The sequence below is a fragment of the Solea solea genome, chromosome 3 (assembly GCF_958295425.1).
Source record: "Solea solea chromosome 3, fSolSol10.1, whole genome shotgun sequence".
NCBI lineage: Eukaryota > Metazoa > Chordata > Actinopteri > Pleuronectiformes > Soleidae > Solea > Solea solea.
The window spans coordinates 19,030,069-19,102,157 of record NC_081136.1 but is presented as its reverse complement, the minus strand read 5'-3'; the positions used below and the strand labels follow the sequence as shown (position 1 = coordinate 19,102,157).

The window sequence follows — 72,089 nt, the reverse complement described above, 5'->3', positions numbered from 1 at the left end:
CAATGGTCAGCCGTTCGGGTGGGTTTTTTGTAATAATTCCTAAAGGCATTAAGTCAGGAGTCTGATTTTTCCATATGTGTATCAGGGACTAAAGCTGATCAAGGGTGCTGAGTTACAGACCTGTGCAACCTTCAGAAAGGTCGAAGGTCAGCCGTTCTGGTGTGTTTTTTGTAATAATTCCTAAAGGCATTAAGTCAGGAGTCTGATTTTTCCATATGTGTATCAGGGACTAAAGCTGATCGAGGGTGCTGAGTTACAGACCTGTGCAAACTTCAGAAAGATCAAAGGTCAGACGTTTGAGTGTGTTTTTTGTAATAATTCCTAAAGGCATTAAGCCAGGAGTCTGATTTTTCCATATGTGTATCAGGGACTAAGACTAATCTAGGGTGCTAAATTTCAGACCCATGCAACCTTCAGAAAGGTCGAAGGTCAGCCGTTCTGGTGTGTTTTTTATAATAATTCCTAAAGACATTGAGCCAGGAGTCTGATTTTTCCATATGTGTATCAGGGACTATGGCTAATCTCGAGTGCCGGGTTTCAGACCTGTGCAACTTTCAGAAAGGTCAAAGGTCAGCCTTTTGGGTGTGTTTTTTGTAATAATTCCTAAAGGCATTAAGCCAGGAGTCTGATTTTTCCATATGTGTATCAGGGACTAAAGCTGATCAAGGGTGCTGAGTTACAGACCTGTGCAACCTTCAGAAAGGTCAAAGGTCAGCCGTTCGGGTGTGTTTTTTGTAATAATTTGCAAAGGCATTAAGCCAGGAGTCTGATTTTTCCGTATGTGTATCAGGGACTAAGACTGATCTAGGGTGCTGAGTTTAGACCTGTGCAACCTTGGGAAAGGTCAAAAGTCAGCCGTTCTGGTGTATTTTTTGTAATAATTCCTAAAGGCATTAAGCCAGGAGTCTGATTTTTCCATATGTGTATCAAGGACTAAGGCTGATCTAGGGTGCTGAGTTTCAGACCTGTACAACCTTCTGAAAGGTCAAAGGTCAGCCGTTTGGGTGTGTTTTTTGTAATAATTCCTAAAGGCATTAAGTCAGGAGTCTGATTTTTCCATATGTGTATCAGGGACTAAAGCTGATCAAGGGTATTGAGTTTCAGACCTGTGCAACCTTCAGAAAGGTCAAAGGTCAGACGTTTGAGTGTGTTTTTTGTAATAATTCCTAAAGGCATTAAGCCAGAAGTCTGAATTTTCCGTATGTGTATCAGGGACTAAGACTGATCTAGGGTGCTGAGTTTAGACCTGTGCAACCTTGGGAAAGGTCAAAAGTCAGCCGTTCTGGTGTGTTTTTTGTAATAATTCCTAAAGTCATTGAGTCAGGAGTCTGATTTTTCTGTATGTGTATCAGGGACTAAGGCTTATCCCGGGTGCTGAGTTTCAGACCTGTGCAACCTTCAGAAAGGTCAAAGGTCAGACGTTTGGGTGTGTTTTTTGTAATAATTCCTAAAGGCATTAAGCCAGGAGTCTGATTTTTCCGTATGTGTATCAGGGACTAAGGCTTATCTAGGGTGCTGAGTTTCAGACCCGTGCAACCTTCAGAAAGGTCGAAGATCAGCCGTTCTAGTGTGTTTTTTGTAATAATTCCTAAAGACATTAAGCCAGGAGTCTGATTTTTCCATATGTGTATCAGGGACTAAAGCTGATCAAGGGTGCTGAGTTACAGACCTGTGCAACCTTCAGAAAGGTCGAAGGTCAGCCGTTCTGGTGTGTTTTTTTTAATAATTCCTAAAGACATTGAGCCAGGAGTCTGATTTTTCCATATGTGTATCAGGGACTAAGACTAATCCCGAGTGCCGAGTTTCAGACCCGTGCAACCTTCAGAAAGGTCGAAGGTCAGCCGTTCTGGTGTGTTTTTTGTAATAATTCCTAAAGGCATTAAGCCAGGAGTCTGATTTTTCCATATGTGTATCAGGGACTAAGGCTAATCTAGGGTGCTAAGTTTCAGACCTGTGCAACCTTCAGAAAGGTCGAAGGTCAGCCATTCTGGTGTGTTTTTTGTAATAATTCCTAAAGACATTGAGCCAGGAGTCTGATTTTTCCATATGTGTATCAGGGACTATGGCTAATCTCGAGTGCCGAGTTTCAGACCTGTGCAACTTTCGGATAGGTCAAAGGTCAGCCTTTTGGGTGTGTTTTTTGTAATAATTCCTAAAGGCATTAAGCCAGGAGTCTGATTTTTCCGTATGTGTATCAGGGACTAAGGCTGATCTAGGGTGCCGAGTTTTAGACCTTTGCACCCTTCTGAAAGGTCAAAGGTCAGCCGTTCTGGTGTGTTTTTTGTAATAATTTGCAAAGGCATTCAGCCAGGAGTCTGATTTTTCTGTATGTGTATCAGGGACTAAGACTGATCTAGGGTGCCAACTTTCAAACCTGTGCAACCTTTGTAAAGGTCAAATGTCAGCCATTCGGGTGTGTTTTTTGTAATAATTCCTAAAGGCATTGAGCCAGGAGTCTAATTTTTCCGTATGTGTATCAGGGACTATGGCTAATCCCGAGTGCCGAGTTTCAGACCTGAGCAACTTTCGGAAAGGTCAAAGGTCAGCCTTTTGGGTGTGTTTTTTGTAATAATTCCTAAAGGCATTAAGCCAGGAGTCTGATTTTTCCTCATGTGTATCAGGGACTAAGACTCAGCCCGGGTGCATATTTTCAGACCTGTGCAACCTTCGGAAAGGTCGAAGGTCAGCCGTTCTGGTGTGTTTTTTGTAATAATTCCTAAAGACATTGAGCCAGGAGTCTGATTTTTCCATATGTGTATCAGGGACTAAGACTAATCCCGAGTGCTGAGTTTCAGACCTGTGCAACCTTCGGAAATGTCAATGGTCAGCCGTTTGGGTGTGTTTTTTGTAATAATTCCTAAAGGCATTAAGCCAGAAGTCTGATTTTTCCGTATGTGTATCAGGGACTAAGACTGATCTAGGGTGCTGAGTTTAGACCTGTGCAACCTTGGGAAAGGTCAAAAGTCAGCCGTTCTGGTGTGTTTTTTGTAATAATTCCTAAAGTCATTGAGTCAGGAGTCTGATTTTTCTGTATGTGTATCAGGGACTAAGGCTTATCCCGGGTGCTGAGTTTCAGACCTGTGCAACCTTCAGAAAGGTCAAAGGTCAGACGTTTGGGTGTGTTTTTTGTAATAATTCCTAAAGGCATTAAGCCAGGAGTCTGATTTTTCCGTATGTGTATCAGGGACTAAGGCTTATCTAGGGTGCTGAGTTTCAGACCTGTGCAACCTTCAGAAAGGTTGAAGATCAGCCGTTCTAGTGTGTTTTTTGTAATAATTCCTAAAGACATTAAGCCAGGAGTCTGATTTTTCCATATGTGTATCAGGGACTAAAGCTGATCAAGGGTGCTGAGTTACAGACCTGTGCAACCTTCAGAAAGATCAAAGGTCAGACGTTTGAGTGTGTTTTTTGTAATAATTCCTGAAGGCATTAAGCCAGGAGTCTGATTTTTCCATATGTGTATCAGGGACTAAGGCCAATCTAGGCTGCTAAGTTTCAGACCTGTGCAACCTTCAGAAAGGTCGAAGGTCAGCCGTTCTGGTGTGTTTTTTTTAATAATTCCTAAAGACATTGAGCCAGAAGTCTGATTTTTCCGTATGTGTATCAGGGACTAAGACTGATCTAGGGTGCTGAGTTTAGACCTGTGCAACCTTGGGAAAGGTCAAAAGTCAGCCGTTCTGGTGTGTTTTTTGTAATAATTCCTAAAGTCATTGAGTCAGGAGTCTGATTTTTCTGTATGTGTATCAGGGACTAAGGCTTATCCCGGGTGCTGAGTTTCAGACCTGTGCAACCTTCAGAAAGGTCAAAGGTCAGACGTTTGGGTGTGTTTTTTGTAATAATTCCTAAAGGCATTAAGCCAGGAGTCTGATTTTTCCGTATGTGTATCAGGGACTAAGGCTTATCTAGGGTGCTGAGTTTCAGACCTGTGCAACCTTCAGAAAGGTCGAAGATCAGCCGTTCTAGTGTGTTTTTTGTAATAATTCCTAAAGACATTAAGCCAGGAGTCTGATTTTTCCATATGTGTATCAGGGACTAAAGCTGATCAAGGGTGCTGAGTTACAGACCTGTGCAACCTTCAGAAAGATCAAAGGTCAGACGTTTGAGTGTGTTTTTTGTAATAATTCCTGAAGGCATTAAGCCAGGAGTCAGATTTTTCCATATGTGTATCAGGGACTAAGGCCAATCTAGGCTGCTAAGTTTCAGACCTGTGCAACCTTCAGAAAGGTCGAAGGTCAGCCGTTCTGGTGTGTTTTTTTTAATAATTCCTAAAGACATTGAGCCAGGAGTCTGATTTTTCCATATGTGTATCAGGGACTAAGACTAATCCCGAGTGCCGAGTTTCAGACCCGTGCAACCTTCAGAAAGGTCGAAGGTCAGCCGTTCTGGTCTGTTTTTTGTAATAATTCCTAAAGGCATTAAGCCAGGAGTCTGATTTTTCCATATGTGTATCAGGGACTAAGGCTAATCTAGGGTGCTAAGTTTCAGACCTGTGCAACCTTCAGAAAGGTCGAAGGTCAGCCGTTCTGGTGTGTTTTTTGTAATAATTCCTAAAGACATTGAGCCAGGAGTCTGATTTTTCCATATGTGTATCAGGGACTATGGCTAATCTCGAGTGCCGAGTTTCAGACCTGTGCAATTTTCGGAAAGGTCAAAGGTCAGCCTTTTGGGTGTGTTTTTTGTAATAATTCCTAAAGGCATTAAGCCAGGAGTCTGATTTTTCCGTATGTGTATCAGGGACTAAGCCTGATCTAGGGTGCCGAGTTTTAGACCTTTGCACCCTTCTGAAAGGTCAAAGGTCAGCCGTTCGGGTGTGTTTTTTGTAATAATTCCTAAAGGATTGAACCAGGAGTCAGATTTTTCCGTATGTGTAGCAGGGACTAAGACTAATCTAGGGTGCCGAGTTTCAGACCCGTGCAACCTTTGGAAAGGTCAAAGGTCAGCCGTTCTGGTGTGTTTTTTGTAATAATTTGCAAAGGCATTCAGCCAGGAGTCTGATTTTTCTGTATGTGTATCAGGGACTAAGACTGATCTAGGGTGCCAACTTTCAAACCTGTGCAACCTTTGTAAAGGTCAAATGTCAGCCATTCGGGTGTGTTTTTTGTAATAATTCCTAAAGGCATTGAGCCAGGAGTCTAATTTTTCCGTATGTGTATCAGGGACTATGGCTAATCCCGAGTGCCGAGTTTCAGACCTGAGCAACTTTCGGAAAGGTCAAAGGTCAGCCTTTTGGGTGTGTTTTTTGTAATAATTCCTAAAGGCATTAAGCCAGGAGTCTGATTTTTCCTCATGTGTATCAGGGACTAAGACTCATCCCGGGTGCATATTTTCAGACCTGTGCAACCTTCGGAAAGGTCGAAGGTCAGCCGTTCTGGTGTGTTTTTTGTAATAATTCCTAAAGACATTGAGCCAGGAGTCTGATTTTTCCATATGTGTATCAGGGACTAAGACTAATCCTGAGTGCTGAGTTTCAGACCTGTGCAACCTTCGGAAATGTCAATGGTCAGCCGTTCGGGTGGGTTTTTTGTAATAATTCCTAAAGGTATTGAGCCAGGAGTCTGATTTTACCGTATGTGTATCAGGGACTAAGGCCAATCCCGGGTGCTGAGTTTCAGACCCGTGCAACCTTCAGAAAGGTCGAAGGTCAGCCGTTCTGGTGTGTTTTTTGTAATAATTCCTAAAGACATTGAGCCAGGAGTCTGATTTTTCCGTATGTGTATCAGGGACTAAGGCTTATCTAGGGTGCTGAGTTTCAGACCCGTGCAACCTTCGGAAAGGTCAAAGGTCAGCCGTTTGGGTGTGTTTTTTGTAATAATTCCTAAAGGCATTGTGCCAGGAGTCTGATTTTTCCCTATGTGTATCAGGGACTAAGGCTGATCTAGGGTGCCGAGTTTCAGACCTGTGCAACCTTCGGAAATGTCAATGGTCAGCCGTTCGGGTGGGTTTTTTGTAATAATTCCTAAAGGCATTGAGCCAGGAGTCTGATTTTACCGTATGTGTATCAGGGACTAAGGCTAATCCCGGGTGCTGAGTTTCAGACCCGTGCAACCTTCAGAAAGGTCGAAGGTCAGCCGTTCTGGTGTGTTTTTTGTAATAATTCCTAAAGACATTAAGCCAGGAGTCTGATTTTTCCGTATGTGTATCAGGGACTAAGGCTAATCTAGGGTGCTGAGTTTCAGACCCGTGCAACCTTTGGAAAGGTCAAAGGTCAGCCGTTTGGGTGTGTTTTTTGTAATAATTCCTAAAGGCATTGAGCCAGGAGTCTGATTTTTCCCTATGTGTATCAGGGACTAAGGCTGATCTAGGGTGCTGAGTTTCAGACATGTGCCTGTCAAAGGTCAGGCTGAGATTGCACCAAATATTTTTTCTAGAGGACTTTATTCATATTTTTTGTGCGCATTCAGCAGGGATACGGCTGTTTTCAAATTTTTTTCATTTTTCTACTGTCCCATAACATAAACCTCACAAATAAAGTTAACATCTCATAAGATATAGTTATATACCTTCAGTGTTTGAATTACGCTGAGATAAGGCTATTCCCAGATTTTTTTCCTATTGGTGTCTTTCTGTGTGCACATTAGCTCAGATAAGGCTATTTCCAGATTTTTTCTACTGTTCCATAATATAAACCTCACAAACGGAGTTAACATGTTATAAGATATACTTCTTTACCCTTAGTGTTTGAGTTTGCAATGATTTCATTGTTTGGATTTGTTTTTCTATTGATGTCTTTCTGTGTGTGCATTACACTGAGATAAGGCTATATATATATATTATATATATATAACGACATATGAAATTTCACACTCCTGCGACCTGTGGAAATGTAGTTCCTCCAAAACTTCCACTCTGGCCAAAGGGTCTAAGACTGTATAGAGTCTAACACGACCTGATTTTCAGTTTTTGGACACAGGACAAACAGGACTTTGGGCTTTTTTACCCCGGCCAAAAAAGACTGCCAAAAAGACAGTCTGTAAAATTCAAACGTAAAAAAGGTGGGAAACTGTGTTTTCTTCAATAATTCCTAAAGGCAATGAGCCAGGATGCTGATTTCTCCGTATGTGTATCAAGGACTATAGCTGATCCAGGGTTTCAAGTTTCAGACCTGCGCAACGTTCGGAAAGGTCAAAGGTCAGCCGTTTGGGTGTATTTTTTGTAATAATTCCTAAAGGCATTAAGCCAGGAGTCTGATTTTTCCATATGTGTATCAGGGACTAAGGCTAATCTAGGGTGCTGAGTTTCAGACCCGTGCAACCTTCAGAAAGGTCGAAGGTCAGCCGTTCTGGTGTGTTTTTTGTAATAATTCCTAAAGACATTGAGCCAGGAGTCTGATTTTTCCCTATGTGTATCAGGGACTAAGGCTAATCTAGGGTGCTGAGTTTCAGACCCGTGCAACCTTCGGAAAGGTCAAAGGTCAGCCGTTTGGGTGTGTTTTTTGTAATAATTCCTAAAGGCATTAAGCCAGGAGTCTGATTTTTCCCTATGTGTATCAGGGACTAAGGCTGCTCTAGGGTGCCGAGTTTCAGACCTGTGCCTGTCAAAGGTCAGGCTGAAATTGCACCAAATATTTTTCTAGAGGACTTTATTCATATTTTTTGTGCGCATTCAGCAGGGATACGGCTGTTTTCTAATTTTTTTCATTTTTCTACTGTCCCATAACATAAACCTCAAAAATAAAGTTAACATCTCATAAGATATAGTTATATACCTTCAGTGTTTGAATTACGCTGAGATAAGGCTATTCCCAGATTTATTTCCTATCGGTGTCTTTCTGTGCCCACATTAGCTGAGATAAGGCTATTTCCAGAGTTTTTCTACTGTCCCATAATATAAACCTCACAAACGGAGTTAACATGTTATAAGATATACTTCTTTACCCTTAGTGTTTGAGTTTGCAATGATTTCATTGTTTGGATTTGTTTTTCTATTGATGTCTTTCTGTGTGTGCATTACACTGAGATAAGAAGATTGCTAAATATTATCCAGCTAAGTGAACAGCAGGAAATAGATGGTCTTGTGATTTCCCTAGATCCGGAGAAAGCTTTCGACCGCGTCGAAAGGTCTTATTTGTTTTTTACACTTGATCGGTTCGGCTTAGGTGATAGTTTTGTTAGGTGGGTGAAGGTCCTGTATACCCAACCAATGGCTGCAGTCGTAACCAATGGACTTAGGTCCACAAATTTTATGGTCCAGAGGGGTAGCAGGCAGGGTTGTCCTTTGTCGCCACTTTTGTTTGCAGTAGCTATTGAACCTCTAGCGGAAGCTATCAGGCGAGACCCTTTAGTGGCTGGATTGGATGTGGGTGAAAAAACACATAAAATTACATTATATGCAGATAACGTGTTGTTGTTCCTGTTAAACCCCTCCGTTTCAGTCCCTCGTCTTATTCAGGTTATTGACCAGTTTGCTGCCTTTTCTGGATATAAAGTAAATTTTTCCAAATCAGAGGCAATGCCCCTGGGTAATTTACGACAACCACCAGATAATCCCGATCCTTTCCCATTCAAGTGGTCCGCTAAAGGTTTCATAAATTTAGGCATATATATTACACCTAAATTCAATCAGGTGTTTCAAGCCAACTTTAACCCACTATTTGATAAAATCAAACAAGACTTGGAGAGATGGAATAATCTTCCTATATCATGGTTGGGCCGAATTTCACTTCTGAAAATGAATGTTCTTCGACGTCTGCTTTATCTGATTCAAATGATTCCCATCTTATTCAATCATAAAATTGTGAAAAAACTGAATGGTTGGTTTAGTTCTTTTATCTGGTGTAAACGTAGACCACGGATCAAGATGTCAGTGTTGCAGTTATCAAGTGCTATGGGTGGGCTAGATCTTCTAGATATTAAGAGGTATCAATTGAATGCCCATCTAAGATACATAGCTGATTGGATAAAAGATAGTGCTTTGTCTATCTGGCTTGATATCGAGAAGTCCCTTTCCAATTGTCCTCTAAAACATCTACTTTTTATTGATAAACTGAAATGTACTAAGACGCTTTGCAACAACCCAGTTACAATTAATACTGTTAGAGCACGGAGGTCTACCCAGCATTTGGAAGGCAGAGCAGGGCTTACGTCAGTTTTCACCCCGATCACTGATAACCCTTACTTTCTCCCAGGGACCTTGGACAGGGCTTTCAAATGCTGGACAGCTAAGGGAATCTCTTCCATGGGTGAACTTTTTGTGGGTCCTACCCTCATGACTTTTAATCAAGTTATGGAGAAGTATGGCATATCAAGTTATTTTCTGGTCAGAGATTTTATTATAAAAGATACATCTTTGCTTGCTGATACGAATGTTACACGGATAGAGAAACAAGTACTTCTTTCTCAGGGCAATGCTTCCATTAGAGCCTTTTATGCTAGTCTGAGGGATTGCTCAAATTTCTGTGCTCGGACGCTGGGAGTGATCTGGGAGAGGGAGCTGGGTGTTGGGATAACTGAGGAGATGTGGGAGGACATCTGGGATAATGCAAGGAAAATAAATGTTTGTAACCGGACAAGAGCGATGCAACTTAAAATACTGCATAGGGCGCATGTTGCTCCAAACCGTCTCTCTAAATACAGAAGGGACGTTTCTCCATTTTGTCTTAAATGTAAGATGGAAATTGGTGATCTTACTCACTGTTTCTGGTCTTGTGTGAAAATACAAAAATATTGGAGCGATGTCTTGTTTGAAATACAAAAGGTTCTGAAGAAGGAGATGAACTCAACCCGGTCTCCCTCCTTCTGGGTCTTCCCATTGATCGTGTAACTGATATATATCAGAAAAAACTGTATAATGTTATGACATTTTGTGCTCGAAAAAATATTCTTCAGCACTGGATCTTCGATAAGGCTCCCTCAGTGGTGGGATGGCATAGGACAATAATGGAGTACATTCCTCTGGACTTTCTCACCTGTCTTCTGCACTCTAAAACTGATACCTTTGAAAGAATTTGGAAACCATTTCTTGACTATATTAATGTAAATATTTCTGCTATACTGACAAGAGCATTTGTATAAAAAACGGTATTATTTATTTCTGTTTTCTTTCTTTATTCAGCTCCCACTGTATTTCACTCTGTATTGCATAATGTACCTGTCACATCTGCCTGGAACTGATCACCCTGTTTGGGTTTTTGGTTTTTGTGTTGTTATTCCCAGCTTGTTGTTGTTGTTGTTTTGTTTGGTCCTGTCCTCTGTATGTTTGTTTGTTTATGAGAAAAATGAATAAACACATTTAAAAAAAATAAAAAAATAAAAAAATAAATGCATCCAGCCATGGGTCTGAAATGTCAGTATGTGTATCAAGGACAAACGCTTGTCCAGGGTGCAGATTTTCAGACCTGTGCGACCTTCAGAAAGGTCAAAGGTCAGTGGTTTGGGGATGATCTGTATTATTCGGCCTTCAGACAGACAGACAGACAGACGACTTTATTAATCCCTTTGGGAGGTTCCCTCGGGGAAATTAACATCTCCAGCATCCACACACAGCACTGTTAAAAATAGAGAGTAGAATAAAATAAGATAAGAATAAGAATAAAAATAAAAATAAAAATAAAAATAAAAATAAAAATGAAAATAAAAATGAAAGTGACCCATGCTATATATATGTATGTATACCTACATACACACAACACCTATATATATATATATATATATACATACATACATACATACATACACATCTACATGTATACACATACATACATACATACATATACACATACACACATATATACATATATGTATATACATACATATACACACATAGGTACACACACACGCCTACAGTTTTATTGCACATGTCTATGGTTTTATTGCACATGTCTATGGTTTTATTGCACATGTTATTATGTTATTGTTGTGGTTGTACTGTTTTTTTTTTTTTTTTTTGTTTGCCCTCCTCCCCCCCAGTGAGGAGTTGTACAGTTTGATGGCCCGGGGGACAAACGAGTCCCCCAGCCTGTTGGTCCTGTACTTGGGGAGGAGCAGCCTGTTGCTGAGGCTTCTGTGGCTCCTCTGGCTGCTGATGACAGTGTGCAGAGGGTGGCTGGCATTGTCCAGGATGCTCAGCAGTTTGTCCACAGTTTTTCTCTCTGCCACTGTCACCAGAGGGTCCAGCCTCATTCCTACCACCGAGCCGGCCCACCTGATGAGTTTTTCCAGTCTGTGGAAGTCTGCCTTAGTTGTGCTCCCGCCCCAGCACACCACGGCGTAGGAGAGAACACTGGCAACCACAGACTGGTAGAACATCCACAGGAGCTTTTTGCAGATGTTGAAAGATCGTAGCCTCCTCAGGAAGTACAACCTGCTCTGGGCCTTCTTGTACAGATGCCTTGAGTTGCTTGTCCAGTCCAGGTTGTTGTCCAGCCACAGCCCAAGATATTTGTAGGTCTGAACGACCTCCACCTCCTCTGCTCCTATTAGAACTGGTCTCGAACTGGGTCTGTCCCTCCTGAAGTCGATGACCAGTTCCTTGGTCTTTGAGGTGTTGAGCTGCAGGTTATTAATGTGGCACCAGACAACAAAGTTCCTCACCAGGCTCCTATATTCCTCTTCCTCTTCATTGTCTCTGATACACCCCATGATGGCCGTGTCGTCTGCAAACTTCTGGATGTGACACGTTTCAGAGTTGTAGCAGAAGCCTGCAGTGTACAGAGTGAAGAGGCAGCACAGTCCCCTGAGGAGCTCCGATGTTGCTGACCACCGTGTCAGACGTGATGTCCTTCAGCCTGACATACTGTGGTCTGTCTGTGAGGTAGCTGGAAATCCAAGCAACCAGGCAGGGGTCCACTCGCATTCTGGTGAGTTTTTCTTTTAGTACAAGGGGCTGGATGGTGTTGAAGGCACTCGAAAAGTCCAAAAAGAGGATCCTGACTGTGCCACTTCCCTTGTCCAGATGCGAGTGGGCTCGGTGTAGGAGGTAGAGAATGGCATCATCTACACTGACCTCTGCCCGATAGGCAAACTGTAGAGTGTCCTCAGCGTGCTGTACCTGAGGCCTGAGGAGGTTGAGGAAGAGCCGCTCCAGAGTCTTCATCAGATGTGAAGTGAGTGCCACCGGTCTGAAGTCATTCACTGCGGCCATACTATCTGCCGAGGGAGTTCAGTCACGTGATCGCCCTGTGTGTTTACATTCCTCCGGAGGTCAAGGCGCAGGCTAAAGCAGACGCTGCTTGTGATGAGATTCTTAAAGTCACAGCACGGCTGCAGAGGCAACATCCTGAAGCCTTCATAATTATTTCTGGAGACTTCAATAATGTCACCCTGGACTCTACCCTGGCTGCTTTTCACCAGGTTGTCAACTGCCCCACCAGGAAGAATAGGATGATTGACTTACTGTATACCAACGTTAAGGAAGCATACAGAGTCACCGCCCTTCCCCCACTGGGAAAGTCAGACCACAACCTGGTGTACATACAGCCCCAATACACCCCCCTGGTCAAAAGGCAGGCTGTCACCACTCGCTCCATCAGGAGATGGACTCCTGAAGCTGAGGAGGCACTGAGAGACTGCTTTGATACCACAGACTGGGATGTGTTGCTGGGTGAGCATGCTGAGGACATTGAGGGGATGACTCACTGTCTCACAGACTATCTCAACTTCTGTGCAGACGTGGTTGCCCCCACCAAGACTGTTCGGTGTTATCCTAATAACAAACCATGGGTAACACAGGAAGTCAAGGTTGTCCTCAACAAAAAGAAGAAGGCCTTCAGGACTAATGACAGAGAGGAGATGAAAGCAGCACAGCGGGAGGTGAAAGTCTGCCTGAGGGAGGCAAAGGACTCCTACAGGAGGAAAGTGGAGCAGAAACTTAGGGATAACAACATGAGGGAGGTCTGGAAAGGTGTCAAAACCATCACAGGCCACAAAGCCAAATCCAGCACAGAGGGGGGAGGAGTGGAGAGGGCAAACAATCTGAATACCTTCTTCAATAGATTCAGCCACTCCACCCTCAGTTTTTTGTAATAATTCATGAAGGCATTGAGCCAGGGGTCTGATTTTTCAGTATGTATATCAGAAACTAGGGCTGATCCAGGGTGCGGGGTTTCGGACTCATGCGCCCTTCGTAAAGGTCAAAGGTCAGCCGTTCGGGTATAGTTTTTTGTAATAATTAATAAACGCATCCAGCCATGGGTCTGAAATGTCAGTATGTGTATCATGGACAAACGCTTGTCCAGGGTGCAGATTTTCAGACCTGTGCGACCCTCTGAAAGGTCAAAGGTCAGCGGTTTGGGGATGATCTGTTTTATTCGGCCTTCACCCTCAGTTTTTTGTAATAATTCATGAAGGCATTGTGCCAGGGGTCTGAAATGTCACTATGTGTATCAAGGACAAACGCTTGTCCAGGGTGCAGCGTTTCAGACCTGTGCGACCTTTGTTAAGGTCAAAGGTCAGCCGTTGGGTGTAGTTTTTTGTAATAATTAATAAACGCATCCAGCCATGGGTCTGAAATGTCAGTATGTGTATCAAGGACAAACGCTTGTCCAGGGTGCAGGGTTTCAGACCTGTGCGACCCTCAGAAAGGTCAAAGGTCAGCGGTTTGGGGATGATCTGTCTTATTCGGCCTTCACCCTCAGTTTTTTGTAATAATTTATGAAGGCATTGAGCCAGAAGTCTGATTTTTCAGTATGTGTTTTAGGAAATACGGTTGATCCAGGGTGCCGAGTTTAGGACTCATGCGCCCTTCGTAAAGGTCAAAGGTCAGCCGTTTGGGTGTAGTTTTTTGTAATAATTAATAAACACATCGAGCCAGGGGTCTGAAATATCAGTATGTGTATCAAGGACAAACGCTTGTCCAGGGTACAGAGTTTCAGACCTGTGCGACCTTTGTAAAGGTCAAAGGTCAGCCGTTGGGTGTAGTTTTTTGTAATAATTAATAAACGCATCGAGCCAGGGGTCTGAAATATCAGTATGTGTATCAAGGACAAACGCTTGTCCAGGGTGCAGATTTTCAGACCTGTGCAACCTTCAGAAAGGTCAAAGGTCAGTGGTTCGGGTGTAGTTTTTTTATAATAATTAATAAACACATCGAGCCAGGGGTCTGAAATGTCACTATGTGTATCAAGGACAAACAAAGGCTGATCCAGGGTGCGGGGTTTCGGACTCATGCGCCCTTCGTAAAAGGTCAAAGGTCAGCCGTTCGGGTGTAGTTTTTTGTAATAATTCATAAACACATCGAGCCAGGGGTCTGAAATGTCAGTATGTGTTTCAAGGACAAACGCTTGTCCAGGGTGCAGAGTTTCAGACCTGTGCGACCTTCGTAAAGGTCAAAGGTCAGCGGTTTGGGGACGCATCGAGCCAGGGGTCTGATTTCGTTCTAGTTGTATCAGTGTTGATCATTGAAGGCCAGAAGCCTCTTTTCTCTGCCAATTTGAGGCTTACAGACATAATATAGAGATAATATGGGTGGGGTTGGGGTTTGGAAGCCCCATGGGGACCCATGACTGGTCCCCATATGAATCAAAACTCAGGATTAAAATTAATGTGAGAGTGTTTGATGTTTTAAGTCATTTTCATCCTCACAGAAATTTAAAAAAAAAATTGCAATTAAAACCAAGTCTCTAGACCACTCAGAAAGGGTGGATCCCACCAGGACTCTCCCAGACAGTGGGCCTCACACGGAAATAAAAACGTGTATGTGTGTGTGTGTGTTCATGTTCAATTCAGAATTAAGTTCAATGTGCAAGGGTGGATGACACTAGGGCGCCGCCCCACCATCATCTAAAATTATTTATAAAAACAAGGTGATAAATAAATCAGCTGCACATTTTACAGTCCGTGACTACCGTGTGTAATCTGCAATCAATGTAGTTTAAAAATGTTCCCTCGCTAGTGTCGGTCAAGTGACATATTCCAGTTCCTTCAGGGAGCACAGCTCTTTACTTTCCTGCTATAGGCCATCTGACGTACTGGGCAATGCCTGGTGGGCCAACGCACATTTTTGGGCATTTTTATACACTGTGACGGTATTTGAGACACCAAACATTGACCATTGGTTGATTTTCTTGAAGGACATTGGGCAAGTCCAATGAAATCTCTCCCTCCTCAGCCCGCCCCTCCCCTCCCCCTTGACCAAGGTTATCAAATTTTGCCATTTGAGTTCAACCGGAGAGTTGGAGAGAAGTGAGTGTCCGTCTGTGGGTAATAAACCACAAAAGTGCAAGGGGGGGCGCAGCAAAATGTGCCACAATCACAGATATGTTGGACTGAAGCAGCGGGTGCATGGATGCAGAAGCAGTCCCATCGAGGGCACAGGCTGTTTGAGTGGCACACAGCTTTAATGTGCAACAGTGTAGTAACACAGACAGTGGAGTGGATTCGGAGGAGGAGAGAGAGAGACGTAACCCAGCAAGGACAGATAAATAAGTTATCCACAACAAATCAATGAACTTGGAGGTAGGTACACACACGCATGCAGTCAGAAAGACATGAATGACACAGAAATGATGGTCGGCCGTGGAATTAACAATGAAAATGTTTTGGGGTGTGTCAATGTTTTGGGGTGTGTCTACATCTTCACTAAATAGTATCTTTGGAAATTGCAGGCTAAAAGTGTGCACATGTTCAACACAAGATATGATTAGAGGACTCATTTTATTCAGTCAGACTTAAAACATGCAGAATAACAGTAACCTACAGAGTGTTGTACACAACCTTGTGTGTGTGTGTGTGTGTATGTTTTTTATTTATTAAATAATCATAGTGGGCCGCCATGGCCAAGAATGCCAGGGCCATTTTTTGGTCCCAGTCCAGACACCAGCCATAGAAAGTTGATGCCACCCGCATTTGCTTTTGTCAAGTAATAGTCTACAAAATAATTTCTGTGTAAGTCACGTCTGTTGCATGTGTGAAGTGATTTCCAGAAGCCCACATTTTTCAAAAAAGAGAGCAAGAATGGTTATTTATTTTTCCATCACTTAAGTTTCTCATATCGTCAGTGCCTTCTGACAATGTCACTCTCACATATATTGAAAAGAAGCCTTCACGTAAAAAGGGTGCTGACAGCGTAAAGGAAAGTAAGACTTCTCGAAGTGCATGTAAAAGAAAGAACATAAAACAGATCATAAAAGATAAGCATTTTAATCTATACATTAGAAATTATATGCACATACATATGGATTAGAACATATACAACAATAACTTAACAATGTGTCATTGAAAAAAAAAAAACGCCACAAGATAATCCTTTGACAACAAATGTTCACTCACTGACTACTTGGTTGAAATGAAGGCAGATATGTCTGAACATTCAAGTCAACTACAGTGCATGTTTTTTTATGTGTGGAAAAAGAGGTGTAGACTCAGTCTATCTGCCTCTGGTAAAAATGGGCTTAATTAGCTCCAAATGGATAATGGTCCTCGCACAGCAGATCCTTCCAGGCTCATTTAAGTCCAATGTGTGGAGAGAATGAATCAATGTGGACTTGAAGAAAGTGCAATCGCTTTATGATTTGGTGGCACTTTTTCTTTTTTTAAAGTTTCAGTAAACAAGCGAGGTGTTGACCTCGGCAGCAGCTGAGATCAGAGCTGTGCAGCAGTTTCACATGGCGAGGGCTTCAAAGTGCATAAATATAAGACTGTTGCCAGGGCACAGTTCACCATGTTACCTCGTTAACAGGTACCACAGGCAGCATTTCTAATCTTTCAATAAGAGCAGTGTTTCCAGTCAAACTGAAGGTGCCAAACACTTGTGTGTGGAGGTGCTGTGATATCAGTGGCTCTCACTCACCTACAGACAGTTAAATTCTCTACAGGCTCTCCAAAAAGGTACATTTTATGGAATTGAATTTTTCAAGGACAACTCACTCTATAACCAAGAACTAGTGGATATGTGATGTATTCTCCACATGTTTAGCCAATCTTCATCACAAATGTTTATGTAAAATCCAACACTAGCGGTATAGAAGTAAATATTAATACGTGTTAGCTTGATTTTTTAGGCTTATATAAATGAGACAGTAGAACAAAGAAAAAAATCCGGAAATAGCCTTATCTCAGCGTTATGCGCACACAAAAAGACACTAAAAGAAAAACACATCCAAACAGTGAACTCATTGCAAAATCAAACACAGAAGAAATAGAAGTATATCTTTTAAGATGTTAACTTCATTTGTGAGGTTTATGTTATGGGACAGTAGAAAAAACAAAAAATAGCCTTTTGAAAAGGCTATAATAAAGGCATATCGTTATCATCATTATTATTATTGTTATTATTATTATTGCTGTTAATATTATTATTGTTATTATCACCATCATTATATTTATATAATTATTACATTACACATTATATTAATATAAAAAACAAAAACCCGCACTCTCATTCTATTAGGAACAATAACATGATAAAAACGACGCTGATGGTGGCTCCATATTCGCCTCCGATTTTCCTTAAATTTTGATTCAACCTTAAAAAAATGTTTCACCTCTCTCATGGGGATTAGGGAAAAATGTATAATTATGTCTCAGAATAAATATACTACTGCAAAAGTATCATTAATGTTACACTAGACAAATGCTGTTTAAATCACAAACGTATTTTGAATGTTATCTATCCGCATTTCATATTGCGGATAGATAACATTGCAAATAACATTTGTTTTGCAAAGATCCAGATTCTTGTGCTTCAACTCAGAGTGCATTTTCTATACATAATCATTATATATTGTGCTTCAATTTATTTTCTCATGTTATGGGTTTTATTTAAAGCGACCCAATTTCAACCTTCACATAATGTCTCTAAGCACAACACGTTCTCATTCCCAACGCGTCAAAATCGGCAGCATTGGGAAGTACGGCCAGTATCGCGCTTTACTGGCCGTACGCTTCAAGAAGTGACGCTTTCGGTACCCCTTTCGCTTCACATTTGGACGCTCAGGGATGTTTTATTGATATGGGCCCGTGGCACTGCCAAGCTAGCGACAACACATTTACCCACGTCCGGGTGGACGGAATTAGGAAAATAAATATGCAACGTACAGTTACACTTTCAAAATAAACCCAGAAGAGAAACGTTTCATATTGTAATGCTGCTACTAAAGACCCATTTTTTCCCCTATTTCATAAATACCAATTAGGAGAATACACTTACAATGTAGGATTACACTTTCAAAATAAACCTGGAAAAGAAACGTTTCATATTTTACGAGTAAGAGTAATGCTGCTACTAAATACACTATTTCCCCCCTATTTCATAAATACCAATCATGTAGCAGCATTATTAGGCCAAAGATATGAAGTTAGTTAGATGCTTAAATATCGCGCTTTATTTTGTAAAGATAGCGATGAACACATTTACCGACATCCGGGTGCACGGAATTAGGAGAATATATTTACAATGTACGATTACACTTTCAAAATAAACCTGGAAAAGAAACGTTTCATGTTTATTATCTATTATACTTATAACAGATTATACTTATAACAATTGTTATCTCTCTGAGAATGTATTGTTGTAGATTGCTTCTTAAAATCATTATTGAAAAAACATTAAAATATACAAATCATTGGATGACAGAGCGTTTTTAGAGTAATTTCCTGTACGTGTGTCACGTTGGTTTACTGTAGCCCCTGCCGTTAAATATAATTGAATATGAGTATGACTATGTTCAATATGAAAATTTAACATCACTGCCTCTCCCCTTTATTAGCCCTGTAGGATCTGTTACCTGAAGGTAAGTGATCAGGGACTGTTGATCGATTGTTAGGTGTCGTCTTGGTATCATGATGAACAGCATGATGAAGAGGACTGTTTAAATAGAAACTGTCATTGAACCAGAAGAACAAGCAATAAGTACTGAGACATATGCATTCAAAAGTTTAGCCTTGTTCAAATTAAGATCACCTGGAAAGGTTATAGTGCATTTTTTGTATATTCTGAAATTCCATTCGAAAGTGGAATATCCCTATATATTTGTGAGTAGTGTATATCTATAAAGCATACTATAAAAAAAATTAACAGCTTTAAAATCAACTAATGTGGATCAAAGTTCTGAGCTCTTACCATGAGGAACAAGGCAGCCAGCTCACTTTTACCTCTTCCCTTCCCTGCACACACACACAGAAACACAGCCAAAAAGAAGTGTGAGCCATTCCAACCACTGGTAAGTAACTGTTATTTCACTCAGTCAATTGCAGCCTACCTCCTTTAGTCGTTTCTCGTTTATTTCATTGTAGTGAAATACTTTTTGCTTCGAACATTTTCGGCAGCCTGAAATTATGCAAAAAAAAAGGAAAGTAGAAGAAAGAAGAAGAAATTTAGAAAATGACTTTGACATCCCCCAGGTGAATACAGCTGCATTTTTACTGTCAAGATTCCCACATTTGGGATATTCACAGGGGTTAGCACAACCGAAGCAATGGCTGAGCTTCGCCCTGGGTGAACCACCTTATCTCACCTATTCACTGTTCTTTGATTTTTATTGTGGATAGTACCTGGCACACCTTGGTCAAGGTTCCAAGCTAGCTGAGCTGGTACTAAAAGGTGGTGTGACATTACTGCAAACCAGCGATTAGTCACACGACAGTTGATGTCCTGCATAAAGCCTTGACCACGCTGTGGTCAATTGACAATAGACTTGTCAAGAACAAAGCTTCATATGTTATGTGTAGCGTGTAGTGTGTTGTCAATGTTGCAGTAAATGTACAGTGTAGCTTAGAGTTTGTCAATAAATAAAGGCTGCAGCTTCTCAAGACCATAGTAAAGCTTGTTTCCCAACTTCATTGCTCTGACAATGACCTCTGCCTACATCGAGGGGATACTATTCAAAGTACTATCTACAGTGGAAAGGAAGTAGAGGACCCCAAAGTGAATAGATTAGAGTTGAGCTGTACAATGTTGATGCAGAGAGGAAGAGATAAATGTCCATCTTGTCCTATATGTATCCAAATTATTTTTTGTTTTATCTCATGAGTAATTTCTCTTATACATGTAGACAAGTTGGTGAGCAATCTATTATGTTTTTAACCTTACTGATAATAAGAGGAATTGGGTGAAAAAAATCTGTCCTCCGAAAAGTCTTCTGTTTGCATCGCTCTTTACATGTGTCTGGTTCATTGTGTCAACATGCACACAAAAAAATATTATCATGCTGCTATCAAGGATTGCATTGCACATTTAATTTGATGAGAAGGCTGTACCACAAAAACAAAAAAAAATACCTGTCTTCCTCTTTTCCTTCCCTTCACCTTTTGCACTGGTCAGGGAGATATTAGGAGTTTGAGAGGGGAAGCACTGTCCCGACACACCTGTGACAAAGGGTGGCAGGGGATGACATGCAGCAAAGGCCATTTTTAAGTAATGTGTCTGTGCTGGTTGTACATATATACATATATGTATGTATATATCTATCTATCTATCTATCTATATATATATATATATATATATATATATATATATACATATATACATATATACATATATATATATATGTATACATACATATATTGTTATTATTAATGCTTGCTAATACTCATTTTCAGTCATGGTATTTTGAGAAGGAGATGCTGAGGCGGTGCTTTGAGGCTGAACAGGGATGAGGGTTAGGGTGTAAGTCAACTGTAAGGCTTTATGCAGGACATCAACTGTCGTGGGACTAATCGCTGGTTTGCAGGACGAGGAAAGGCTGAGACGTAGGTGAGTTTCACAGGTTTATTCTGTATCAGTTAAACAGCGAGAGCACATGTGCCCCATACAGCAGATATATATATCACAGAACCACCCCTTACCCAGAAACCCACTGGGTGAGAGAACACACCTCTGAGTGCCCGCCACACAGCCCCCCCCCGAACATCCAGAGGGAAACCCCAGGGTAAGAATCAGTACCACACAGGAGGCTTAACCAGTCTGCCATAACGGGTACGCCGCCCCACGTCCGAAACCACAGGGGGGCGACCGGCAGGAGAGATATCGACCACAACAGGGTCCAACGTAGGACACACAGCCGGAGAAGACACAACAGGGGCCTTGGAAGGGGGGCGACCCCGACGGGGAACCCGGGAACACGCTCTCGACGCCCGCCCATATCCAGCACAAAACTTTTAGAGCTCGCCTCCAGCACCCTAAACGGGCCATCGTAAGGAGGCTGGAGGGGCGACCGGTGAGCTTCATGCCGCACAAAAACAAAACGGGCCGTCCCAAGCTCAGCAGGCACAAATGACCGAGGAGAAAAGTGGTGAACCGGCACCGGAGCAAAAGCAGCATCAGACGGAGGACATGCAACAGGAAAGGAACAGGGGGCCAAGCTCGCAGGCAAAAACTCCCCTGGAACACGGAGCGGCTGTCCGAGGACCAACTCTGCGGGTGAAGCATCCAGGTCCTCCTTAGGAGCTGAGCGCAACCCAAGCATCACCCAAGGCAAACGATCCACCCAGTTAGCATCAGAGAGTGCAGCACGCAACGACGCCTTAAGCGACCGGTGAAAGCGTTCCCACAAGCCGTTAGCCTGAGGATGGTACGCGGTAGTACGGTGAACCTGCGTCCCCAGAGACTTTGCCAATGCAGACCAGAGGTCCGAAACGAACTGAGAGCCCCTGTCAGAGGTGATGTCCTACGGGGAACCGAAACGCGCGACCCAAGCAGAAAGAAACGCGCATGCCACGTCCGCGGATGTCGTGGAGGACAGAGGAACCGCCTCTGGCCACCTGGTGGTCCGATCCACCATTGTGAGCAGGTGCGTGAAACCCTGGGAGGGAGGTAGAGGTCCCACCAGGTCAACATGCACATGGTCAAAACGCCTGGCTGGAATCGAAAACGGCTCGAGGGGCGCCCTAGTGTGTTGGTGAACTTTAGCGCGCTGACAAGCCACACACGCGGCTGCCCACTCCTTGACCTCTTTGCGCAGGCCAGGCCAGACAAACTTAGACGCCACCAACCGCACCGACGCCCGGACTCCTGGATGAGAGAGTGAATGAACCATATCGAAAACTCGACGGCGCCAAATGACTGGCACGACCGGGTAGCTAGAGGACAGGGTTCCGACACAGATCCTCTCCAGGTTACTCTGTATGTTCGGTTTTGAAGATAGGACGAGAGTAGGGTAAGTGCAGATCCTGAGACACCTAGTTCTTGAAGGGAGGAAATAAGGATCTGGTGGTTAACTGTGTCAAACGCTGCAGAGAGGTCCAAGAGGATGAGCACAGAGGAGAGAGAGGCAGCCCTGGCAGTGTGGAGTTGCTCAGTGACAGCAAGGAGTGCAGTTTCGGTCGAGTGACCTGCTTTAAAACCAGACTGAAGAGGATCAAGAAGGTTGTTCCGGTGAAGGTAGGAGGAGAGCTGATTAAAGATAGCACGCTCCAGAGTTTTGGAGAGAAAAGGAAGAAGAGAGACAGGTCTGTAGTTATTTACTTCAGACGGGTCAAGGGTGGGTTTTTTAAGGAGGGGGGTCACTCTGGCCTCTTTAAGAGAGTCCGGAAAGCAACCAGATGATAGAGATGTGTTAATGAGGTGGGTGAGGAAAGGAAGAAGATCAGAAGCAATTGACTGAAGAAGGTGAGAGGGGATAGGGTCAAGGGGGCAGGAGGTGGGGCGGGCAGAGGTTATTAGGGAAAGAACTTGATCCTGAGATAGAGGGGTGAAAGAGGATAGAGAAGGAGCTGAATTTGTGGTTGGTCGAGTGGTGAGATCAGGAGGTGGGGTTGAGAAAGAAGAGCGAATGTCATCTACTTTCTTTGTGAAGTAGTTGACAAAGTGAATTGGTAGAAGGGAGGAGGGAGGAGGGAGGGCAGGGGGGTCAAGGAGGTTAGAGAAGATCGAGAAAAGTTTTTTGGGGTTAGAGAAAGAGGATTGAATTTTAGTCTGATAGAAAGATTGTTTGGCTGCAGAGATAGAGGCAGTGAGGGTGGAGAGAAGAGAGTGATAGGAAAGCAGGTCGTCAGGGAGTTTTGATTTCCTCCATTTCCTTTCTGCTGCCCGTATCGTGGCCCTCTCAGTACGCACTGAGTCCGACAACCACGGGGCTGGGGAGGACTTATGAACCCGCCGTGAAGTAAGAGGACAGAGAGAGTCAAGAGAGGAGGACAGAGTACAGAGGAATGTGTCTGTGGCAGAGTTGGGATGCATGAGGGAGAAGGAGTCAGCTGAAGGAAGTGCTGATAGAACAGTTGAGGAGAGAGAGGAGGGAGAGAGAGAGCGAATGTTGCGACGGACAAGTGCAGTATCTGATGAGACGAGATCATCAGATTGGGAGAGTGGGAGAGAGTAGGAAATGAAGAAATGATCAGAGACATGAAGTGGAGTTACCGTGAGGTCGGAGGTGGAGCAGTTTCTGGTGAAGATGAGGTCAAGGTGGTTGCCAGCTTTGTGAGTTGGTGGAGAAGGAGCAAGTGAGAGAGAAAGAGACGAAAGTAGAAATAGTAGATCGGATGACTTCTCTGACTGGATGTTGAAGTCACCAAGAAGAACAAGTGGTGGGCCATTTTCTGGGACGTTTGAGAGGAGGACATCTAGTTCCTCCAAGAAGTGTCCCAATGGGCCTGGTGGACGGTAGATGACAACAATGATTAGTTTGACTGGGTGGGTTACAGTTACAGCATGAAAGAGTGAAAGTCCAGTTGGGGTTGATGAGCAGACCTGTCCCACCACCTCTTCCAGTGGATCTGGGTGTGTGGGAGAAGGAGTGGGCGGAGGAGAGAGCTGCAGGGGTGGCTGTGTTGGAGGGTGTTATCTAAGTCTCAGTGAGAGCAAGGAAGTCCAGGCATTGCTCAGTAGCAAAGCCGGAAATGAACTCAGTTTTGCGGGTAGCTGACTGGCAGTTCCACAGGCCCCCTGCGACAAGGTGTTGGATGTGTGTGGAGCGGGTGGGATAGATAAGTGAGGACAGGTTACGGTGATGCTGTGAGTGATTGTGAGGTTTGTAGTATCTATGAGAAGAGACATGAACAGGAATGGGAAAAAGGCACATATGTGAAAGGTCGAAAACACTTGCAGACAGGTACTTAGCCTCGTTAGCCTCCGGTTTAGACTCCTTTGTCTTTGTCTTCCTGAGTCTTCGTCTGAAGAGTCTGCCGCTGAAGCTGCCGCTTCAAAGTCAGTGCTGCTTTTTCAAAGACACCTGATTAGGGGCTGATTAGTTACAGCTGTGTTGGCCACTCCCCTTTGCCAGTGAAACTTCTCACCTGGTGATGGTGATGGCTCAATAGAAACTAGGTCAAAGCAGCAACAATAACAACTTTCTCTTTGACCTAGCAGACAAAATATCTTTACAAAACTTTCCCCTTAATTAAACAGACAAGTCAAAAGTCACAAAAGTCAAGCAAGCCAACTACATACAATAGCATTTATTGAAATAGCAACCAAATAAGAAAGACCTACAGAAGTGATACTTAGCTTAATTCCAGTAGTCCTATGAGATACCCAGATAGTCCAAATGCACACAGTCACTCATAATGAAATTAATATCATGAATTGGCAGAAAAATTGATGGACTCCTTACCGCTATATGGGCTGAGGGCACAACTCTGGCACCGTTTTTGTGTTTTAGGGTCTTCTGACCCCAGTTGCCTGTCCTCACTGCCTTTTCTTTGTCTTTGAATGCCTTTCTTTGCAGGAGGCAAGCATAGCAGCTGGCACAGGTCTTCCTTGTGGCAGCTTTGCTTGCTCCATAATTGGGGCAGCTTCTGGTTTTGGGCTTTGTCATGACTTTGAGAGCAAGATGAATGGAAAAGCAAATAAGAGTGTGACACATAAAAATAACTAAGTTGCAATTCAGTGCAAGGGCTGTCTAAATTCAGCTAACAAGCTCGATAGCACAAACCAATTTCCCATTGACAAGCACAATGTGCATAACATTGCATGCATGAGACGTTTAGAATGTTTTATACCTGTATGTAGCACAAAAGTAATATTGCTGCATATCTAATTATACAAAGTATATTCTTTTACAGTTTACATTTTAGGTACATATTCCAAAAATTCACTGTGTTTCTTACCTGCCTTCTACTGAAGTACCTGTGCTTCTCCGTTCCCGGCGCAAGTACAGTATAATTACCCGCGTTACCATTTACCGCAAACGAGAAGCAGTGAATGACATCATTTCCTGTCGCTTGCATACTACAAAATTGTAGTATTTTTTAAATGGTACATTAAATAAAGTTGTATATATTTAATTAACAGTATACTGGTAGATTTAAAGGGGTTAGAAACACATTTATGTGATCATTTTTTAAATATCCAATTGTTAAATTGGTGAAAATTCATTTTGATCATACTTGACAGTTCCCCCACTTGGTGACTAAATTTGTATGAATATAGTCACATAGCTGAATTCAATAGCTTTCTAAAACAGTTGGTCCCATGTATGTAGCCTCTTCTGTTGCTGAATGACAAGCATTCCAATATGCACTGAGGTCAAGGTTCAGAGGTCAATATTTCACAGCAGGATCCACTTATAATCTTCACACTGACATATGTTACTCACCAGAACAAGGCCTTTTCATAATCTTAATGTTGTTAAAGACAAGAATAAAGTTTAAAGGCGACATAGAATGCTTGTATCACACATATATGTTAGTTATGGAGGTCTACTTACATATATTAACTTGTTTTCATGGAGAAAATCCTCCTAATCGCTGCAAACGAGCCGATCAAAATATCTCCTCACTGACGCTCTCGTCAGCCGCGCTTCAGACCAAAACCACACCCCCAGAACGTGGACTGTGTTGTGATTGGCCAGCCAACGAGAGCTTTCCCACTGTCCTGTGATTGGCCAGGTACCTGGAAGTGACGTAATAGATAGGCCAGCTCTCAGATACACAGCTCCCCCTCTGGCACGGTGGATGCTCTTCATCTCAGCAGCTACAACGAGAGTAGTTCTTCTTCTTCTGCGGTTGAATGTACGCAACCGGATGTGCCGGTTGCGCCGCACCAACTAGTGCCGCACCAGGAGGCGCTACGGTGTTGAGAGGAGTGGTGAGGATTTCTGATGACGACATCAAATTAAGGAAGTGCCGATCCGCTTCGCAGAGCCCAGGAAAACAATACAACACTATTTTCTCAGCAGTGGCTGAACTGTTTGTTCTGAAGCTTTAGGGTTTCATAAACGAGGTAATGACGCAGATACACACACAAACGCAGCGTTAATTGGAGCTTCCGGTCTATGTGGCCTTTAAGATTCACAGACTGGCCTGGCTTTGCCTGTGTCAAGTCTGTGTGGTTTAAACTGACATAAACTCTCACGTACGCGATCCTTTTGTTTCACTGAACACACTGTGTCACTGAACACACTGTGCTTTGAAACACACCTTTGGTCTGCCGCTATTCAAACACGATTCTCACTCACTCTCTCTTTCCTTCTCTCTCACTCACTCTCTCTTTCTTTCATTCATGAATGAGAGTCTCCTCATAGGCGCCATCTTGCGTCAAACCAGTGCCGGCCCTGAGAAATTTGGTGCCCTAGGCAAGATTTTAGCTGGCACCCCCTTGCATCGCAGCAGTCAATTTCACAATCAACTTTCAAACAATCACACAGCAACTGCATGTGTGTATTCAAGATTTTATTTATTTGAGTAAAAAATATCACACCAAATAAAAACTAAAGAAAGAAACAAGTGGTAAAATTAAAAGGACAGCAGCACCTGATGCTGTGTCACTGGGCTGTGCAGAGGTAGACGGGACAGCAGCACCTGATGCTGTGTCACTGGGGCTGGTACTGAAATATTTTAAAAGTTCATCTGAAGAGAGAAGTATATGTGACGACTGCATGTTACATGTTAAAAAAACAGATGCTTGGTGTGCTATACATGAGCCTGATATAGACTAATAATGAAAATGTGATGAGATTCATTCAACTTTATTGTCATTGCAATGCAATTCAGTCTAACCAGAGTGCAAAAACCAGTAAAGTGCAGTGAAATGAATATATATGTATATATAGCCTATGAATGATATGGGAAAGCTAAGGAAATGAAATATTAACAGTAATACACTTTAACTGCACTTTAACACTGATGTAAACTTTAACAAACATAAACTGTGACACATAAAACCAAAGGCTTACAACCACCCTATTACAAAGGGGATGGACAACTAAAAGCATTTTAACTGACATACAAGCAGGAAAGACAGCTGTAAAATAACACCCTGAACAGGCCTAACGTTAAGTTTCCAAACGTCCCTGATGAATTTAAGGTGTAGTAACATTAACACACGTCGACTCAGCTATTTATTGATTATTAAACAATGTTGCTATCGTCCGACGTGAGCTAGCAAGCTAACACTCTGCACCAACAACGGTAACTACGATGCATTAAACTATTAATTTCATGCACTTCATCACATTGACATTACTGTACCTCTATCTTTTTCACGTTTTTCTTCCTCTTCTTTCCTTCTTTTCCTTCCTTGGGCGCCGGATGGCTTCAGTCTTTTGGACATAATTCCGATACAGTGTCATTAATCTTTTTCTTCGTCTCTGGGTCACGGTCAGTTCAGATTCAGGCAGCTGGCCTCTTGACCCCGCCCCCCTCACAGAGGGCAGGTGCAGGTACAGAGCAACGGCTCGTTGCACCCAGAAAAAAGGCTTCTGCATTATTTAATAGTCTTTGCTACGACTTTATGTTGCTGTGGGCTTATATAATATTTCGAAATAATAGTAATAATGGTACTGGTTAAAAAAAAAAAAAAAAAAGTAGAATTTATAATAAATTTATATTTTTTTTTTCTCCGTTTTCGGCGCCCCCTGCGGATGACAGCGCCCCTAGCATTTGCCTATACTGCCTATGCCCAGGGCCGGCTCTGCGTCAAACACACACACACACACACACACACACACATATGCATATTGGTGTTTATGTTGTATATAGCCTGTGTTGTTGTAGCTTAGCAAGTGATATTTGTTGATTCAACCAAAAGATTTTTGTTCAACATTAATGTTCACTTTTAGTGAACATGATTGCTTGATTAATTTTGTTGTTTGATTTAATAAATTGTTATTTTTATTAACCTGAAGGAATGCTCTGTGTCTTTTGTACATGAATACTGTGACACACGGTGGTTGAGATCAATCGTCAATTACAGTGATTATTTAAGACTGATTTTAAAGGCATAGATTGATTGTCTTTTCCCTGTTTTCAGGGTGGTGCCCCGTTCTAGAATTAATTAACATTTAATTCATTTTTCAAAATATTTAATTAAAATATTTAATTAATTTATTTTTTATTATTTTATTTTTATCAATCAAATTATTGCCACTATAGTTGATCCCCAACACCGTCATCGTCCCAATATTCAAATTCCCTACTCTCAGTCCCAGACTCTTGCCTTTCCTCTTTTCTCTCTGTTTCTGAACCCGCCTTCCTCCTCTCCTCCTTCGACTTCGACCCACAGTAGCCCAATTTCCACTGTTACCCTGTAGGTTATCGGCACCAATGGCGGTCGTTGTTAACCCGGGCCTCGACCGATCCGGTATGGAAGTCATAGGTTCAATTCGCATATTTGGTTTTGGCACAAGTTTTACGCCGGATGCCCTTCCTGACGCAACCCTCTGCATTTATCCGGGCTTGGGACCGGCTCAAAAAGACACTGGCTTGTGACCTCCTAAGGCTGCATCCTCCTACTTCTTACCTACAGCAGCCAACACTAAAAGATAAGCCTGTTGTGATGTTTCGATGTTATGATAAAATGTTATGTTGTGATGATGCATTTTTTCTTAATTGTATAGTAAGTGTTTGCATATGTATTTTGTATTATATTGTACATGTATTGTGTGTTTTGTTTTTTTTCTTTTCTTTTCTTCTTTTTTAAATTGTAATTTTATTGCCTTTTTCATATCATGGCCAGGGGACTACAGATGAACACTAGCCTTTTGGCTAATTCTGTCTTTTTTAACCATGTATGATCATGTGTTCTATGAAATTGCACTGTCCCCTCTTAAATAAATAAACCAATAATAAATAAACAATATTTTAAAGATACTATACCTGTATGGTATTTTGGAAGCAAAACTGGATCAGTGATTTGTCAATGAAGCTGCCAACAAAATGGCCATCTGCTTTCAGCTGGTCAAAGTGATCCATCCAAAACTGGACGCATTCACTTCTCAAGATGCACCTCCAATGTTAAGTCATTATTTTGAGATACTATCTCATTATTTTGAGATACTATCTCATTATAATGAATTACAGGATCTTTTTTTCCCATCACACTGGCGGAAATGGGCTTCCATAGTTTTCCGATTTTTCAGCTTCTTACCTGTGAATATTTTCTACTTTGTGTAATTTTCAGCTTCTGAACAGTGAATATTTTCTACTTTGTGACATTTTTCAGGTTCTTAAATGTGAATATTTTCTACTTTGTGACATTTTTCAGGTTCTTAAAGGTGAATATTTTCTACTTTCTCTCATTTTTCAGCTTCTTAAATGTGAATATTTTCTACTTTCTTTCATTTTTCAACTTCTCAAATGTGAATATTTTCTACTTTGTGACATTTTTCAGCTTCTTAAATGTGAATATTTTCTACTTGGACATTTTTCAGGTTCTTAAATGTGAATCCTTTCTACTTTGTGACATTTTTCAGGTTCTTAAATGTGAATCCTTTCTACTTTGTGACATTTTTCAGCTTCTTAGATGTGAATATTTTCTACTTTGTGACGTTTTTCAGCTTCTTAACTGGGAATATTTTCTACTTTGTGTCATTTTCATTTTCAGCTTTTGTGTCATTTTCAGCTGACATTTTTGAAATGTGATTATTTTCTACTATCTTTGATTTTTCAGCTTCTTAAGTGTGAATATTTTTTACTCTGTGTCATTTTTCTGCTTCTTAACTGGGAATATGTTGTTCCTTGTGTCATTTTCAGCTTCTTAACTGGGAATATTTTCTACTTTTGACATTTTTCAGCTTCTTAACTGTGAATAATTTTTACTTTTGACATTTTCCAGCTTCTTAACTGAATATTTTCTAATTTGTGAAATTTTTCAGCTTCTTAAAGGTAATTTTTTCTACTTTCTTTAAAGAGACAAGGTTAATGACATAAAAAGTCATATTCATACCCTGAGTCATTGGAAGCTGGTTCCACAGGAGAGGAGCCTGGTAACTGAAGGCTCTGCCTCCCATTCTGCTCTTACAGAAGTAAACCTGTATTTTGTGACCTAAGTGGTCTGTTAGGGTGATAGGGTAAGACTAGGTCTTTTAGGTATGAAGGGGCCTGACCATTAAGTGCTTTGTACATGAGGAGGAGGAATTTAAATTTAATTCTAAACTGTACGGGGAGCCAGTGTAGAGAAGCTAACACTAGAGTTATATGGTCTCTCTTTCTAGTTCCTGTCAGAACTCGTGCTGCAGCATTTTGAATTAACTGAAGGCTTCTAACAGACTTGTTGGAACATCCTGATAATAAGGATTTACAGTAATCTAATCTAGATGTAACAAAAACATGAACTAGTTTTTCAGCATCCTGTAAAGACAGAATGTTTCTAATTTTCATAATGTTCCGCAGGTGGAAGAAGGCTTTTCTGGAAGGCTTTTTGTTTTATGTGTGAATCAAATGACATTTCCTGGTCAAAAGTAACTCCAAGGTTCCTCACAGTGGAACTGGAAGCCATGGTGATGTCATCTAAAGTGACAATGTGATGAAAGTTTTTCTCTGAGGTGTTTAGGGCCGAGTATAATGACCTGAGTTTTTTCTGAGTTTAAAAGTAGAAAGTTACAGGTCATCCAGGACTCAATGTCTCTGAGACATTCCTAGAGTTGAACAACCTGATTTATTTCATCCGGCCTCATTGATAAATAAAGCTGTGTGTCATGAAACAATGAAAGTGTATGTTGTGCTTCCTAATAATGTTCCCTAGAGGAAGCATATATAAGATAAAAAGTATAGGCCCAAGCACTGTGGAACTCCACAATTAACTTGTGTTTGTAATGAGGCTTTATCGTTAACATGAACAAACTGGAATCTATCAGATAAGTATGATTTAAACCAGCAGAGGGCAGCACCTGTGATCATAAGAGTCTGCTCCAATCTCTGCAGTAGAATATTATGATCAATGATGTCAAATGCAGCACTAAGATCTAACAGGACAAGTAAAAAATGGACGTTAATGTCAGTGTGTGGTTTGTCAAAGTGCACGACATTTCTGCTTATTGTGCGCGTAATCTGTCAATCAAAACCTAAATATGACTTGGACCGTGTTTCAAGACGATATACGCTCCTCGCCCTGATGACGCGACGTGGTTGGGGCGCACTGAGGACAGTCTGCTCCGATCGACAGTCGCGCCGGGAGCAGGCGGGTGGGTGAAGCCGTAGCGAGTGCACCCGGGAAGCAGCAAGGTCCGGGCGGGGGTTTGCTGTAAACCACATTCGCCCTGAGCCCTTCCAAGCCGATCTAGAGTCGGTCGCGGCACACCACTGGTGGAGGAAATGTCATGTCAAACTTATGTGACACTCTTGTATGATGAAGTTTTTTTTTTTACTGACTAAAACTTTTTTGAGTTTTCGTCGACTAAAATTGGACTAAAACCATCACATATAGAAATGACTAAATTGTGACTAAAACTATCACATATAGAAATGACTAAAACGTGACTAAAACTATCACATATCGTCACACTGTTAAAATAATCGTCGTAATAAAAAGTCATTTTTTGTCAAAATTGTTTTTTTTGCCTAAATCATCTCCTCATGACGCCGGCCACCTTTGGTAAAATCGCCTACATCCTCAGTTGATCAGATCATGTGATTTTACCCCTTTAAGATAATGGCCTATGTGAAGTGTGTGAGTGCAATGGATTTGTTTTTTGTGTTTCCTGAAAAACTTAAAAAATGATTTAGGCGATTATTTTAACAGGGTGATGATATAGAAATGACTAAAATGTGACTAAAACTAATAAGCGTTTTAGTCCAAAACGCTTATTAGACTAAATCTAGAATGGCTGCCAAAAACAACACTGATCCTTTGAAATGTTGACCTTTCTTGTTCCCCCCCATCCTATTTCAATTTTTCTCACTGCCTTCAGAGCATTTTTTTTCAAAGTCGGTGGAGCATGCTCCCCTTGGTTTTTGCTGCTGCCTCCTTCATCACAAGGTTTTTTTTTGGACAATTTTGTTTTAAGGTGCTCAAAAAGTCTTGTTACTAATTGTGTTTTAACCAAAGGGTAAAAGAAATCATGCTAATAATTATTAGTATATACTTATACTAATAATAAAATACCAGACGAAAAAATATACAGAACATAAAATGAATAGTAACTATTGCAAAAAAAAATATTGTTCAATATCTATATCAGATAACCACATCATTGGAAGTAACATAACAGTCGAGGGAAGTCATTCTTACGCAGAATACAGAGCCTCTGTTGGTTAGTTTCAACTTTCAACAAGTTCAATGGTAGGTTTAATTATTTTAAATTTAATTAGTTGTTTTGTGTGTAAAATATCAGTAAACTGTTTTAAAAAAAATCACATTCTATTAGAGTTGGATAACATTTTTTTTTAATTTATTTTGTGTTTTTACTCATTGGTTGCAGAATCCAGGGTGGGCATATTCGGAATATTTCCCCGCAACTCCCCTCGCCTTCCTCTTCCAACTTACCCTGTGGGTATGGCAAAAACAAAACAAAAGCATACTTGTGATCTACCATCTTATGACCATGTCTTTTTTGCAAAAAGTGACTACACAAACGGCCACTCTGTTTCAAAGCATAGTATAAAATACCTGGCATGCAGCTCTTGTACAAACAGTAGCATCCGGAGCAATGTATGACAGAGTACATTAGCAGACATTTACTGACAAACGTCAGCTATACGCTGATGCCGTTTCCAGTGGCTAAGGAATCGCATGTGATATAACTATATAGTTCAGAAATCTGCAAACTATATGGACATAAAAAAACGTTACTTTGAGAGTTAAAATGTTTTGAAATGAACTGCAGAAAACTAGCTCACAAACTTACCTGTGAGATTTAAATATAATCCGCGAATTGTATTTTGGACTGCGTGTGCTTGCTGTACACTCTGGGTTGTACACGCCCAGGCATGAGAAGGGATGGCCCGAGAGGTAAGGCATGAGACGAGAGGCTCCAGGATGCAGCCATACACGTCTCGCCTTGTCCGGCGTCCAGCCTCAAGCCGGACGCTTATTTGTCCTCCTTTTTGGAGTTGCACCTGAACGCAACGCTGCATATCGTCCAATGGTGTAAGACTTTTGGTTAAAAAAAAAAAAGATTGGTTAAAAAATATTGGCTAAAAGCGGTGTCACTCAATTCTCTGATTTCTCATTGGTTGAAAGTGTAAACAAGCCGCCCCTGTGCGGGAAGATGGACCTCATTTATGTCGAATGGTCAAAAGAGCACACTTTTGTCAGCAAAAGTAAAGTAAAGCAAAAGTTTTTCTTCTTAATGTCTTTTGTTGTTTACATTAAAAAAAGTACAAATACTGTGAACAAATACTTTTCGCCCTCTCAGGAATATTTTTTCCTCTTTTGTTACACATACATCATGATATATCATAGATAAATTGTCTTGTGTTGAACAGAGTATCTCAGAATCACTGTATCATGATACCATTGTTATCATGTACAATGTTCCTCACTAAATGCCGCAAAGTGTCCTCTTTTTTGGTGTTGTGGAAATGGCCCCCCCCAGATGTGCTTCGTACCCTCCTTCCGGAATCAGCGCTATGCTGTGATCGCTGTTTGGCGTGGCTGTGACCGATAGATTTGTGATCCATACTCCCTAATTGTGCGGTAGGTTATGCGTGTAGGATTTTTGTGTACGGTTGTGAATTTACGGCGAGTGGTAGTGGCGTTACACTTGCTTCCACTCCACTTCCAGTATGCTCCCTCCACTGTGGGTGGACACATCGGTTTCGAAAGTTAAGCTGGCTACATTATGCTCTGGCAGCTGGTAGCTCTTGTTGGGTCGCTGACTGAATGGCTTTTTGGTCCTAGTTGCTGTGGTCAGCCGTGCTCTCTCGCTCCCTCTCCCTCTCCTCTCGGGTTGGGAGCACTGCGCTGCTACTCTCTGGTATGTACTGTATATGCAGGCTGATCTTTCCGTGTTTCAAAATTTCTACACAACGTTAAGCAGCAGGGGCGGTCCTAGACCTTTTGGTGCCCTAGGCGAGCTTGATTGATGGCGCCCCTTCTCCACGAGAAAATAACTCATGTCCAAAGAATTGCACATCTATTTAAACAATTATAATATATATATATATATATATATATATATATATATATATATATATATATATATATATATATAACAATATCTGCAAAAGAATAAACTTGTTCAATAGTAAATATACAAAAAATAAACTTTTAACTTTAACAGTAGTGGAAAATCTAAGAACAAAAAGTGCACACTAAAGAATCAAAACAAAAAATTAAACTAACAATAAAACATTGTGTGCAAAATTAAATACTGTACAATAAGATTCATATAACCTATTAATCAAAATATAATATACAAAATAAACAAGTAAGGTTCATGTTCACCCCAAGTGAATAGAATAATATATTCTACTACACACAAAATATCACACTTCATTTACAGTGCCACCTTTCTGGCCTTCCTTGCCGCAAAATCATCTATAACCTCCTGAGGTTAGAATTGTCATTTATTTTACTTAAGTTTAATTTATTTTTATGTCAAAGTATTGTTGTAGATACAGAGGGATGGCAAAAACTGTTGAAAAAATAAATAGACATTATAATTTAAATTCTATTTTTTTTTTCTCGCTGCATATTTTGCCGCCCCTCACTAGATGGCGCCCTAGCCAAGCGCCTATACCGCTACTATCGTGACTACTGCAACTTTATGTGATAGTTTAAATTATAGTTATTATTGTTTTTGCTTGTTAGTTTGCTTTATTTTTGTATGGTTGCTTGTGTGTTGTGTGTTTATTTTAGGGCTGCACTAACGATTTTAATAATCGATTAATCGGTCGATTATTTTTTCGATTAATCGATGAATCGGTAAAAAAAAAAGAAACATTTGTAATTGCCTTTATTCAAAAACTGAAGTATGAGTATAAAAACAGCAGGTTATTGCTCCAATGTCCTTGAGCTATCAAAAGTAATATTAAATGATAAAAAAAAAAATCAAAACATAACTGGAATAACACAAAAAAACATACAATGTATGATACACATTTATATCTACAAAAATGAAAAGGCTCCTTTTTTTTATAAAGTGCACAAAATAATGTTTTCAGTTGTTTTAAAGTTTCCTGATCTGTTAGAACAATAAATAAATGATAAAAAAATAAAGAAAAATGCAAATTACCAGTATGTCCACAGCATTTGTTTCAACATTAACATTGACATTAAAGCGGTCTTGCTTGGTGCTCTAACACACACAAACTTACTGTTCACTTAACTGTTTATTCAGGAACTTTGCATTGTATGCAAAATGTAAGCATGTCACGGATGACTCTGACATGTTTTCTTTTTAGGTGCTGGATCACCACCGTAGTGCTCCCGTGCCACGCCATTTCACTCTTGCAAAGATTGCAACACACGTTTTAGGTTTATGGATTGTAAAGTGTTCCCACACTTTAGAAGATTTCGGCCGAACCAACGAATCAGTCATAACCTATGATCCATACTCCCTAATTGTGCGGTAGGTTATGCGTGTAGGATTTTTGTGTACGGTTGTGAATTTACGGCGAGTGGTAGTGGCGTTACACTTGCTTCCACTCCACTTCCAGTATGCTCCCTCCACTGTGGGTGGACACATCGGTTTCGAAAGTTAAGCTGGCTACATTATGCTCTGGCAGCTGGTAGCTCTTGTTGGGTCGCTGACTGAATGGCTTTTTGGTCCTAGTTGCTGTGGTCAGCCGTGCTCTCTCGCTCCCTCTCCCTCTCCTCTCGGGTTGGGAGCACTGCGCTGCTACTCTCTGGTATGTACTGTATATGCAGGCTGATCTTTCCGTGTTTCAAAATTTCTACACAACGTTAAGCAGCAGGGGCGGTCCTAGACCTTTTGGTGCCCTAGGCGAGCTTGATTGATGGCGCCCCTTCTCCACGAGAAAATAACTCATGTCCAAAGAATTGCACATCTATTTAAACAATTATAATATATATATATATATATATATATATATATATATATATATATATATATATATATATATATATATATAACAATATCTGCAAAAGAATAAACTTGTTCAATAGTAAATATACAAAAAATAAACTTTTAACTTTAACAGTAGTGGAAAATCTAAGAACAAAAAGTGCACACTAAAGAATCAAAACAAAAAATTAAACTAACAATAAAACATTGTGTGCAAAATTAAATACTGTACAATAAGATTCATATAACCTATTAATCAAAATATAATATACAAAATAAACAAGTAAGGTTCATGTTCACCCCAAGTGAATAGAATAATATATTCTACTACACACAAAATATCACACTTCATTTACAGTGCCACCTTTCTGGCCTTCCTTGCCGCAAAATCATCTATAACCTCCTGAGGTTAGAATTGTCATTTATTTTACTTAAGTTTAATTTATTTTTATGTCAAAGTATTGTTGTAGATACAGAGGGATGGCAAAAACTGTTGAAAAAATAAATAGACATTATAATTTAAATTCTATTTTTTTTTTCTCGCTGCATATTTTGCCGCCCCTCACTAGATGGCGCCCTAGCCAAGCGCCTATACCGCTACTATCGTGACTACTGCAACTTTATGTGATAGTTTAAATTATAGTTATTATTGTTTTTGCTTGTTAGTTTGCTTTATTTTTGTATGGTTGCTTGTGTGTTGTGTGTTTATTTTAGGGCTGCACTAACGATTTTAATAATCGATTAATCGGTCGATTATTTTTTCGATTAATCGATGAATCGGTAAAAAAAAAAGAAACATTTGTAATTGCCTTTATTCAAAAACTGAAGTATGAGTATAAAAACAGCAGGTTATTGCTCCAATGTCCTTGAGCTATCAAAAGTAATATTAAATGATAAAAAAAAAAATCAAAACATAACTGGAATAACACAAAAAAACATACAATGTATGATACACATTTATATCTACAAAAATGAAAAGGCTCCTTTTTTTTATAAAGTGCACAAAATAATGTTTTCAGTTGTTTTAAAGTTTCCTGATCTGTTAGAACAATAAATAAATGATAAAAAAATAAAGAAAAATGCAAATTACCAGTATGTCCACAGCATTTGTTTCAACATTAACATTGACATTAAAGCGGTCTTGCTTGGTGCTCTAACACACACAAACTTACTGTTCACTTAACTGTTTATTCAGGAACTTTGCATTGTATGCAAAATGTAAGCATGTCACGGATGACTCTGACATGTTTTCTTTTTAGGTGCTGGATCACCACCGTAGTGCTCCCGTGCCACGCCATTTCACTCTTGCAAAGATTGCAACACACGTTTTAGGTTTATGGATTGTAAAGTGTTCCCACACTTTAGAAGATTTCGGCCGAACCGTTTTCTCACGTGTAAAATACAAGTTGTCGCTCACTCCATAACTTTCCTGCACCGCTTATTCGCTCCACTATTCACACACGCTAGGTTCGCTGTGGGCGTGCATGAACAGGCATAAACCTGTCAGCGTGGTCGGCGTCTGTAAACAGTTCTGCGCCTACGAGTGACATATTAATCGCGCAACTCAACGAATCGATAACTAAATTAGTTGCCAACGCTTTTAGTAATCGATTTTTATCGATTAAATCGATTCGTTGTTTCAGCCCTAGTTTATTTTTGACAAAGTTGTTTGAACTAATGCATGTTCTCTCTTTTTGATTAATTCGGTTTGATTATTTTGTTTTGTTCTTCAGATTGCCTTGTCGAATTATTTAGATTGTGGTTGTGCATGTTATTGTTTTGTTTCTTTGTAACCTGTTTATTTGTATGTTTATTTCGATTTATTCTATTCCATTTTGTAATAGTGAGTTTGGGTATGTGGGTGTAGTTGTGAGCTGATCATTCCTGTGTCTCTTTACAGGGCAGGAGCTGTGGGGCATATAGCAGCTGGTCCCCTGGTGGTGGTGTCCGTCGTTGGTCCCTCAATTGACGGATTACCGTCATGTGGATGGTTGACGGTGATGGCTTTTGACCATAAGATCTGTGTAGGCTTGCCTTATTGTCTCCTCCATGGACTTACCCCAGAGAACAGCTGGGGCATTCGGTTGTTTTGGGGTGTAAATACACAAAATTATCTTTGGCAGAAGGAAACTTATCTAGGCTGTCGACTACAATATGCCTGTGCCTCTGGGAGTGGTACTGTTAGGCGTACTCCTGAAAGTTTCCAAAGTGGCTGGACGCTGACTGCCTGGTCTCTTTGGTTTATGAAAGCTGATATTTCTCAGTAGAGCTGGTTGGACTTCTTTCTTGCTCAAGTCTTTCCACACACACTCTCCTGAGGTGACTGCTGGCTCCTCTATTATTCCCATTCTAACACAAAGTTCGACTTTGAACAGAATTGAGGCTGCATGGCTACAGCATGACCCAAGTCTGAAATGAAATCACGTTAAGCAGAATAATTGAAACAATCTAAACTGTGTTTGTGTCAAGGTATGATGGAAGTTAGCACCAGCCAAATGCTTGTCAAATTTGACAGTGGCAGGTAGATTGCAGGTATCATAATTTTTTGAAAAGTGACATACTTGCTAAAAAGGTCAGCTAAGCTTCATTCTAAGATGTTTTCATATAACTGCGATCGTGGACAAGGAGTTGGAGTAGAGAGGATTAAGCGATTAAGTTAGAAGAAGTAGGATAAGTTAACAGATATGCTATGCTATTTTATGCTATGTTGAACAGTGATAGAGCAAGTGAAATTTATGTTAAATGGCAATTGGAATGAGGCCAACAGGAAATTATAGAAATAAATCTGCCATTAACCCATCAAAAATAAGGACAGTGTCACCCTGCCATGCAGATGCAGTTAGCTGTGTGAATGTAGCACTTCGCCTTGTTGTATAAGACCCACGCCTTGTACATCGTCGTCTTCTTTCGTTGATGCTGGCTTGGCAGGACTTCTGCTTTCAGTGCACAAAAACCTTCCCTATGTCATTGTAGAGGATCTTTTGAACATGTCCAGACACAACATAATTATAGGCATCAAGCTACTTGCATGTGCATAGACTTTCTCGCGTGTACAGGCTAGGTGTATCTATAAGGTAAGAGTGAATAGCTGGCCACTGGATATCTGGCCACTTGCTAATATCATCTACCCAATCTTTTATGAAAGCTGGGTCAGGCAGACTATTGCTGTCGGCTAGTACTAATTTATTTAGGTATTGTTTGCAGTCCCTAATCGTCAACAAAAGAGCATATTCAGAATTATTCAGTGGAGGACCGTAGACATACATGCTCTTCGCTTACCTGGGGACCATTTCCGACCCCAAACTGCGCATGCATTCTCACTAGACTTGGGATGTTTGTATACAATGAAAGGGTCTATAGGTTATAGGCGCACTGCAAATCTGTCACCACAAGGCATGCAGTAAACCATATTACATGTCCTAGGTACTGGGCAGAATGGTAGAAAAATAAATAAATAAGTGTAACAATTTGATCCTTAATTTCTGACAAATGAAAATAATTCCATTTTACACATTGGTCCTTTAAGTTTATGTTAAATTTGAATTTAGATTAACTTGTTTTGGTCAAGTTCTTGTAATTTCTCCTACTTTCTTATGTCAACATGTTCAAAATAAACTTTATTTCAACATACAGGGCGTCTCGGTCCAGACGTGTGTCATCGCGGACTCTGATTGGCTGAGAAATACCCACCCCGAGGAGAAGGATCTGGTATACAATGCTTAGTACAGGGAAACAGGGAAACATTTTCGTAAAGTTGAGCCTACATTTGAAGTTCAAATTAATACATTGAATTTGTTTTAAGTAAAGCAGGAGTTTACTTTTACTCTTTAAACACAGACAGGCAGAGAGACCGAGCGATCGTCACCGTTATTGAGCACCGAGACCTCCAGGCGGGAACACCGGGAGAGAGCAGCGCACCAGCCGGGCTGAGGAGCACGAACGTCGGCATGAAGATTGAGTTCGCCCCGCTAAATGTTCCCGTGCAGAGGAGACTGCAGACTGCGTCTGTGCTGCAGTGGGTATTCTCCTTCGTCGCTTTAGGTAACGCTCGCTGTGGCTCTTCTCACTTTGCTGGCTTACCTTGGTACATCTGGTTGATTTCAGTAAAAACGGAGTTCCACGATTTTTTTATTATTATTGTTGTTATTATTATTATTTTTTATCTTTTTTGGAGGGCAACCCTATGGTGGCCTGGAAGTGCAAACCAGTATTGCAAAACTTGAAACAAATGTACAAATACAGAAACAAATTTACAAAATGCAAAACACTTTTACAAATACCAAAACAAATAAACAAAATTTAAAACAAATTTACATTTTCCATAACAAATTTGCATTTTCCATAACAAATTTACAAAATGCAAAACACTTTTACAAATACCAAAACAAATGAACAAAAGTTAAAACAAATTTACAAAATGCAAAACACTTTTACAAATACCAAAACAAATGAACAAAAGTTAAAACAAATTTACAAAATGCAAAACATTTTTACAAATACCAAAACAAATTTACATATGCCACAGTCCTTACGGAACGGGAATGTCCCAAATGCTGTGAGTGACCGGAAATGATACCGTGAGCGCTCAGCTGGTGACGTGTGTGTCGTAAGAATGGATTCTTGTGATTGAGTGAGGTTTTGTCATGGATGTATTATAAAAACTGGATGCCCCTTTGGCTCCGTTCATTCCTATGGAGTTGCTCACACGGCGCATATGTCGAAAAAGTTGTGCAGACTCATGATCATATTATTGAGTTCGCCAGACCATGTGACCAACACGCAATGCTTTCTGGGGGGTAAAGGCAAAATGATGGTAGTCCGGTTGTTTACTTCTTTGTTACAGTAATATGTAACAGCAATAGTAAAAGAGACGCCTTTAAAACTGTCCACAGGACTAGAGAATGTCACAATACCAAAAATTCAGTAGTCGGTGCCAATACCAGTAAAATTACACGATTCTCGATACCACGGTAAAACAAAAGAAGGATTTTTAGAGATCCCATTTATTTAAAAATAAACATCTTTATTGGAAAATTTGCATCCAGGGGTATCATTTGTAATGGCTACTATAACCCTGTCTTCACCAGTTCAAGTGTCGTGTCATGTCATTTTGTTGTACATGTGCAAGAAGATAATATACAGCAACCATATCACACACGTAGGCCTAAATGAAATGACTTGGTCCATACATATGAACTCTGCTACAGCCCTATCCAATCTCCTGGCATCATTTGAGTTTCTGTCATATTTCACTTGCTTCTGTAGAGCCTCGGTTATGATTGGCTGTGACTGCTGAGGTGTCTCCTGGACATCATCCTCTGACTGAAACGAGAATTGACATTTCAGTTAATATAGTTAAATGACTAAATAAACAGCACAGGTATAATGAGCCTACCTGCACCATGCGCACACACACACAGACGTGTGCACACACCCCTACCTAATTACTTACATTAAGCTTAAGTCTGCTGCGACAACTGCGCTTCTGTTTCCTCCTGCACCGCCTCCGGTGTCTCCATGGGCGGTCTGTGCTGGTGGGAGACTCCGCTGCTTTGTAGGCCACTGGGACCGACTGGTGTCAGTAAAAGTATATATCTTTTACTCTTACAACTGTTTACCTATTTGCATCAGGTTTTCTTATTATGTTTTTGTTACAATATCTTCGTCTACAACGGCTATCACAAGGCTCACCTCCAAGCGGATACCACTTGTTCATGTTTCTGTCTCTGTTTCTCTCTGTCAGCTCAGTGCTGTCTGGCTGCCTTTATCCTCCTCCTGCTCTCTGATTGGTGGATGTTGGCTCTGCTCTATGCTGGCTGGCTGTGGTTGGACTGGGACACACCCTCATGTGGGGGTCGGAGATCACAGTGGATCAGGACCTGGACTATCTGGGACTACTTCAGGGACTACTTCCCTATAACGGTGAGCCATTATTTATCTGATCAGTCAGTACAGTCAGACTATTGATTATTAAGTTGTCTCTAGCTTGTTAAAACTGTTCTGATGAATATGTTCAGTCTGACTTGCTTTTTGATTTGTGTCTCCAGCTTGTTAAAACTGTTGATCTAGATCCAAAGAAAAACTACATCTTTGGATTTCACCCACATGGTGAGAAACTGTCTGTATGCCTACGTGTTTTTTTGTCTCTTTATACTGATCTGTCTGTCTTTCAGGTGTCATGGTCGCTGTATTAACCAGTTTGTTTATCTTTCAACTGTCTATATTAATGCACAGAAATCTGGTCATTTCACTTATGTGTAACTCGTCAGACACGCCTGTGCTTTATTGGAATAGGGACACATTAGAGGCTTATAAAACTCAGGGTTACCCCAACACACATGGACCCAGCTTTTGGCTGGTTTTTATTTACAGACAACAGCTTCACACTGAACTTCACAAGGTCTCATATGACTTAGCTTTAGTGTTAGCATGGTTTGAGGTCCGTCTCTGTTGTCACCATTCTGCTTCTCATATGTCCGTCTGTCAGGTGTCCTGGTTGCTGGAGCATTTGCAAACTTCTGTACAGAGTCAACAGGTTTCTCCTGTCTATTTCCTGGACTCAGGTCTCACCTGCTGATGCTGCCATTGTGGTTCAGAGTGCCACTGTTCAGAGATTACATCATGTGTGGAGGTGATACCTGCCTGTCTCTTACTCGTCTGTGCACATGTTTGTCTTTCTCTCAACTGTTTGTCTCTCTCTCAACTGGCTCTTAGGTCTGGTGTCCAGTGCTAAGTCCAGCTTGTCATACCTGGTCAGTTGTCCTGAGGGAGGTCAGGTTGCTGTCATCGCAGTAGGCGGAGCTCCAGAGGCTCTGGACGCTCGACCAGGAGCTTTAAAGCTGCAGGTCTAGTTTGTCTTTATGTTTGTGTATGTCCATTTAAAAACCTCAGAGATTAGTTTGACCCTGGTTTACACTACAAGATTTATTAAGTCAAATAATCCACTCACTAACACATTCCCAATCATCTCTTGTTCAGCAGACACCCCATTCTCATTTTCAGCATCCTGGAAATTTCAAGTTTGCAATGACTTAAACCACCCTAGCCAGTCAGAGACTTGGACGGGTTGATAGTGGCTGAAACCTGAACAGTATTACGGTAGTGGTTCGTAAGAGAGGACAAAGATAAATAAACTACTAAATAAAGATCAGAGTGACAGCATTTTTGTTAAGTTAAACAGTCACACTAAATCAGACATGAAACCAAGCCAGTTTTTGCAGTTTTTTCTTTGTATCACTTCTAATGTATGTGAACATAACAGGTTATTCGAGAGGAGAAGAACAGTGATAAAAAGAACTAGTACTGTCTCAGTAAATATTAAATTGTAGACATGAAACTAATCTAAATTAAACCTGGTTTCACACCTCATTCCTCAAGTCACTACTCAGAGGTGTTTTTGTGACAATATGTGTGTTCATGAAGAGACATATAATCTTGCAGCTCCTCCTAGAGAAAGATTATCCTAAGATGGAAAGTCATGTAGCGTTGAGCTCACAGCAATCCTCCAATTGTATTGTGTACGCATCATTTATTAGTTAAGTTAGTTCATGTTTTAAATTGAATACTTTACTAAACAGAAGAAAAAAACTTCTGTTTAATCTGAAATGAGAATATATTAATGTATGTATTTTCTTTTTTTTTTTTAGATAAAAAATCGTAAGGGATTCATCAAACTGGCTCTCAAACATGGGTGGGTAGAGCTGGGGCAGGCTTTGAGGGCCAGGTCTATAAACCACATAATAACCGTGTTTGCATGTGTGTATGTGTGCAGAGCTCAGCTGGTTCCGGTCTTTTCATTTGGAGAAAATGAGTTGTTCGATCAGATGGAGAATCCAGCAGGCTCGTCTCTAAGGACACTGCAGGTCAGCTGTTGTGTGTATGAACTGATTATGTGATGCTAATATGGCTCACTAATATGGGATGTCAGCATGTAGTCCTGTTTCAACAGAACCGGCTGCAGAGCATCATGGGAGTAGCTCTGCCTCTCTTTCATGCCAGAGGAGTTTTCCAGTACAGCTTCGGCTTGATTCCCTACAGGAAGTCCATACACACTGTTGGTACGTTCACAAAACTTAATGCAAATCTAATACTTATTTAACACTAATTTAATGGTGCGTTCTATTTGTAATCGGAACTTGGAATTTTCAAGGTGAAGAAGCGCCCTCTGATGACAGATTTCTAACCCACCTAGGGCTGGGCAATATGGCCAAAAAATAAAATCCCCTACAATCCTACAATATGTTGTAGTAGATTTTAATCTACTAAACTACTAATAATTACTATATTTATTATTATAATTATGCAAATGAAAGACATCTTCACACACACACAAGCACACGCGCACACACACACACACAAACGAGTGTCTCGTGACTTGTAAAGCAGTTTTTTTCAGTGTCAGTTAATTAAAAATATTTGTTCAGTACGTCCTCCATGACCGGAGCACAGACTCTGGACTGAAATACAGCGGCAGTGTGATGCTTAAATACTGAGATTTTAGACAATTTCCCTGGTAATTGTCAGAGATTAACCAACGTTTTTAGGATTGTTAAGTCTTTTTTAACTGATTTACAGTTCGGCACTGTTCGGCTTGATCCTTGTGTCGGACGTCTCATCCTGTGACGGCACTCTCGCTGTTTTCCGCGCACGCTGCCATGTTGATATTGTCAGATAACTAGTGGGGGGAGGGGGAGAGGAATGGAGCGGAGGGAACAGGAGCTGAGTGAGAGCAGTAAAAAGGAAAAATCAGAAAAATCGTTTTTTTTGACATCGTCAAAACAAATAAATCCGATTTCGATTTAAAATCGATTAATTGCCCAGCCCTAAACCCACCTTATAAATATTGCATCGTTTACCATTAATAGTACTTCTATAGTACTTGTTTCACAGTAAATTGGTTGTACTCATAGTACTCTTATTCATTCAGTCATTGTCTACAGCTTTATCCTCCACATAAGGGTCGTGAGGCTGCTGGAACCAATCTCAGCTGTCACAGAGCAAAAGACAGGGTACACCCTGGACAGGTCACAAGTCCATCACAGGGCCAACATACAGAGACAAACCATTCACTCTCATATTCACAGTGTCCAATTAACCTCTGCATGTTTTTACTGTAAACACTGTAGGAGGAACCCACAGAACACGGAGAAAACCCACACGCACACCTTGAGCCTTACACCATGCAGAAAGGCCCTTAGGCAGACCGGCCCGGGTCTTTTTGCTGCAAGGCAACAGTGCTAGTCAATGCTGCGCCATGTGGCCCATAGTATTTTTCATTTTTAATGTGGTTTTATCCATACACATGTCGCTTCCTTGTTTGTGTGCAACAAATACCATATAGGGGTTGTTTTCGACTTTTATGGCTATTAATGGAACGCCTACAGTCATTATTCTAATAAAACGATGTTTTTATATATTTATTTCTACTAGTTAAGTCAAACAAATGATTTTTTTTATTTTTTTTATTATTTTTAAGTTATTTTTGTTTTACTATTGTTGCTTTCTCTCTATTTTCAGTGGGAAAGCCAATCTCAGTCACCCAGACTCCCAGTCCCAGCAGTGAGGATATCGAGAGTCTTCATGCAATTTACCTTCAGAGTTTGACTGATCTGTTCGAGCACCACAAACACACTTATGGGCTGAGTGACGACCAGCACCTGACCTTCATATGACTTGTTTTACTTGGACAATTCTTTACATGACCAGTTTATAAGCACCTGATGGTCAGGTGACCATTATCTCTGTGGGCTAGCTGCTCCTTTACAGGATAAGCACCATGCTAATAATGCTAGCAGGGCACATTGATATAATTAGACAATGCTATAAGTAAGAAAAAAAAAAAAGGTGTGAACAGTACATAGACATTAGGAGAGGTGTGTTCAAAGTGATGTCTCTTTCTGTAATGACCCATGTTGCAATGATGCAAGTAACATTAGGTACAGATGATTGATGAGGGTATTCAGAGATCTGCTTTGACAACAGGGTGACAATAAATGAGAGAAGATGAAATAGTCTAGTGTGGTGAATGTGATGTCATACAATCTGAAGTTCAAATCATCATGATTTTTTCAATAATGCCATGTATATTAATGCCAATTAATTTACTGATATTTTCACTGTTCAGAACCACTGGTTCTGTGTGTTGGCTAAACCCTGAAATGTAAAAGAAAATTCTAAATATAACTACACTTACATTAATACAGGTACAATTGCACAACAGCGTGTGACTATCTCTTCCTAAGGTATAGCTTCTCCTCCCAGTGTTGCCAACTTGGTGACTTTGTCGCTAGATCTGGCGACTTTCCAACTGCTCCTAGCGACTTTTTTTGTCAAAAGCGACTAACAACAAATATAGTGAGTTTTTCTGGTGTTATTGGAGAATTTTGAGGTGTTTTGAGACTCTCATGTGAAAGCACGTATCACTCTGCAGTTACGGTGCTCAAGTAGCGGGTGCTGCCGGGATCCAAAGCACTCACAGGTGATCAGTAGGCTCCGCAGCAGTCCCAGCCTGCAGTCAAAGCAGAGAGGAGACCCTCACCACTCCGCGTCCAGACTGCTCCTTGCGTGGCTTACAGAGTGTGGTGTAAATGTAAATGTTTCTTCACTCAGTCTCACCCAAAAATAAATTACTGAACTTTATACATATCGGACATAACTGTAACGTATCTGTATCGTGTCACGGCACATGTGGTTATATCAGGCATTTGCATAATGTTTTGCCTAATTTGCATAGGCGATGATTTCATTTAGCGACTTCCAGCGACTTAGGACAGCCAATAGCAACTTTTCTTACTGAGGAGTTGGCAACAGTGTCTCCTCCCTCTGACTGTCACACTGTGACGCAGGTGCTTGGTTCGCTTGCCGTGCGGTCACGCGCAGACATCGTCCTGTATATTCTGCATTACAGAGTTAGATCCAGAATGGGAATTGGCCATGACTGATGATGAAGATGGTTATGAAACTGATCCATCCATCCATAGTATCAATATAAAAAATAGGACAGAGCCAGCCCAAGGCATAAGCAAAACTAAGCAACTGCTTAGGGCCCAGTGACCACCAGAGGGCCTCAAGAGTAATTCACTTTAAAAAGAAAATCTATATATATTATTTTTTTTATTTTTTTCATGTCATGATGACATGTCAGTGTCCTTGAGAAAAAAAAGATAACAAAAACCTAGTGAATATAAGTTGAGACTTTAGTTGGAGTGAAAACACAGCCGAGAGAGCAGTTCAGTGTGTGTGAGAGAAAGTAGCCGCCGCTCAGTCCTGTCATGTTGTACAACTGTTGTTTTATTTGGTTGTGTTCGTGCATGTGTGTCACTAAAGTGAGGATGTTGATATGGCTCTGCTTACTCACATGAAGATAAAAAAAGGCTTGCGAGGAAATATGTTCGCTTCAAAGTAAATCCAGCCACTTCTTCTTCTTCTACTTCTTTCCTTCACCTATGATTAAAAAAAATCGCTCTTTCATTGTCTCCGTTACCACGTAAGTTTGCAAAAGTGTATTTTTTCCCTCCTCGTTTCCCTTTTAAAATTGCACCATACCCCACTCCTCGAAAAATCCCATCACAACATGATGACTATCAGGGCCGGGCCACCAGGGGGCCCCCAATTGAGTGTTTTTTTTTGTTTATTTTTTTAAACTTAAACGAGTGACATGATTGAATTAATTAATGCATTTTTCAATTTAACTTCAGTAAACCACACTTAGTACTTCACTTTAAATATGAAAGTGCCCTCTAAGGTTAAAAGGTGTCTAGTTTGGTGTAAATAATGACTATATTAATACAGGGGTCTACCAAGGGCCAGAATTCTAGAGGGGAACCCCAAAACATTTTTGGCATGTGAGCAAGGATGGATAATTGAATGAGCCGACCGGGCGCAAGAGGTTAAGGGGCCCTGAAGCCCAAGCCACTACCTCAATAAGTCAAAAAGCAAAAGGCTATGAATCTGAACACATTTAAGGTATTTCCCTTCTCCAGCTGGCCATCTCAAAAATGCACCAGCATGTAGGAAATCGCATCTACCAAATTCAATATTTTCTGGGGGAGGAGCCCCAGACCCCCCTTCCCGTATGCACCCACTCTTGAACAAATAGGGTGGTCCTTATGTAGCTGTCTCCACACTGAAAAAACTGAAACATTGGCTCAACTTCAAAAGTTGAAGTAATCTCTCACACCTAATATTATAGCATTGACATGAATGTAAATAATTAATTTAGTTTGACCTGAAATAATTAACTTCATGTAAACCAATTTCTGAAGGTGAAGCAAACCAATTATTTAAAAAATAAAAATAAACCAAAATTAAAATAATTGCATTGGTTTTATAACTTGATGTAAATAATCCACTTCATTAAACCTAAATACTTTAAATTTATGTAAATGACTTTTGAAAGTGGGAGCAAACTGTTTTTCTTAAGTTGTCTCAATTAAAAATGTAAAGTTGTCATCATTTTATGTATATAAATACTCAGATTTTTCATTTCTTTTCAACACATTATTTATTGTTGAATAAAATTTTTTCAATAACTGCATTGTTTCCCCAAAATTAAATAAGATAGTACAGTAGAACAGTCCTTCTCAAATACAAAGAGCAACCAAGAAATGTCTGGTTCTGTTTATTGAGAACAAAATGTACCATGTACATGCAGTACAAAATCAGAAAATTGTCCTATTTTCAAAATGGAATGTAATACAGGTATTATTCCTTAAAATAAAGTGTTGTCAGATGATTTGTGTGAATTCCTCAATTCAATAACCTGCAAACATATGTGAGGTAGCTCCTGGCCCTCTCTTGGTCTAAAAAATCTAACATGCAAAAATGCAGTCGTGGGCACCTCTTTCAGGACCTCTGTGTAGCCTTTCAGGCATAAATTTTAATGAACTTTTATTTTGAAGGGCATTATCGAGCCTGGATGTTCCTGGTTCACAGGTTGTTTACCTTAATAATTGAGAAGGGTCTAGCTGCAGACCCGCAGACCACTCAACGAAACACCCCTTTCCTCAACGAAACACCCCTTCACACTACACGACACTCTGATTGGGTCTCAAGAGACTGCGTCTGAAACGTGATGAAGTTTACGTTGACCGAGTATGAAGAGAGAACCCGAAAAAGTAACACGGGAAAAACACGGGAAAATGACGGAGGAAAAGGTAAGAATGGATAAAAAACACATTTAGATATTGAACACTGGATGAATAGTCATTATTTGTATCCATTAAATCAATTAAGTGCGGTTTATTAACCAGTAATGTCTGCATGCTGTAATGATAGCGATTGTAACAGCAAGCACGACGCAGCGATTTTCTCCCTTTTTTTCTTTTTTTCCTTTTTTTCTTTTATTTATATGTACAGGTTATAACATTGACAATATAACATTGTCTCATTTTCAACCAAGAAACGTATAAGATAAACTATATGATCTCTATAGTATTTATCTGTTTTTTAATCTTTAAATGACTCTGACAAGTTGCACACAGCTTTGCTCATTTGAAAACGTGTGACCTCAGTTCTACAATTGTTAAGATAAAAGATTTGATGATGAATAATATTTTTCATGTTTAGAAATGAGAAGTTCTGTTGAATCACAGTCAACAGTGTCATTTGATTTGATTTATTTTAGTTAGCCTGCATATATTTTAGGACAGGGAAAGTCTTAAAGGCAAATGCAGTCCAGTTCATTACTACTTGATTCTGGATTAAAAATGTTTCCATGTAAAATACAAAATACAATTTTAATCTACATTTTCTCTTATAGAGCAACACTACGTTCAGTGAAGGAGCAGACCCTGAGCTGAGGAGATGCGACTTGGACACTTATCAGTGTCCGATCTGCACAAAAAAGGGGAGCTATGCAAAGCTTGTGTCCCATCTGCAGGGACACCAAAGGTCAATGGTGGAGTACGGTGGTAAGTCCTAAATTATCAAATATTTTTTCATTTCAACGCTGAAAGGCTTTAATTTCCCCATGAGCCTTATGTATTATTAAATGTGATGTTATTTCTGTTTGTCCTGACCATGGATAACTGTGACCATCAAACTATTCAACTCATCCATTTGAGTATCAGAAACTCAAAATAAGTAAAGTAAAGTAAACTAATGCTGGAGCCATTTCATCTATGTGTACTGTACTTCATGTGTGTAGAAACTTAAGTCAATGTGTATTTTATTTTCACTCTTGTTGAGAATTTAGATATTGAGAAAAAGTTTCAAGATTCCTGCATTTTTATAGATGCCCCTGATAATAATGATTGTTCTCAGAAGTAATGTAACAATTTGCCTCTCAGACAGGCTTATCTGTATATCCATTTAGGGCAGTGATGTTACTGTGGCCAAACAAGTTGCCAGCCAGGATGACACCTCTTATCAGAGGAGGTGCAAATAATCAGGGAAAGAAAATGTCTTATTCAAAGTTCTTAAAGGTGACATAGACCGGAAGCTCCAATTAACGCTGCGTTTGTGTGTGTATCTGCGTCATTACCTCGTTTATGAAACCCTAAAGTTTCAGAACAAACAGTTCAGCCACTGCTGAGAAAATAGTGTTGTATTGTTTTCCTGGGCTCTGCGAAGCAGATCGACACTTCCTTAATTTGATGTCGTCATCAGAAATCCTCACCACCGTAGCGCCTCCCGGTGCGGGCACTAGTCCGGGCACATCCGGTTGCGTACATTCAACCGCAGAAGAAGAAGAACTACTCTCGTTGTAGCTGCTGAGATGCAGAGCATCCACCGTGCCAGAGGGGGAGCTGTGTATCTGAGAGCTGGCCTATCTATTACGTCACTTCCAGGTACCTGGCCAATCACAGGACAGTTGTAAAGCTCTCGTTGGCTGGCCAATCACAGCAACTGTTTGGTCTGAAACAGCGCGGCTGACGAGAGCGTCAGTGAGGAGATATTTTGATCGGCTCGTTTGCAGCGATTAGGAGGTTTTTAATCATGAAAACAAGTTAATATATGTAAGTAGACCTCCATAACTAACATATATGTGTGATACAAGCATTCGATGTCACCTTTAATCACATGTATTCAGTGTTGCATATTATGTGTAATTTAATTTTAGGAAAGGGCCCAACGAGCCCAACAGAAGCGACGCGAGGCATGTTGTCTGTTAACCAGTGTAATCACAGAGGATCAGGGCATGCTGCAACACCTTAAAGTGAGTGACACTGGCATTTAGTGTGGTGTTTGTGTATTTGTATATGAATACCCAAACTAAAATCCTATACAATTTTTATAGAACATCATCACAGGCAACACGGTGTCTCCTTGGGCCAAGAAACAGGACAGGGTCATCCTTCTTTTTGAAGATGATGAACAAGTGGACAAAGTCATGCACTTCTTGTCTGAAGTACTCGAACGTACTGAGACAGACAAGAAGTCTGCAGATCCAGTGGCATTCGTAATGGATGTACTTTTGCCAGAGGTGAGATCTCAGACACTGACACTGATTTGTAGACTACATGTTTTATATGACTGCATATGTCTGTCTCCTTTTAACACATGGTCACTGTCTAACACAATCTTAAATCTTAAACTTCATGCCACAGGCAACAGTATACGCCCTCGGAGCTGTTCACTCCATCTCCCTGGACAAAGCCAAGGAGATGTACATGCGTGGCACAGAGTTTGACTCAAGGTAAGCCGGATAGTTTAGGAAACTGTTAATCCAATTTTCAGTTTATATCTTATTATGTATTTGAGTGTCTTTGACGACTTAATTATTTTGCTATATCATTTTGTCTTGTCAGCGAGATAACCCAGCTTGGGGAACAGCTTCAGAGCCACATTTCCTCAAAAGCGAGGCAGAAACTGGATAGCTTCCTGAGCAATTACAAGAAAGCCTTGGAGTGTGAGGAATTCCTCAGGCGCCTGTAATCCCTGGGTAGTGAATGTGTCTGCTGGATAGTCTGTTGTGTATAAAATAAAGAAAATATATCATTCATCACTTGTATTCATTACATGGATTTGAAAGTTATACAACTTTCTGTGCAGATTCAAGGGTTTCAGTGCATTTGTTTTACTTTCATCAAAAGACCTTATGATGTCCAACTGGCTGGGTTTGATTCAGATACCAATGTTTCACATATCTTCCTGGAAATAGCTAACATCTCCTTAATGACATACTCAGCAGATCTTGTCTACTTAACATCTGTCTACCACCAGCTGGACCACACCAGCACAGAATTTTAGGAGGGTTTCTTTCAGGTTAAAAACCTGAACCTTTAACCAGGTTAAAAGTAGACTTTTATTAGTTCTAATCGTTGTTCTGTCCAGTTGAACAACATGTCAAACTACAGACTAATAAGACATTCAATAAATGTAGGCCCATATTAAACACACCTTTTTGTAACATACAGGTTGCCATGATGTTGGAAGTTTGCAAAAACAAATGAAATTATTCAAAGTGTGTGTTCAAAGTGGAATTTGTGATATTATATTGTATAAACGTGATAATTATATTGTATAAACGTGATATTATATTGTATAAACGTGATAATTATATTGTATAAACGTGATAATTATATCACATAAACGTGATATTATATTGTATAAACGTGATAATTATATCACATAAACGTGATAATTATATCACATTAACGTGATATTATATTGTATAAACGTGATATTATATTGTATAAACGTGATAATTATATTGTATAAACGTGATAATTATATCACATAAACGTGATATTATATTGTATAAACATGATAATTATATCACAAACGTGATATTATATTGTATAAACGTCAAGTAGTCAAGTAGTTTTATTTGTCAAATGTACTATATGTACGACATACAGCACAGATGAAATTGCAGTCCTCTCAGACCCACGGTGCAAAACAGGCAGTTACAAAAGTAAACATAAATAAACAATCAACAATAAACAATCAACAGACATAAAGTAAACAATCAACATGAAGAGAATCTTCTAAGAGAACGATTAAACGTGATAATTATATTGTATAAACATGATATTATATTGTATAAACGTGATATTATATTGTATAAACGTGATAATTATATTGTATAAACGTGATAATTATATCACATAAACGTGATATTATATTGTATAAACGTGATAATTATATCACATAAACGTGATACTATATTGTGTAAACGTTGTACAAAAGATCATACATGTCAGCATGCTTTGTTAATCACCGTGCGTGGAAATTCCCACCCTGCTGATGTCTTTGAACGCACCGTCAGTGCTGCTCGTCTGAGAGCGATCGTCGTCTAAACGATCTGTGGTGTGTGCGTCTATGAAGCCGTGAGTTGCAATGTTTTGCTTGTGTATTGCACTTTGTTGGTGTTTGTGTTTATTCATGTGTCTTTTGATGACCTGAAAGTTGTGTTTTTTCCATCAGTTATGTGATGTAATGACTAATTAGTCCCTAATTAGTGACGTGAAGCTAGCTGCTAACTGGTGATCAGAGAAGTTTATGTTGCGGTATTGATCATCTGCATTGCTGGTCCCTGTTGCTTGTGAGTTGATGATTGATTAATGACTGTCTGTCCATCCATCTTATGTTTTTATGTTGCATAGAAACCAATCGATGACAGTTCATTTAGTTTATTTGAGTAATGTTGACGCTACATTCACTACTTATCTGAAGCTGTATTTTCCTTTGTTACCTTTGGATAGCTCAGTGTATTTCTATATGTTAGTTTTGTTATTTTCTAATCAGACAGTATTGTGCTTGTATTGCAGCAACCACACACCCTCACGCAAAAATTGATAAACAGCTTGAACCTTATTAAAGGACTCCGCCTCTTTTTCATGCACTCAGAAGAACTGTACAAAAGTGTCCTGACCCGACACCCTGTAGTGATTGCTGCCACCTAAGATCCCTATAGTCTACCGTACAATTTTTGGTCCTTCGAGCCGGATCAGAGCAACCACTTCAGCCTTACATGTTCAGCATGGAAGAGGGACGCTTATACGGAGAGTCTGATCGCCCACGCCGACACAGCCAACGGCCACCATATCTTCAGGACTATGAGGTGGGTTACCCTGCTAAGCCCCGCCTCCCATATGATGAGCAGGTCAGACAGACTGCTTCCCCTGAGGTCCTCCAATACATTCGTAATATGAGGGACGAACATGACCAACTGCGACGAGATGTGCAACGCCTTACGGAGGTCATCTCTACCTCTCCTGCACTCACTCCACAGAACACCAGGTCGCGGTCCAGACCGGGCGAAGACGGGAGGTTACCCCCAACTGCGCACGCAAGTAAGCTGGTGCCATGTAGAGGTCAGGAAGACCCACATCAGCATGAAAGTGCCTCACAGGTGCCAGTCAGTGATAAGTCACCACACCTGAAGGACAGTCCGCGCGACATGATTGAGGAGCTCACACACAGTCTAAGGGGAGCTGGGTTGCACAGTCAGGGCGCAGCACAGTCACCATCATCTTCTGGTGAGACATCCCCTCGATCTCAAGACTTCCCTCCAACCACAATGAAGGATGGGAAGCTCTCTCCAACTCAGCATTCAACCACTGGGGGATGGTCCCAGCAGCTCTGTCAAGAACAACGCTCTCTGTGCCCTACACCTGGTGCTGCTTCCGGTCAGTTTATGGACAGTCATCGCTCTCATAATAGTGCTACGATCAAACCGCCTGATAGCCGGTACCCTCCCCAGTTTGATGAGGTTTATGATCGCATGGACAGCAATTACAGTCAGCCTGCCAGATCTCATAGACTGCCTAGTCGGAGAGCCCACTATGATGACTACTACAGGCAAGATCACAAGCCTCCTCGTCCTACTGATCAGTACAGGCACTGGGATAACCACTACCCTGATACTTATTGGTATCCACCAGGTCGCCTGCACCCAGATGACTGGCCTCAGACTCCAGCCCCTCTCAGCAGAGCCCCACCAGCACAGACTTATCGTGGACCTCAACCAACAATCCCTGATCTCGTGCATGAGGACCCACGTGAGTTTGCAAGATTAAAGTTGGCGTTGGACAACATACTCCCATGTTACGCTCCAGAACACTTCAAGTTCCAGATATTGACAGATCACCTGAAGTGTGAAGAAGCACTGCTCATCGCTGATTCATACAGCAACAGTCCATTTCCATTTAGTGACACCATGGGAGCGCTCACTGAGATGTATGGCCAACCCCAACATCTGGCCCTGAAGCGGATCACAAAACTGATGGATGGACCTAACATTCGGAGTAGTGACATCAGAGCTTTCAAGTCATTCGCACTCCAAGTCAGAGCACTAGTGGGCATGTTGCACCAGTTGGGAGAACAGGGTCGGACGGAGTTGAGGTGCGGCTCACATGTATCTCGCCTCTTAGCTAAGTTGCCATATGACCTAAGAGCCAACTTCCAGAGATATGTGAACCCCATCCACACTCCCATACCAACGTTGCTCGACCTAGCTGAGTGGCTTGAGTATGAAATGCGTGTCCAGGTGATTGGAGACCAGTACTGTGACCACTCAGACAAGGAGAAACCTGCCCCACGGAAGGAGAAGCGTTTTGAGTACAAGTCTCATAAGACGACCACTATTCTCCATGGAAGTGAACAGAATAGAAGGTCAGAGAAAGAGACTACTGTCACACAGGAGAAACCGAAGAAGTACTGTCCCTTCTGTGACACTGTGCAGCACTACTTGAATCAGTGCATTAACTTCAAACTGCTGTCAAGAGAACGGAAGACAGAATGGATCAAGGCAAACAGGAGGTGTTGGAGATGCGGTCGTGAGCATCAAGCAGCTAAGTGTAACCTCAAAGCCAAGTGCAAACAGTGTGAACGACGGCACCTTGATGTTCTTCACGAAGTCAATATCAGCCAAAATGCACCAGCGTCTGATAAGCCCAGCACTACTGAAGAAAGCACCTGCTTAGTAAGTTCCATCTCCGAGACGCTTTATATAGATCGACCAACCAGCAGCAGCCAAGTTCTACTCAAGTTGAGTCGCGTCATCCTTACGAGTGGTACCAAAGCCATCGAGACCTATGCTATACTGGACGACGGATCAGAGCGTACCATACTCCTATGTGAGGCGGCAGATCGCTTGGGGCTTCAAGGGGAACCTGAAGACCTAGCACTCCGCACTGTCCGGCAAGAAGTTTGCACCATCCATGGTGCCACCGTGTCATTCTCTGTGGCTCCTGCAGCACACCCTGGCAAGTCCTTCCAGATCCACAGAGCCTTCACTGCCAAGGAACTTGGCCTAGCTCGCCATACCTATCCGATAGAAGCCCTACAGGAGAGGTACAATCATCTCAAGAACCTCCCACTGCCAGACATAAGGGAGGCACAGCCACTGCTGCTTATTGGGTCGGATAATCCACATCTCATCACCCCAGTGGAACCAGTACGCCTGGGTCCCCCTGGTGGACCCGCCGCTGTCCGCACCAGACTCGGATGGACTCTACAAGGTCCCTCAAAATTTCTGCGTCACCGGTTAACGCCACAGCAGTGTCTTTTCACTTCCTGTGCCTCACCAGAAGCCGAGCTCTTCAGCCACGTGGAGAGACTGTGGCAAATGGATACCTTACCGTATCGGAGTGAGCGGCTAATTACCCGGTCCAGACAAGACGCTGAGGCCATCCGAAGGCTTGAGGAGAAGACAACCAGGGTGACAGTGGATGGAGTGAGACGTTACGCCACCCCGTTACTATGGAAGGAGAATCTTCCTCCACTCCATGCTACACAGGAAGCTGTCTTGGCTCAACTACGTGGGACAGAGAGGCGACTAGCCAGGGAACCAGAAAGGGCGGCGGCTTACTCAAAGGAGATCCACAAACTTCTCGATGCTGGCTATGTTACACCCATGTCACCTGCAGAGGCTGCAAAGAGCAACCATTTGTGGTTCATTCCACATCACATGGTGCAGCACAATGGCAAAGATAGGATAGTCTTCAATTGCTCCTTCACCTTCAAGGGCCAGAGCCTGAATGATCATCTCCTGCCAGGGCCCATACTGGGAGCCAGCCTGTTGGGAGTTCTCCTTAGGTTCAGGGAACACCCAGTTGCTATTAGCAGCGATGTGAAAGGAATGTTTCACCAGGTCCGATTGTTGGAAGAAGACAAACCATTCCTCTGCTTTCTTTGGCGGGACCTGAAGGTAGATCAGAAACCTACTGTCTACAGATGGCAGGTGCTCCCTTTCGGGACTACATGCAGCCCGTGCTGCGCCACCTTTGCTCTTCAATCCCATGTCCAGAAGCACACCAAGCCAGAAGAGGACGCTCGTCTGTCCGTGGAACGTAATTTCTACGTTGACAACTGTCTGCAGAGTCTACCTTCGGAAGTGCAAGCTAAGAAGTTAGTGGACCGCCTGCAGTCTCTGCTCCTAGAAGGTGGATTTGAACTGCGGCAATGGACTAGTAATGTTCCTGTAGTAATCGACCACCTACCAATAGAGTCCCGGTCAGAGAGCAGTGTACTCTGGTTCTCCCAAGAGTCGGACGATCCTCAAGAGCGCACTCTAGGACTCGTATGGCAGTGCAAGTCTGATGCACTTCGATACAAGCATCGCCAGAGCGAAAGCCAAGAGCCGACCATGCGCAACATTTATCGACTGCTTGCCCAACAGTACGACCCTCTAGGATTCCTCATCCCGTACACCACTAGAGCCAAGGTCATCGTGCAACACCTCTGGGACAAGAAAAGGGGATGGGATGATCCGCACTTACCAGACGATCTGCTCCAAGCCTGGCGTCTGTGGGAGAGTGAACTGTCCCAGCTGTCACAAATAATGCTGCCGAGATGCTACACCGACCCAAGCTTGGATTGCAGCAACAGCGTCCGCAGTATTCATGTGTTTTGTGATGCTTCGGAACGTGCATACGGGTCCGTGGCATATCTGCGCACCGACAAAGGCGAAGGACAAGTTTATGTGGCATTCTTGGCTGCACGATCAAGAGTGGCGCCCAAGAAGCAACTCTCAATTCCCAGACTGGAACTGTGTGGTGCTTTAACAGGAGCACAGTTAGCTTCGGTCTTGAAGAAGGAGCTCACTCTCGACATCAAGAAGGTGGTGTACTGGACAGACTCGACTACAGTGCTCAACTGGCTCCATTCAGACTCATGCAGGTACAAAGTGTTCGTGGGAACCAGAATCGCAGAGATACAAGACCTCTCGGACCCAGCATCCTGGCGTTATATTGACTCAGGGACCAATCCTGCTGACGACCTCACGAGAGGGAAAACACTGGCTCAGCTTGCTGGGGAGAATCGCTGGAGCCGAGGGCCACCGTTTCTTCAACTGCATGCTAACCAGTGGCCAAAGGCACCAGTAGGAGAACCTACAGAGGGAGTAGAGGAGCTGAGGAAGACCGTATTCTGCGGGCTGTTGGCGGGGTCCACCAGTTCAGCAATACCGGACATCCAACAGTTCAGAACTTACCAGGAACTCCTGAAAGCTACCACGCAGTCGCTGCTTGGGGCGGCTACCATCACTGACCCCGCTGCTGCTGATGACTTCCAAAGGGCAGAGCTGGCCCTGCTGAGACATGCCCAGACGGAGAGCTTTCCAGGAGAGTTTGCGCAACTGAAAGCAGGAAAGGCCATCCCATCCAGTAGCAGGCTACTTACCCTTGCACCTGAATATGATGCATCTTGTGACCTGATCAGAGTGGGAGGTAGACTCCGCAGGTGCGACAGCCTGGGCCCTGAAGTTCTGCATCCAATACCTCTGGACGCCTCTCATCCAGTTACGAAGCTCCTCATTCAGCACTGTGACGCCCAGCTGCATCATCCTGGAGCTGAACGTGTTTTTGCAGAGCTCCGCAGGAAGTACTGGATACTGAGGGGTAGAGAAGCAGTGAGGAGATATCAACACCACTGCCCTGAGTGTAAGAAGTGGAGAGGCCAACCAGGAGTTCCACGAATGGCAGATTTGCCCCCCTCAAGTTTGAGGATCTTCCGGCCTGCCTTCTACTCAACCGGGATGGACTGTTTTGGCCCCATGCTCATCAAAGTCGGAAGACGCAATGAGAAGAGATGGGGCATCCTTTTCAAGTGTCTTACAACTCGAGCAGTCCACCTAGATCTGGTGGTGAACATGGATGCTGATTCCTTCCTGATGTCGCTCCGACGGTTTATAGCTCGTCGAGGGAAACCCTTTGAGTTACTTTCGGATCAAGGCACCAACTTTAAGGGTGGAAGTAAAGAACTGCATGAAGCATTCAAAGCTATGGAGCCAGCCCTCCGAGAACAACTGGCGGCAGAACAGATTCGATTCCGCTTCAATCCACCTAATGCTCCCCACTTCGGTGGGTCTTGGGAAAGGGAGGTGCGGTCTGTGAAAGCAGCCCTGCGCACCACACTGGGAGCTCAAACCGTAACGGAGGAGGTGTTGAGGACCGTCATGCTTGAGGTGGAGTGTATCCTCAATTCCAGACCTTTGGGTTACGTCTCCACAGACATCGCAGACCCAGATCCTGTCACACCCAACTCCTTGTTGATGGGGCGGCCAGATCGCTCTCTGCCACAAGTGGTCTACCCAGAATCAGAGCTGCTCAGCCGCAAGAGGTGGAGACACACTCAAGTTCTAGCCGACCATTTCTGGAGGCACTTCATAAAGCACTTCCTGCCCACCTTACAAGTACGGCAGAAATGGCGAACCGAGAAGGACGACATGACCGTTGGAACTGTGGTTCTCATTGTCGACCAGCAAACCCCAAGAGCCCTCTGGCAGGTAGGAACAGTGAAAACTGTCATACCTGGGGCTGACGGGCGGGTTAGGACTGCAGTCGTCCAAGTCAAGGACCGCACGTATACTCGCCCAGTGGTGCGACTCATCAAGCTACCTGCTCTACCCCATGATGTTACCAAGACATAGTGAAGAGTTCTAGGAGCGTCAAATTTGCACACCAAATTTGGGGGCGGCTGTACAAAAGATCATACATGTCAGCATGCTTTGTTAATCACCGTGCGTGGAAATTCCCACCCTGCTGATGTCTTTGAACGCACCGTCAGTGCTGCTCGTCTGAGAGCGATCGTCGTCTAAACGATCTGTGGTGTGTGCGTCTATGAAGCCGTGAGTTGCAATGTTTTGCTTGTGTATTGCACTTTGTTGGTGTTTGTGTTTATTCATGTGTCTTTTGATGACCTGAAAGTTGTGTTTTTTCCATCAGTTATGTGATGTAATGACTAATTAGTCCCTAATTAGTGACGTGAAGCTAGCTGCTAACTGGTGATCAGAGAAGTTTATGTTGCGGTATTGATCATCTGCATTGCTGGTCCCTGTTGCTTGTGAGTTGATGATTGATTAATGACTGTCTGTCCATCCATCTTATGTTTTTATGTTGCATAGAAACCAATCGATGACAGTTCATTTAGTTTATTTGAGTAATGTTGACGCTACATTCACTACTTATCTGAAGCTGTATTTTCCTTTGTTACCTTTGGATAGCTCAGTGTATTTCTATATGTTAGTTTTGTTATTTTCTAATCAGACAGTATTGTGCTTGTATTGCAGCAACCACACACCCTCACGCAAAAATTGATAAACAGCTTGAACCTTATTAAAGGACTCCGCCTCTTTTTCATGCACTCAGAAGAACTGTACAAAAGTGTCCTGACCCGACACCCTGTAGTGATTGCTGCCACCTAAGATCCCTATAGTCTACCGTACAAACGTGATATTATATTGTATAAACGTGATATTATATTGTATAAACGTGATAATTATATTGTATAAACGTGATAATTATATCACATAAACGTGATATTATATTGTATAAACGTGATAATTATATCACATAAACGTGATATTATATTGTATAAACGTGATAATTATATCACAAAAACGTGATACTATATTGTGTAAACGTGATGTTCAAAGAACTTTTCCAATCGGCATTTATATATTTTAGCAGTTTGGCTATAACATTTCATACTTTACAAAGTGACATTAATTATTCACAAATTTCACAGAAAGTACATTTCTGTGTTCATAAAAGTCAACACGAGTATTTATTCTTCTCTATTCCTGTCGCACACCGGGATAAAAGTCTCTTGTCAACAAGTGTCTATGAGATTCGCGTGTGTAAATAAAGTTTCAATAAAAGAAGACGTTATCACGTTAGTAAACGTCATCACGTTAGTAAACGTCATCACGTTTCAGACGCAGTCTCTTGAGAGCCAATCAGAGTGTCGGGTAGTGTGAGGGGGTGTTTCGTTGAGTGTGAGGGGGTGTTTCGTTGAGTAAAGGGGTGTTTCGTTGAGTAAAGGGGTGTTTCGTTGAGTGGTCTGCGGGTCTGCAGCTGGACCTACTTGGAATAATTTGAGGAGACTAGCTTAATTTCTCATTTCTGTGTTCAACTGCATGTATTTCATCACTGTAAACGCCACAGAGGCAACGTCGTAAGTGAATAATTTCATAGTTATGTTCATAAGTTAATGAAAAATGCATTTGATTTATTTGTATCTAAAAAAAACGAAAGAAAGTATCTTGTGCGCACCAGAAAGTATCTCGTGAGCACCAGAAAGTATCTTGTGCGCACCAGAAAGTATCTTGTGCGCACCAGAAAGTATCTTGTGCGCACCAGAAAGTATTGTATGCGTGCGTGATGTCCCCAAATGCAGTTTTAAGATCATTTGAGGCGTGAAATTAGTCATTTAGAATTCAAAAATGTGGTTTGTGTATTAAGATATGACGTATTTATAGTTTGGCGCCCGCTGCCTACAGTGCGCGGGGCAGAGCAGCGTTACCTCGGCCTGTCCTGATGAAACGATCTGCTGGCTCAGACAAGTCATTAGATTAAGCCTCATCACAGAGTGTTGATAAATGAACATAATAAATACTTTTAATAAATGCGTATATATTATTTTCTCATTTTAAATATTTAACTTAATTTATTAATTTATTTTTTATAGAAATATACAGTACTGTTAGGTTGTGTGTTCTCATGTAGTGCTTTTATATTGAAGTTGTATGTTCAGTGAAGGTCACCTGAGCCTCTTGGGCCAATGAGGTGTTGTGAGTTGTTTTTTTTCCAGTCATGTGTGTTACAGACATGGATGTATTGTTACGGACTGTAGCTAAGACATGGGCTGTTTCTCAATACTCAAGTAAGCAAGTATGTTCTTGCTGAAGAGATGGAAAACGTGCCAATCTCAGCTGACATTCAAAGTCAAAATAAATAAAACATTAATAATATACAAACTTTCTAACTGTCAGGTCGAAACATTTACATTAGAAACAAAATAACGGGTCAACAACAAATCTATTGAGCACACCAAGCATCCAATGACAGCAATGTCAGCGGATCGTTTCATCAGGACAGGCCGAGGTAATGCTGCTCTGCCCCGCGCACTGCAGGCAACTATAAACTATAAACTATAAATGTGTTAAACGTTTAGGTTTTTTTTTTTTTCAATGTCCCTTTAGGGGCTCCGTACGTTACAGAGCTAAATGGTAATTTTTGTATTTGTCTTTGTTACAGTTTTCACTCTGACCTTGTACAACGAGAGAAAGAGCCACAATAAAGAGCAACTAAAGCTTACTACGACTCACGTCTTCATTTAAAAGGAAGGGTTTAGCTAGTTGTATAGCTGCAGTTGCTACACTGCAGTGAGGACCTAAATACCAAAATGCGGTATATTCTTTTCTCCTCTCCGGCATCAATGTCGCTCCGAAATGCAGGCTCGTTTGGGGTGAAAGTACAATTGCTGCCTAAAGTTTTGAAAATGTGCATGCGCGAATCCTACTCGATCTAATAAAATGCTTTAATTGAAATGAAAAATTTCTGTTTGGTTCCTCGCTGTCAGATTAAATTATCTTCTTCTTTTCCTTTCGGCTGCTCCCTTCAGGGGTCGCCACAGCGAATCTCCTCCATCTCACCCTGTTCTCTGTATCCCCCTATCTCACACCAACTAACTTCATGTCCTCTTTCACTACATCCATAAACCTTCTCTTTGGTCTTCCTCTAGACCTCCTGCCTGGCAGTTCCAACCCCAGCATCCTTCTACCAACATACTTACTATCCCTCCTCTGTACATGACCAAACCATCTCATTCTGGCCTCTCTGACCTTATCTCCAAAACATCTAACATGTGCTGTTCCTCTGATTGACTCATTCCTGATCCTATCCATCTTCATCACTCCCAAAGAGAACCTCAACATCTTCATCTCTGCTACCTCCAGCTCTTCTTCCTGTCTTTTCCTCAGTGCCACTGTCTCTAGACCATACAGCATCTGGTCTCTGACTAGTGTTATAACCACACAACTTTTACTTGAAAAGTGTACATGAACATCAATTAAAATCTCTTACAATTATGAGTCTGATTTAGCAGACCCCCTCTCCCCTCCCCCAACAAAGGCTAGCTAACAGTCAGTCAGTCATGAATATACAAGCTACTTTTTTTACCAGTAAAAAAAGAGAAGCTGTGGCACAAACATGATATTGTGCGGTCAGAAAAGGTGTGTAAATGTCTATTACGTGAACATTAGGTTTTTATGAGAGCATAGGTTATAATTAAGCATAACAGCTAACGCTAGCATTGCACTGTAGACTGTTATCTTGTGTCAATACCAAACTAGTCTTGTCTAGTTAACCAAAGCAATTCTATACTTTTAACAATCTGGTAGACCTACGAGTAGTGATAACACCAGTGGCAAGTTTAACAAACAGTTAGTGCTGCATAGGATGCTGGTTTAAATATCAGAATGGAGGTCTGACAGTTTAGAACCCGATTCTGCATATTAATTAGCCATGTGCTTCTGTTTGTTTGAGAGATGATGGAAGATTCAGTCTGATTGATTGACAGATGAAGAAAGATACATTTTCATCAGAGGAAATATATTTCATTAGATTCATTTCAGATGAAATTTGAATAATTTTATAAACATCATATGCAGGCTCTGTCTTTTAATTGAGCAAACAGCGGCTGCTGTAGAGCAAAGTATTTGGTATGCTTTCATGACATGATGAAATCTGCAGCATCATTGTAGCTGTAAATATTTTCATGGCATGTTAGTACTGCTACGACCAGAGGGGAACAGTGACGTGATTTCACCTTCAACTGAGGCATGTCTGGTTGTAGCAGGTTGTTGAAGTGATGTAATATTTGATACATTCTGAATGGCTTCTGGTGAAGATAGCAGACTGTTCAATAAAGCGGCAGCTTGGCCGAGGCGCTCTCGTTCTCTCCCAGCCGTCATGATGCGCTACCTGTTTACAGTTCCTGCTTTTCGTCACATGACCGGAAGGCCTTCCGCTCTCACATATACTTTTTTTGTACCTTGCATTCACACACACACACACACACACAAAGTGTATGTGAGAGCCAAAAATAGTGAATGTAAGAGCTAAAAGAGTGTATGTGAGAGGTGTTTTGTGTATGTGAGAGCCAAAACTAGTGAATGTGAGAGCTAAAAAAGTGAATGTAAGAGGTACAATTGTTTATGTGTGAGGTAAACAAGGAATTATGGCCTATACGGCCCCTCATACTCATTTATGCCCTTGATCTAGCCTTTCCCGAAAACCTCAAGTACACCTTCAAGTTTTTCCAGAAGATCATTATGATCTTGGATGGACACAAGCTGATACAGCAGCTGAAAATCAAGCTGTTTTCATAAGTAACACTGTGACCACACAGTCAATGACAGTCAGCATGGATGTTTTTCTTGTTCTAAAAATATGTACTACTTGTGTAGCGCATCTGAAGTGTGTTCCTATGGATAGGCTGTGACTGGACTCAAAGGACTGGACATTTTTCAGGTTCTGTTTTGTACTTCTACCACTTGTATTATTGTTGTACTTGTACTAGTTCCTTTGGTTGAAGCAGTTTTAAAGCAGTCTTTTCTAAATGTGATGGTCATACACTGTTCTTTATAGAGAAAAAAACTTCAAGGTCAAAGTGCATTTTGAACAGTTTAGTTTGAGATTGGTGGAAGAACTGTACTTTGTACTGTTGATGTGTGTTATATGTCGAAAATTTCATGCAAGTTTTTAGGCACTACATAGTGCAGTTAATGGTAAAAAAATGTTCATAGTTGGTCCGAACTGTTAAAAACTTGCCTTAGCTCTTCTGCCTGAATTATATCTAGGTTCTACGGCAGTTTTTCTGTGTTTACAAGTCAGTGACTGTCATCAATATGTTGATGAGATGTATGTATGTATGTATATAGTTTTATTAATATATAAAAAAAACAGATTTTGTGGAATGAAAGAATTTTATTTTAGACCAACTATATTAGTTTGAGTTGTACAAATGTAAATAAATTTAGGTCAGTTTATGTACTTAATTTATTTTGGCTGTATTTGATAAAGATGAGTTAACCAACTCAATTAAATCATATTATAAGGAGGCACTTAGTTTGAGTTGGGGCTACATAAATTTAATGGATGGAAATCCTGCCCAAGATTTATTTGTGTTCATACAATGAGTTATTTTTTTCAGTGCAGATGTTAAGTATACAGATAATTAAATCATTAATGACACTCACATACATTAGGCAGTATAAATAAATGTAAACAAGCAGGTCTCACTACTCCTCTAGACAGCAGCTCCACCTGCAGGAGGAGCAGCTGTGTCAACAGCTTGTTCTGTTGCTGCTGTAGAAACCAGCACTAGACACTTCATATGCTGCTATACATCTTCTTAAGGACTCAGCACCAAACTGAGTCTGAACTATCCATGATGGATTCTTTTTTTTATGATTAACATTTTTTATTTTTCTCATTTCAACAATACAACAATACAGTAACAACAACCCACCCACTTCCTCCCCCCATCCAAGCCACCACCATCCATGCAATGTCCTTTCCTGATTATCAACACAACCACTGTGCTCCTTCCTGTTTATCTATCACAGATACAACCACTGCATTAGTGTATACAAAACATAAAATATCTATAACAAAGTTAGACACAAAATAAGACTACAAACCAAATCAAAACCACAAATGAAATAAGTGCTCCATTAAAGAGACAATTAACCAACTAAAAAAATAAACTAATAAAAAAATACATATATACACATACATACATATATACATACACATATAAACATACGCACATCCATCCATAAAATATATAAACAAATATGATTAATAAATAAAAAAATAAATTGATAAAAAAATAAAGGTAGTAATGATAAAATAACAACAACAACAACAACAACAAAACCAACAATAATAGTAGAGAAAAAAAAAATCAGGATAAAATCTTCTGAAAATATATAAGCACTAATAGCTTAATAAAATACAAACCAAGGTAAGCAGCACTGTTCTGTAACAAGAAAAAAAAAAAAAAAAAAAAACCCCAACAACAAACAACTTGCATCTTTCCATCATATAACCCCTTTCAGGAGCCCTTTAAAAATGTTAAGTATTTCATATAGATCCATTCTACCCAATTGTTTATACGACATTTTTTCAAATGCTGCAACTCGAGCCAACTCCACAGCCCACTCTTGAAGGGAAGGGACCCCCTCCATCTTCCATCTCCTGACAAGTATTTGTCTACCAATCATAATACTGGTTTGGATATAACTTATGATATGTGTATCCTGTCCTGTCAGAACGGAACGATCACCCAAAATAAATAACCTAGGGCTAAATAGCATTTGTATATCTGTAATCTCACACAAATTATCATAGATATTGATCCAATATTGTTGGACCTTATCACATGACCATAAAACATGAACTAAATTACCTTCCTCAGATTTGCAACGCCAACAATTTGATGTGGGTAATAATCCCAATCTAAATAATCTGGATGGAGTCCAATAAAAACGATGTATAATTTTGAATTGGATAAGACGTACTCTTGCGTCCCTTGAGACTACTTTAACACTTTTACAAATTCTGTTCCAATCTTCATCACTAAATGTCAAATTCAATTCCCTTTCCCATGTCTTCTGGAGAGCCGAGATAGGCCCGTCACCAGGGGTCTGAATCATCATAGAGTAATAAGTAGCTGCCTCATACCCCTTTCCATACCCCTTAATAATTTCATCTAGGAAAGCTGCGTCTTGGGGAACCAATGCAACCGACCCAAAAACCCCCACCAACATATGGCGAAGTTGCAAATATCTAAAAAAGTGAGATGTAGGAATACTGAACTGTCACACCAGATCCCCAAAGGACTTCAAGGAACCATCACAATACAGATCCCCCAATGTGATCACACCATTCTCCCGCCATACCTTCCAATAAACAGGAAATGTACCTATCAGTAATTTAGGATTTAACCAGATACTTGAAGAGACATTCAGAAAGGGATCAAATTTAAATATTCGAGCAACCCTAGTCCAAATTAATTTAAGATGAGAGATTATTGGATGTGTTTTTAGCTTTTGTACTTCATTTAGTAGACAAGACTTGCAATGGCGATAGAGGGGCCATCACAGCTTGTTCCATACAGTACCATGGGGGGGCTCTTTCAGGAGGGAGAGACCAATGGGCCATGTGCCTTAAATTAAAAGCATAGTAATAAAACAACATCTTTGGCAGTCCTAAGCCTCCTCTGTCAACTGGTCTTTGTAGCTTGCTGTGGTTCAAATGGGGGCGTTTACCATTTCAAATAAATGTCTTGGATATCCTATCAAACCTTTTAAAATAACAATGAGGAATTTCTAAGGGGAGGGAGTGGATAAGGTAATTAATTTTGGGAACACAGTTCATTTTCAAAACATTAACTTTACCTGCCAAAGACCTGTTGCCCATCTCTCAACATCACAAGATATTTTTTGCAATAACGGGTCAAAATTTACTTTAATCAAATCTTTCAGCTGTCTAGGAAAACGGATACCCAAATACAAAATCCCTTGCCGAAGCCACTGAAACGCACCTGGATGGAAGATAGTGGAGGGGCAATAAGCTGTTAATGGAAGGGCCTCTGACTTAGACCAGTTCACCCTGTAACCAGAAAATTTTTAAAATTAGTTTATGATTCTAAGAAGACACGGTACAGATCTGCTTGGGTCGGAAACCAGTAGTAAAATGTCATCTGCATAAAGCATCAATTTATGCACCATCCCACCTATAGTGACACCCGGGAAATCAGTTGCCCCATGTATAGCTGCTGCAAGAGGCTCCATAGTCGAGCAGAAGAGCAAGGGAGAAAGGGGTGAGCCCTGCCTGGTTCCTCTACCCAACCTAAAATAAGCCCATTAGTCTGCACTGCTGCTTCTGAGGAATTATATAGCACACAAATCCATTTCATAAAAGTAGCACCAAATCCAAACTCTTCCAAAATTTTGAATAGATACCCCCATTCCACCATGTCAAACGCCTTTTCACTGTCCAAAGAGATTGCTGCCACTGGGGAATGGGAGTCAGCCATCGACCACATAACATCAATAAGGCGTCTAATATTATCTGAGGAGCTACGACCACGAATGAATCCCACTTGATCAGTATGGATCAATGATGTAATTACACTGTCTAGTCTGTTTGCTAAAATTTTCGAAATTATCTTAACATCTATTTGCATTAATGAGATAGGACGGTAATTCTTACATTCAACCAAATCCTTACCCTTCTTAGGAACTAGACTAATAAGGGCCTGTCTCAGAGTTGGTGGAAATCTGCCCCCCTCCAGCGCCTCCTTATACACCTCCAGCAAGGGTGAAGCTAGCTCTGTCACAAAGCTCTTAATAAATTCTCTAGTAAAGCCGTCGGGCCCAGGTGCTTTACTTGAAGGTAAAGCCCCATTCACCTCTTTAATCTCTTCAACAGTAATATCCAAATCCAGAAAATCCCTCTGTTCAACTGTCAATTTAGGAAGTCCTAATGGTTCCACAAACTTATGAATTTCTTCCTCAGTAGAGGTAGATGTTGAACTATAGAGACTACTATAAAATTCTTTAAAGGCCTGATTAATATCTACAGCTGCAGTAAGCAGGTCCCCAGCCGTCGACCTAACAGCAGGGATAGTGGAAGCCAACTCACTCTGCTTTTGGCACTATTGGCAAGCAACTTTACTGCCTTATCTCCAGACTCAAAATATGTTTGTCTAGCCCGAAATAAATTAAATTCAACCTTTTGATATATTATGTTATTATACTGATATTTTAACTTTGTCAGTTTCCTCATACCTTCTTGTGTCATCCGTTGCTTCAACTCTGTTTCAGTCCGTTATTATGCTTTCCAAATCTAGCAACTCCCGTACTTTGATTTTCTTATGGTATGATGTGTTTTGGATAATACGTCCCCTAATCACAGCCTTTAGGGCCTCCCACGCAACACCTGCAGATGATACAGATTGCCAATTAATCTCCAAATAATTATTTATTTCTGTTCTTATCCACCCTACATTTACTGGATCCTGTAGAAGTGACGAATTTAAACACCATCTGTAAGACTTTCTTCTCTCACTCTGGGGCAATAAGTCCAGGCCAACCCAAGCATGGTCAGAAATAAGAATATTCCCTATGTCACAACCGATAGCAGATGAGGTGAATACCTTAGATATTTAAAAAAAATCTATTCGACTATAGGTTTTGTGAACGGGTGAAAAAAATGTGTAATCCCTACCGGAGGAGTTCATGATCCTCCAGATATATATTAATCCCAATGACTTGCAAATTCTCTGCAATGTCACCGCCGTCTTGGGTACTTTACACAAACCTGCCCCACTGTGGTCAAGAGCTGGGTCCATTAAAAGATTAAAATCTCCCCCCAGAACAACAGCATGGTTCCCAATGGCTTGTAACTTTATTTCAAGATCGATAAAAAAATTCTGATCATCCAAATTAGGTGCGTATATGTTGGCCAAGATTAGCTTCTGCAACTGTATTTCAGCCAGAACAATAATCATCCTACCTGCACCATCCTTAATTTGCTTAAGACATTTAAACTGAAGATATTTACTTACCAAAATGACAACACCCTTGCTCTTGCTAGAGCCTATACTATAAAAAACATGTCCAAGCCATCCTACACAGAGTTTCTCAGACTCCTCTTTTAACATATGAGTTTCTTGAAGAAAAACCATGTCATATTTCTTATTCTTAAGCATAGTCATGACCTTTTTTCTCTTGACAGGGTTCCCCATCCCATTTACATTCCAAGTGGAGAGATGCATTAAATCTATTTGTGGAGACATGCCTGCATACACATTAATAACACATAACCATTTAACAAAAACAGTACCTTTACATGGTGGTGGTGGTGGTGGCAACTAAACCCGAACATCCCCATAAAACTAACAAAATAAAAAAGTGCGCAGCTAAACTTGAACTCTGCACAATTCACCCCCCACAGAAGACCCTCCAACGAAGGTCCAACGGTCTGTGTCAGGTCCGCGAGGCTCCACTCGCTGTGATCCCTCAGGCACTGCTACCATGCGAAAGAGACTCCACCAGTGTCTATAAAATAACGTTTGGGTGCATAGGACGAGAATGTAAACAACTCAACCGATCAGTACTCACTGCATAGCGTCTATGAAAGCCTTGGCTTTCCGGGGACAGTCAAACGCCTTCTCACCCTGGCTGGTCTTGATTCTCAGCTTAGCCGGGAATAGCATCCTGAAACTCACCCCCAGCTCATGTAGTTTTTTCTTACACTCCCTGAATTTGTCGCGCTTCATCTGGGTGGCTCTGGAGTAGTCGGGGAAAAGCATAACAGTAGAGTTTCCCCAGCTCAGCTTGCCTTTGTTTCTCGCTGCTCGCAACACCGCATCCCGGTCTGACAATCTCAAAAACCTTGCCAGCATTGGTCTGGGTCTATCACCTAGCGTGGGACGCTGGCTAGCGACCCGGTGAGCCTGTTCAATCTCTATATCCAGCAAATTTGGCAACAGCTCCTCCAAAAATCTCACTGCATCTCCTCCCTCTCTGCCCTCCGGAAAGCCGACGAAGCGAACATTGTTGCGTCTCGAGCGATTTTCCATGTCTTCTAATTTGTCCCATATCTGTCCGACATCCGTCTTGCTAGCCGGTGGGTTAGCTTGCCAATCCTTCTCTGTCATTTCCAAGTGCTCCACTCGCTTCTCCACGTCATCCAACCTCGTGATTAATGTTGAGAGTTTAGCCTCTACCGCTGCAGTGGTGCGACGTATTTCTGCCAGCTCCCCTAGAAATCTTTGACATTGTTGAGTAAATGTTACTGATATCCTGAGCTATGTCGTTAGCTTGTTGCTGCGGCCCCGTGCGACCGTAGATGTCTTTTAATATCTCCACAGGCCGAAGACTTGGTCAGTTTCGACATTTTCTGCACCCCTTCAGTTAAAAACAAGCATACTAGACTATAATATCTCTGGTGTAAATATTTTAAAGGATAAAATAGCAATGCTGTGCGGAGCTCCCTACTCCGTGGCTTCTCCTCGCATCGCGTCACGTGACTCCCATGATGGATTCTTGATGACAGAGATAAGTATTTCAAACGTTAATAAATTTGACATGTGTGTGCGTGTTTGTTCTCCTGTGTAGCATGAGCAGGAATGTCTCAGATTAAGTCCTGGATGATCTGTAACTTTCTACTTTTAAACTCAGAAAAAACTGAGGTCATCATACTCAGCCCTAAACACCTCAGAGAAAAACTTTCTGTGGCAGTGGGGTGTGGTAAGAGTGGCAGCTGCTGAAGGAGAGGGAGGAGTGGCTCAGCCAGTGATCAGACAGCTGGACAGAATCAGGTAATCAGTCAGCTATATAAGCATATTTAACCTCAACAGTTGCCTCCCTCCTTGCTCCTTGGATGTCGAGTCTGACGGGGGCGGTAACGTATTGTGTCACTCGAGGCCGGCTCTATGCAGGGGCAAGAGGGGGCAGAGCCCCCTTAAATAAATGTCTTGCCCCCTCAAATCGAAATGTTGGAAGTTGAGAAAGCACACTTTAAAATACTCACAAAATTAATATACATTACAAGTTGACTAAATAATCTGCAGTAGCGGAAAAATCCGCCGAAAAAAAGGGACACACACGACACAGTGTCGGCTTCCCTCTCATCTCTCTGTCCCTCCGCTGTGCTTGTATTCACAGGCTGCGCAGCACAGACACACACACGCACACATGCCACAGTATGCAAATGAGCCAAGACATAGCCTGACAGTTTGTGTCAGGTTTCAGCACGGCCACAGAGTGGGTTAGACTTTGAAGGAGCAGCGTTACAAGCACAGAGATGAGTGCCCATGTCCACTGCATGTGACAAACTGAAGACAA

General features: G+C 41.3%; 2 protein-coding genes across 13 annotated transcripts; both read left to right on the top strand.

Moving 5' to 3' along the window:
• Window positions 1-33,269: 33,269 nt before the first annotated feature.
• mogat3a (monoacylglycerol O-acyltransferase 3a) lies at window positions 33,270-46,003 on the top strand. 11 transcript variants are annotated; one of them, XM_058625863.1, is made up of 13 exons: window positions 35,522-35,539; window positions 35,744-35,819; window positions 37,896-38,019; window positions 39,629-39,748; window positions 39,833-40,010; window positions 41,739-41,917; window positions 42,043-42,103; window positions 42,483-42,626; window positions 42,710-42,840; window positions 43,642-43,685; window positions 43,767-43,857; window positions 43,944-44,052; window positions 45,512-46,003. In XM_058625863.1, the coding sequence occupies exons 5-13, from the start codon at window positions 39,968-39,970 to the stop codon at window positions 45,664-45,666; spliced, it is 957 nt and encodes a 318-aa protein (XP_058481846.1). In that variant the 5' UTR covers window positions 35,522-35,539; window positions 35,744-35,819; window positions 37,896-38,019; window positions 39,629-39,748; window positions 39,833-39,967; the 3' UTR covers window positions 45,667-46,003. The 11 variants fall into 11 exon arrangements, with proteins under 11 accessions (XP_058481843.1, XP_058481840.1, XP_058481838.1 ...); XM_058625861.1 differs by having other exon boundaries at window positions 35,524-35,539; window positions 37,896-37,992; window positions 39,629-39,703; window positions 39,833-40,036; XM_058625853.1 differs by having other exon boundaries at window positions 35,524-35,539; window positions 39,629-39,703; window positions 39,833-40,036.
• Window positions 46,004-49,125: 3,122 nt separating this feature from the next.
• Window positions 49,126-51,938, top strand: LOC131457069 (PWWP domain-containing DNA repair factor 3A-like). Of its 2 annotated transcripts, none has more exons than XM_058625867.1 (6): window positions 49,126-49,149; window positions 49,755-49,885; window positions 51,057-51,152; window positions 51,234-51,419; window positions 51,544-51,632; window positions 51,745-51,938. In XM_058625867.1, the coding sequence occupies exons 2-6, from the start codon at window positions 49,799-49,801 to the stop codon at window positions 51,869-51,871; spliced, it is 585 nt and encodes a 194-aa protein (XP_058481850.1). In that variant the 5' UTR covers window positions 49,126-49,149; window positions 49,755-49,798; the 3' UTR covers window positions 51,872-51,938. The 2 variants fall into 2 exon arrangements, with proteins under 2 accessions (XP_058481850.1, XP_058481852.1); XM_058625869.1 differs by having other exon boundaries at window positions 49,132-49,149; window positions 49,755-49,905.
• Window positions 51,939-72,089: the final 20,151 nt, after the last annotated feature.

Bases quoted from the DNA above. Each gene is read 5' to 3' on its own strand.
- mogat3a (XM_058625860.1), top strand. From the start codon at position 39,943: ATGAAGATTGAGTTCGCCCCGCTAAATGTTCCCGTGCAGAGGAGACTG. The intron at 40,037-41,738 runs GTAACGCTCGCT...TCTCTCTGTCAG, and splicing joins ATTCTCCTTCGTCGCTTTAG to CTCAGTGCTGTCTGGCTGCC. The intron at 42,627-42,709 runs GTGATACCTGCC...ACTGGCTCTTAG, and splicing joins AGATTACATCATGTGTGGAG to GTCTGGTGTCCAGTGCTAAG.
- LOC131457069 (XM_058625867.1), top strand. From the start codon at position 49,799: ATGCGACTTGGACACTTATCAGTGTCCGATCTGCACAAAAAAGGGGAG. The intron at 49,886-51,056 runs GTCAATGGTGGA...ATTTAATTTTAG, and splicing joins CATCTGCAGGGACACCAAAG to GAAAGGGCCCAACGAGCCCA. The intron at 51,153-51,233 runs GTGAGTGACACT...CAATTTTTATAG, and splicing joins GCATGCTGCAACACCTTAAA to AACATCATCACAGGCAACAC.